At 41.3% G+C, this 60,948-nt stretch overlaps 1 protein-coding gene across 1 annotated transcript; it reads left to right on the forward strand.

Annotated features, from left to right (window-relative positions):
• Positions 1–19,664: 19,664 nt before the first annotated feature.
• PEDS1 (plasmanylethanolamine desaturase 1) lies at positions 19,665–58,606 on the forward strand. Its single transcript, XM_070744630.1, has 6 exons — positions 19,665–20,097; positions 36,650–36,769; positions 51,231–51,322; positions 53,260–53,404; positions 53,747–53,959; positions 55,175–58,606. Exons 1-6 carry the CDS (start codon positions 19,719–19,721, stop codon positions 55,294–55,296), a joined length of 1,071 nt encoding a protein of 356 aa, XP_070600731.1. The 5' UTR covers positions 19,665–19,718; the 3' UTR covers positions 55,297–58,606.
• The last annotated feature ends 2,342 nt before the right edge of the window (positions 58,607–60,948 follow it).

Genomic DNA, 60,948 nt, shown 5'->3' on the forward strand with positions numbered 1-60,948 from the left:
AGCACCCAGTGGACTGTATTAAAAAAGGCCATCTTAAAAGCCACTGGACTGTATGTAAGACAAATAACTAAAGGTAAAAGGAAGAAGAAACCGCTATGGTTTAGCAATGATGTAAGGGCTATAGTCAATGAAAAAAAGGCTGCCTATAGGAGGTATAAAGAGTCTGGAAGTATAGCTGATAGGGAGGTGTATAAAATGAGACAGAAGGAGGCGAAACAGATAATATATGCTGCTAAAGCCTCAAAAGAGGAAGAAATTGCCAAATCTGTAAAGAAGGGGGATAAAACCTTCTTCAGATATATTAGTGATAAGAAGAAGAAAAACTGTGGCATCACGAAACTTAGTACCGGGAATAATACATGCATTAATGGGAATAAGGAGATTGCTGACCATTTCAATAGCTACTTCTGTTCAGTTTTCTCAAAAGACACCGTACAAAATAATACTATAGAGGGATATAGCATTGCTTCCAGCTGTACGGATTCAGCTCCAGTGATCTTAGAAGCCGATGTCTTAGAAGAACTTGAACGATTAAAGATAAATAAGGCAATGGGTCCAGATGGCATCCACCCCAGAGTTCTTAAAGAACTCAGATCTGTCATTACTACCCCCCTGACTGATTTGTTTAACCAATCCTTGTTAACAGGAGAAGTTCCTGAGGATTGGAGAATGGCCAGTGTTGTGCCTATTCACAAGAAGGGCAGTAGAGAAGAAGCTGGTAACTACAGGCCAGTTAGCTTGACATCAGTTGTAGTTAAAATGATGGAGACTCTACTCAAAAAGAGGATAAATCAGCACCTAAAAAACAATAACTTATTGGACCCAAATCAGCATGGCTTTACTGAAGGCAAATCATGTCAGACTAATCTCATTGATTTCTTTGACTATGTCACAAAGGTGTTGGATGAAGGTGGTGCCGTGGTTATTGCCTACCTGGACTTCAGCAAAGCCTTTGATATGGTTCCACATAAAGAGCTGATAGATAAATTAGTGAAGATTGGACTTAATCCCTGGATAGTTCAATGGATTTGCAGCTGGCTGAAGCATAGACATCAGAGAGTTATTGTTAATGGCGAGTATTCTGAGCAGAGTCAGGTTACAAGCGGTGTGCCACAAGGGTCTGTTCTGGGTCCTATTCTTTTTAATATGTTTGTGAGTGACAAAGGGGAAGGTTTGGTAGGGAAAGTTTGCCTATTTGCCGATGACTCTAAAGTGTGCAATAGGGTTGATATTCCTGGAGGGGTCTGTAATATGGTAAATGATTTAGCTTTACTAGATAAATGGTCAAAGCAATGGAAACTGCAGTTTAATGTTTCCAAATGTAAAATAATGCACTTGGGGAAAAGGAATCCTCAGTCTGAGTATTGTATTGGCAGTTCTGTGTTAGCAAATACTTCAAAAGAAAAGGATTTAGGGGTAATGATTTCTGACAGTCTCAAAATGGGTGAACAGTGCAGTGAGGCGGTAGGGAAAGCAAGTAGGATGCTTGGCTGCATAGCTAGAGGTATAACAAGCAGGAAGAGGGAGATTATGATCCCGCTATATAGAATGCTGGTGAGACCACATTTGGAATACTGTGTTCAGTTCTGGAGACCTCACCTACAAAAAGATATTGACAAAATTGAACGGGTCCAAAGACGGGCTACAAGAATGGTGGAAGGTCTTAAGCATAAAACGTATCAGGAAAGACTTAATGAACTCAATCTGTATAGTCTGGAGGACAGAAGGAAAAGGGGGGACATGATCGAAACATTTAAATATATTAAAGGGTTAAATAAGGTTCAGGAGGGAAGTGTTTTTAATAGGAAAGTGAACACAAGAACAAGGGGACACAATCTGAAGTTAGTTGGGGGAAAGATCAAAAGCAATATGAGAAAATATTATTTTACTGAAAGAGTAGTAGATCCTTGGAACAAACTTCCAGCAGACGTGGTAGATAAATCCACAGTAACTGAATTTAAACATGCCTGGGATAAACATATATCCATCCTAAGATAAAATACAGAAAATAGTATAAGGGCAGACTAGATGGACCATGAGGTCTTTTTCTGCCGTCAGACTTCTATGTTTCTATGTTTCTAAGTAAAACCATTAAAATAACCATGCATGTTTAAGCTTCCTCTGCTAAGTCACTAGCAAATTTGGTAGGGTGGAAGAACTACGCAGGAAGTTCCTTGTTAATATAGTGAGTAGCAATTTGCGTACGCTGTTTAAACCACAGTGGACGTCAGAAGAAAAACAGAGCAACCAGGAGAACACAAAACCTCAGTTGTAACAAGAAGTTCTTTCTATGCTCCAGACTGCATGATTGAAAACATATTCTCTCCCTGAGTTGAGAGGAGCTAAATCAAGATGCCCTCATTTAAACATGCAACAAGCAACAAAAACTGTTGACCAGGGGTGAAAAAACGATGGCCCCTTTATGACTTGTGGACTTTAACTCCCAGAATTCCTGAACCAGTATGGTTGGCTCAGAAATTCTGGGAGTTGAAGTCCACAAGTCATAAAAGGGCCATCGTTTCCCACCCCTGCTCTAGATAAATGCATTTATTCCATCGGCCAAAGTACCTGAGCTACCACTCTCCCCAAACAATTGTCACAGAAACATAGAAACATAGAAGACTGACGGCAGAAAAAGACCTCATGGTCCATCTAGTCTGCCCTTATACTATTTCCTGTATTTTATCTTAAAATGGATATATGTTTATCCTAGGCATGTTTAAATTCAGTGACTGTGGATTTACCAACCACGTCTGCTGGAAGTTTTTTCCAAGGATCTACTACTCTTTCAGTGAAATAATATTTTCTCACGTTGCTTTTGATCTTTCCCCCAACTAACTTCAGATTGTGTCCCCTTGTTCTTGTGTTCACTTTTCTATTAAAAACACTTCCCTCCTGAACCTTTTTTAACCCTTTAACATATTTAAATGTTTCGATCATGTTCCCCCTTTTCCTTCTGTCCTCCAGACTATACAGATTGAGTTCATTACGTCTTTCCTGATACGTTTTATGCTTAAGACCTTCCACCATTCTTGTAACCCATCTTTGGACCCGTTCAATTTTGTCAATATCTTTTTGTAGGTGAGGTCTCCAGAACTGAACACAATACAGTGATCCCCCGCTCGTTGCGAGGGTTCCGTTCCCGGACCCCCCGCAACGAGCGGGTTTTCGCGAAGTAGCGCTGCGGAAGTAAAAACACCATCTGCGCATGTGCAGATGGTGCTTTTACTTCCGCAGCGCTAGCGAGGAGCCGAAGATTGGGGGCGGCGCGGCTGTTTTAAAACGTCGCCGCCGGCATGGGGGGCTTCCTAGCAGCCCCCCAAACCCGGGTTGGGGGTCCGGGGGGTGCTGGCAAGCCCCCCATGCCGGTGGCGACGTTTTAAAACAGCCGCGCCGCCCCCAATCTTCGGCTCCTCGCTAGCGGGCAGGCAGGCCGTTTGCTGGCGCTCCCTCTCGCCGCTTTGGAGCTGAGTCCTGAAGCGAATTCGCTTCAGGACTCAGCTCCAAAGCGGCGAGAGGGAGCGCGGACAAACCGTTCGCTGGCGCTCCCTCTCGCCGCTTTGGAGCTGAGTCCTGAAGCGAATTCGCTTCAGGACTCAGCTCCAAAGCGGCGAGAGGGAGCGCGGACAAACCGTTCGCTGGCGCTCCCTCTCGCCGCTTTGGAGCTGAGTCCTGAAGCGAATTCGCTTCAGGACTCAGCTCCAAAGCGGCGAGAGGGAGCGCGGACAAACCGTTCGCTGGCGCTCCCTCTCGTGGGCGGGCGAAGGGCGGGCGGCAGCGAGGAGTTTGCGTGGGCGGTGGGGAAACTCCTTGCTGATGCCCGCTGCTCGCCCTCCCGCCAGCAAGAGGGGGAAGACCCAGGGAAGCCGCCCAGCAGCTGATCTGCCGGGCGCCATCTACACATGCGTGCCCATAGAAAAAAGGGCACGCATGCGCAGATGGTGTTTTGACTTCCGGGTTGAAAAATCGCAAATTACCCTGTTCGCAATGGTTGGGGACGCAATAACCGGGGTATTACTGTATTCCAAATGTGGTCTCACCAGCGCTCTATATAAGGGGATCACAATCTCCCTTTTCCTGCTTGTTATACCTCTAGCTATGCAGCCAAGCATCCTACTTGCTTTTCCTATTCCTGCTCACCCATTTTGAGACTGTCAGAAACCACTACCCCTAAATCCTTCTCTTCTGAAGTTTTTGCTAACACAGAACTGCCAATGCAATATTCAGATTGAGGATTCCTTTTCCCCAAGTGCATTATTTTACATTTGGAAACATTAAACTGCAGTTTCCATTGCTTTGACCATTTATCTAGTAAAGCTAACTCATTTCCCATATTACAGACCCCTGCTGTTCTTTAACTGTCCTCATCGCTAGGTTGAAACATCAGGTAAGTATCTTTTCTTATTTTGTACTGCTCAAGTGAGTAGTTCAAATGCAACCAAGAAAAACAGGAAATCTTGTGTTCAAGCCTCAGGCCAAATTACTGATAACTGGTGATTGGAAAACCCATATCACCACTTCCTTAATACCCTTCCATGACCTCTAGGTTTATTTCAGTCTACTGAGAATGTGACTGCAGGATCTAATAAAATTCAGTGTGTCACTGTGCAAATTTGTCATTCTCAGAGTTTGCCTGGCAGTTTGCTTTTTTCTTCGGGATTTCCTTCTATACTTTGCAGAATTCTTATTTCTAAAACAGACTTTCTTCATTTAAAGTTGTGTGTGCGCACAAATGCTTGGTCATGATTAGCCATGGTTTACTTAGTCCTACTTCCAGTTCTTGTCTCTTTCTCACTGCCCTATTGCATGGAAGACAGTGGGGGAATATCATACAACAGCGATGGCAAAGCTTTTTTCCCTCGGCTTCCGAAAACACATATGCTTGTGCCCACACCCATATGTCAGGTGGTAGGGAAAGCAAGTAGGATGCTTGGCTGCATAGCTAGAGGTATAACAAGCAGGAAGAGGGAGATTATGATCCCGCTGTATAGTGCTGGTGAGACCACATTTGGAATACTGTGTTCAGTTCTGGAGACCTCACCTACAAAAAGATAATGACAAAATTGAACGGGTCCAAAGACGGGCTACAAGAATGGTGGAAGGTCTTAAGCATAAAACGTATCAGGAAAGACTTAATGAACTCAATCTGTATAGTCTGGAGGACAGAAGGAAAAGGGGGGACATGATCGAAACATTTAAATATGTTTAAGGGTTAAATAAGGTTCAGGAGGAAAGTGTTTTTAATAGGAAAGTGAACACAAGAACAAGGGGACACAATCTGAAGTTAGTTGGGGGAAAGATCAAAAGCAACATGAGAAAATATTATTTTACTGAAAGAGTAGTAGATGCTTGGAACAAACTTCCAGCAGACGTGGTTGATAAATCCACAGTAACTGAATTTATACATGCCTGGGATAAACATATATCCATTGTAAGATAAAATACAGAAAATAGTATAAGGGCAGACTAGATGGACCATGAGGTCTTTTTCTGCCGTCAGTCTTCTATGTTTCTGTATGTTTCTATGTTTTAATGCCCCCCCCCATTTGCCAGGCCCAATGGGCCTTTTTTATGTCATTTATTTATTTATTAGATTTGTATGCCGCCCCTCTCCGTAGACTCGGGGCGGCTCACAGCAACAATAAAACAATGTACAACAAATCTTATAATTTAAAAACACTAAAAAACCCATTATTAAAAGCAAACATGCACACAAACATACCATGCATAAACTGTATAGGCCCGGGGGAGATGTCTCAATTCCCCCATGCCTGACGGCAGAGGTGGGTTTTAAGGAGTTTACGAAAGGCAAGGAGGGTGGGGGCAGTTCTAATCTCTAGGGGGAGCTGGTTCCAGAGGGTCAGGGCCGCCAGAGAGAAGGCTCTTACCCTGGGTCCCGCCAGACGACATTGTTTAGTCGACGGGACCTGGAGAAGGCCAATTCTGTGGGACCTAACCAGTCTCTGGGATTCGTGCGGCAGAAGGCAGTCCCAGAGATATTCTGATCCGATGCCATGAAGGGCTTTATAGGTCATAACCAACACTTTGAATTGTGACTGAAACTGATCGGCAACCAATGCAGACTGCGGAGTGTTGGTGTAACATGGGCATACCTAGGGAAGCCCATGATTGCTCTCGCAGCTGCATTCTGCACAATCTGAAGTTTCTGAACACTTTTCAAAGGTAGCCTCATGTAGAGAGCGTTACAGTAGTCGAGCCTCGAGGTGATGAGGGCATGAGTGACTGTGAGTGACCAAAGGCTTCCCTGGAGCCTGGGGAAGGCAAAAATGCCCTCCCCCACCACCCAAGAGTCTGAAAACGCCCTCCCAGAAACTCTGTGTCAACTGAAAATCAGCTGGTTGGTGCACATGCGTGCTGGAACTGAGCTAGGTCAATGGCTCATGCGCCAGCAGATATGCCTCCACTTTCCACATGTGCCATTGGTTCGCCATCATGGTCATAGGTAGTTCTCAACCTGCAACCATTTGTTCAGCAACCAGTTCAAGTAACAACAACACCAGAACACCTTATTTAAACTATGACCAATCTTCCCACTTAGAACTATTTGCAGCAATCCAACAGTCACAAGTTCAAAATTTAGGCACTTGGCAACTGGCATGTATTAATCTTGGAGAAGGGTGGGCATATAAATCCAATAAATCATCATCATCATCATCATCATCATCATCACCATCACCATCATCATCATCATCATCATCATCATAACAGCAACATTGGTTGCAGCATCTTGGGGGTCTTGTGATCACCATTTGCAATCTTCCCAGCTGGCTTCACTTAATGATCACATGATGCACCTATGCGATGCACTAAACAACCTTGGCAAATAAAGGTCATAAAATCTGTTGTGACTCACATAACAACTGCCTTACTTAGCATTGTAAATGCTCGGGGAAGGGCTACCAAAATCTTTACTAGCACACTGTGGGCGTGGCTTATGCAGGACGCCCTGCATTTTCTTTCAACATCTTTCAGTGCAAATTGGGAGCTCTGGGGTGGAGCTCCATTTTCGCTACCCACTGCATCCCCCCCTGTCCGGGAAGTAGCCCACCCCTGGAAATGCGGGTCCCACCTGTTGTTTCATGTCAAGCATAATGATTAGATTAGATTAGATTTATTGGATTTATATGCCGCCCCTCTCTGAAAACTCGGGGCGGCTCACAACAATAATAAAAAACAGTACACAATAACAAATCCAATGCCCACCAATCTAATTACAATTTAAAATTAGTAATTTCATAAAACAATCCCAATATATATAAAAAACAGGCACATAATGAACAGAAGAGCTGGCTCATAATCATCCCTTTTACCTCCCCTTGACGGTTAAATATCACTTCTGCTAACTTTTTCAGATCAGTTTTCATAATTCTCCCAAGTGCTCATTAAGCCAGTCATGTAAGGAGGAGAGAGTATGAGAGTGGGCGTTGTGCATAAGATCAAAAAGAGTGAGGAGGCTTGCTTTTATGCAAGAGAGGCAAGTGAGAAAAAGAGGCAAACAAAGTATTGTTACAACTCTCGGAGTGACATGTAAATCATTAAATAAAAGACAGAAACTGGGTACGCTCCGAAAGATCCTGGTGGGATTTTTTCTTAACAAGATTTTATTACAAGTCATGTATCCTCCTAGTTTTACCACCACAGATTAATAGAACTACGTCATTGTTTAATAATATGCAGCAACCAAGTAATCCACACCTAAATTATATTAAACATGCCTTCAGGTAAAGCTTAATGAGGGCTTCCATATCTGGGCTTAGCTTTACTAGATAAGTGGTCAAAGCAATGGAAACTGCGGTTTAATGTTTTCAAATGTAAAATAATGCACTTGGGGAAAAGGAATCCTCAATCTGAGTATTGTATTGGCAGTTCTGTGTTAGCAAAAACTTCAGAAGAGAAGGATTTAGGGGTAGTGATTTCTGACAGTCTCAAAATGGGTGAACAGTGCAGTCAGGCGGTAGGGAAAGCAAGTAGAATGCTTGGCTGCATAGCTAGAGGTATAACAAGCAGGAAGAGGGAGATTGTGATCCCCTTATATAGAGCGCTGGGGAGACCACATTTGGAATACTGTGTTCAGTTCTGGAGACCTCACATACAAAAAGATATTGACAAAATTAAATGAGTCCAAAAATGGGCTACAAAAATGGTGGGAGGTCTTTTAAGCATAAAACTTATCAGGAAAGACTTAATGAACTCAATCTATGTAGTTTGGAGGACAGAAAGGAAAGGGGGGGGGGGGACATGATTGAAACATTTAAATATGTTAAAAGGTTAAATAAGGTTCATGAGGGAAGTGTTTTTAATAGGAAAGTGAACACAAGAACAAGGGGGCACAATCTGAAGTTAGTTGGGGGAAAGATCAAAAGCAATGTGAGAAAATATTATTTGACTGAAAGAGTAGTAGATGCTTGGAACAAACTTCCAGCAGACGTGGTTGGTAAATCCACAGTAACTTAATTTAAACATGCCTGGGATAAACATATATCCATCTTAAGAAAAAATACAGGAAATAGTATACAGCGATCCCTCGATCTTCGCGATCTCGATCTTCGCGAAATGCTATATCGTGATTTTTCCCACCCGATGACGTCACTCTCTTCCTTTCTCATCTTTCTTTCTCTCTCTCTTTCTCTATCTTGCTTCTTCCTCTCTCACACTCTCTTCCTCCCTCTCTCATCTCTTTCTTTCCTTCTCTCTCTTTCTCTATCTCTCCCCCTCTTGCTCTCGAGCGGCGGGCGGCGGGCGGGCGGGCGGGCGGCGGGCGGGCAGCAGCGAGGAGCCGAAGATCGGAGTTTTCCCTTTGCGTGGGCGGCGGGGAAGACCCAGGGAAGGTTTCTTCGGGCGCCCAGCAGCTGATCTGCTCGGCAGCGCAGCAGCAGCGAGGAGCCGAAGATCAGGGTTTCCCCTTTGCGTGGGCGGCGGGGAAACCCCGATCTTCGGCTCCTCGCTGCTGCGGCGCTGCCGAGCAGATCAGCTGCTGGGCGCCCGAAGAAACCTTCCCTGGGTCTTCCCCGCCGCCCACGCAAAGGGGAAACCCCGATCTTTGTCTCCTCACTGCTGCGGCGCTACCGAGCAGATCAGCTGCTGGGCGGCCAAAGAAACCTTCCCTGGGTCTTCCCCGCCGCCCACGCAAACTCCACCATCTGCGCATGCGCGGCCATGGAAAAAGGGCACTCATGTGCAGATGGTGTTTTTACTTCTGCACCACTATATCGCGAAAAATCGAGTATCGCGAGGGGTCTTGGAACGTAACCCTCACGATACTCGAGGGATCACTGTAAGGGCAGACTCAGATGGACCATGAGGTCTTTTTCTGCTGTCAATCTTCTATGTTTCTATGGGCTGCAAAACTCACGATGTTCAGAAGACTGTAAGGATATTGCCATGAGTGAACGAGAAGATACTGGAAAGGATAAATTTAGTAGCAGTGGTAACCCAATTAGTCTTTTTCAGGTCACTGCCCTCTGATGTGTTGGACTTCATTTCCTCTTACGAGTAGTCTTCATTTAACAATCCCTTCTTCAGCAACTGTTCAAAGTTCTGACACTACAGGATGAAACTTAGGATCCATCCTCATTAGTATTGGGTTCTGCCCTGGATGGGGGAGGACGGCATTCTGGTAGCAAAAATGGAGCTGCGCGCGCAGCTCTGGTTGATCGGCGCATGTGTGCCCCTGTCTATCAAGTGTACATGCTCACTGGAGCAAGATTTGGCTTCTGTGCATGTGTAGGAAGCAAAATCTCATGAGCATGCGCAGGCACAAAAGATTTTGGCAATTTTTGGTTATTGTTTGCTTCCGCGCATGAAATCTCACATGTCGGCACGTTTTCTCCTGAGTCCTCGGAGAGGGGCGGCATACAAATCCAATAAATAAATAAATTTGCTTCTTGCGCATGTGCAGAAACCAAATCTCACTCTGATGAGTGCGAGCGCCTGCTGGACACATGCACACATGCACCAATCGCCCAGAACTGCACACACATCAGCACCGGTAGTGGAGGTAAGTTGCAACCCCCGCCTGATCCTCATAGTTGTGACGGTCATAACATCCCACAGTCACATGATCAAAATTCAAGAACTTGGCAACATGCTTGGTAATCACAACCAGTCATTTGCAACCTTAGTTGTTACCTTTTGACAAGCCAAGTGAATGGGGAAGCCAGTAGGAAATTGCAAGAGGTGATCATATGACACTATGCCTAACGGTGTGGGACTCACAGGAACTGGAACTGCCGCAAGTGATATTGTAAGTCAATGCAGTCATGACTGCATCATAGGTGTTGTGGTTGGCTCTGGCTGAGCTCCTGCCCCAAGGAATGTGGAGGTGGATGCAGGGGAAACATCAACATGTCATAGGCCTGTTTTATTGCCGACAAAGGCAGGTAGTGCAGTTTCCTTGGACGAAGAAGGTGGGGGTGACTTGGAAGAGGGGGGCTTGGCGCACAGCCCAGGAAGCCAATCTCCATTATCTTCGGTCGATTCGGATGAGGAAGTGTTAGACCCACACAGGCGCAAAGTTATGCAGAGACCAATTGAGGACATATTACAGGAGATAAGAGAGGCCACCTGTGTTTGGGTGGGGCTCTAGTAATTAGAGCTGCTGATACAAATAGCAGTGTGTTGGTTTAGCCGTTGTGGAAGATTATCTGATCGCAGTTCTTCAGGACCGTGTTTTGCTGTTTTACAGACTTTGTTTGTTGATTTTTCACGCCTTTGAAACCAAAGCAGAGCAAAGTGTGTGTCTCTCACTTTGTTGGAAGAAGGAGAGCTGTGACGTTTCTTTACAGCTGCTAGCTAAGTACAGTATTTAAGGATTGATTAACAGCCTGCAAGGTTGTTTTGGGACGAGTGCTCTTTGCAATACAAAAAGGGTGCTTTGTTTCTTTTGAATTTTGTGATAAAGAACATTGTTTTGAATTTTCAAATATGTGTGTGTCTGAAATATGTACCCTTGAATTTTCGGGAGGCTCATACCAGAGAGCCCAGCAGAACACATAGGAGTGTCATCACAGCGGCATCACATGATGTATTGTGACTTTCCCTCCCTTCCTTAAACTGGGTGTGGGCATGGCCAGCACATGATGCTTTCTGGCTTGCAGGGAGTGAGTTTGACCACCCTGCCATATCATTTAGTGTTGGGAGTCGCCCAGGGGTGGATTGCTTTTACTGCTGCTATTGGTGTGCTGCATGCGCAGTTTTAGGTGTCTTGCATGCACGTGCGTGCATCCCAGTGTGGTTTTGCTTCTGTGCATGCACAGAAAGCAAAATCTCACAAGGGGAGGCACAAGCGAGATTTGGGGGAATTTTTGCATGCACAGAAGCAAAGAATCAGCAAAATCTCACACACAGGTTCCACATGTGTGATTTTGCTTCCTCCACATGCGTAGAAGCAAAACCACACTGGGACACGCATGCATGCAAGACACCCGAAGTTGCGCGTGCAGATGAACTTTTATTAGCAGTGTGGCATCTGTTGTATCCTGGAATGGCTACCTTGTATTTCCTGTAAATAGTTTGTTCCGCTTTCCAGCGCTGTCTGAGCCGAAGCAGGAAGTCGCTCCTGATTGGCTCAGACGCGGCTGGCTCTTGCTTTGGCGGGAGCCGCAAATGTATAAAAGAAGCGGCTTTTCCAAGCAGAGTCAGTCGGTACTCGCTGAATAGTCACTTTGCCTTGCTGAGCTGTCACTTGTTCTCTGAGCTGAATAAAAGTACCGATTTGCTCGAACCCTGTCTCTGGGTCTACTTCACTGGCGACGAACGGACGGAAGAAACATCGCGTGCAACATGAACAAAGTCCAGATCGGCCAGGCTCCGGAACTCTTCGATCCCGAAAAAACGTCCTGGGACGAATACATGGCCACCTTCGAGATCTTCCTCGAGGCGGCAGGGATACAGGACGCCGAAGCCGATCGCAGACGGGCTATCTTTCTGAATTACTGCGGCCCAGAAATCCGTGGCCTTGCCCAGACTCTCACCGACCCGCAGCCAGCAAGAACCGTAGCTTGGGACGTCCTACAGGAAAAGCTAGCGAGCCATTTCAAACCGACCAAACCAGCCATGGTTTTTCGGCATCAGTTTTCCATGATGGCTCAGAAGGAAACTGAATCAATCAACCAGTTTACAACGCGACTTCGGACGGTACTTGCTCAATGCAAGTTTAAAGACCCGGAAGCTCGCCTCACCGATGCCCTGGTTTTTGGCATGAAAAGCGCCACAGTGAGAAACAAACTCCTCACCGAAGAAGAGCCGACTCTACAAACCGTGATTAAACTAGCGCAAACCGCAGAAGCCGCCGACGCAGCAGCTAGAGAATTAAAAGAACACGGAAGGCGAGAACTCATTGCCAAGATTGACTCCGCGTCTCCCCGCGCCGTGGAATCAGACGACCCCAGCCAACCAGCTCACAACGGGGACAACTGCTTCCTGGTACAAGACCAGCCGAGACACCACAGAGCTACTCATCCAGCCCCCTGCGCGGGCTGCCGGGGAAACCACCAGCGCCATCGATGCCCTTTTCGAGACGCCACATGCCACCGCTGCAACCGTCGAGGCCACATCGCCATCGCATGCAGAGCAACGGCACCAGAAGAGACATTCGCCACACCGCAATACCAACGACCACAAAACCAGACCCCCCAACCGCGAGAAAAGAGACCGTTCCGCAATTCGGGTCAAAGGAACTACTCAACCGCTAACCGCGACTACTATAGAGGTAACACTCAATTTTCCGTGAATAACACGGCAACAAAAAAAGGGGCCAAAATTGTTATCTCACTGTTACTAAATAACCAACCTTGCTCAATGGAGCTTGATACTGGGTCTAGATATACCATCATGCCTTGGGAGAAGTTTAAACTGTATATGCCTAATGTGTCTAAATCTGATCTAAAACAAACCTCTTTAGTGATCAGAGATTTTCAAGGGGGGGTAATCTCGATCCTGGGAACAGCAAATGTACGTATTGTATTCAAGAATGTCAAATGTACCCTACCCATGCTTATTGTAACGGGGGCTAAGCACACTCTATTGGGGTTGGCTTGGATGGAACCTTTGGGGATTGAAATTTCGGGTGTGTGTAATGTAAACTGTGATAATATGCCTAACTTTGTGCAAGAGTTCCCTGAAGTGTTCAGCCCCACCTTAGGATCGTATAAGGGGCCCCCTATATCATTTTCTATTGACCCCAAGGTCCCACCAGTCAGGCTAAAACCTCGCAGGGTCCCCCTTCCGCTTCTCCCCAAACTAGACCTGCAGCTTGATAAACTTATCAGCCAAGGTATTTTGGTCCCTGTGGAACAAGGGCCATGGGAAACTCCCATAGTTACGCCTCTGAAGCCAGATGGTTCTTTAAGGGTTTGCGCTGACTACAAATCTACCCTAAATAAGGCCCTCCAACACCACCCCTACCCCATCCCGGTTGTACAACAACTCCTACACTCCCTGGGGGAAGGGAAAAGGTTTGCAAAGATCGACCTCGCGCAAGCTTACCAGCAACTCCCAGTCGATGAACAAACAGCAAACGCACAAACAATTGTAACGCACAGGGGGGCTTTCAAATGCACGAGGCTACAGTTTGGGGTAAGCATAGCCCCAGGAATATTCCAGAGCATTATGGAACGCCTATTGTCAGGGGTAAATGGGGCCATTCCATACTTTGATGACATCTTAATTGCAGGGGAAAACCAGGAACAAGTAAACAAAAGAATAAGGGAAGTACTTAAGAGGTTACAGGACAAAGGCTTAAGAATCAAGCCTGACAAATGTGTCTGGGGAACCAACAGTATAGAATTCCTAGGATATAAAGTAGACAAAGAAGGTATCCACCCCACAACAGAGAAGCTGAGAGCCATTAGGGAAGCCCCAGAGCCACGAGATAAGAATGAGCTGCAGGCATTTTTAGGCCTCCTTAATTTTTATTCCGTTTTTTTAAAACAGAAGGCAACAGTAGCAGAGCCTCTACATCGTTTACTCCAGAAGGAAGCCCGCTGGACCTGGGGGGAAACTGAACGTGAAGCTTTTTTCCAAATAAAGCAATTATTAACTTCTAAAAGTGTAGTAGTCCAATATAGTGCTTCACTACCCATTAGGCTCACGTGCGACGCTTCACCGTACGGCATAGGAGGAGTCCTAGCTCAAGTTCTGCCTAATCAGACAGAGGCCCCAATAGCATTTTTCTCAAGAACCATGACCAGCACAGAGAGGAATTATAGCCAGTTAGACAAGGAGGCTCTAGCTTTAGTGGCAGGGGTAAAGAAATTTCACAATTACATTTTTGGAAGAAGTTTTGAATTAGTCACTGACCACAAGCCTTTACTAGGTCTGCTAGCCCCCAACAAGCCCACTCCGCCTTTTATGTCTCCAAGACTGATCAGATGGGCCCTTTTCCTCTCAGGGTACCAGTATGATCTCACCCACAAGGGGGGGAAGGAAATCAATCACGCAGACGGCCTCAGCAGGTGCCCCATAACAGACTTAGTGGAGGACCCTGCTCCTTCCACAGATGTAGTAATGATAGAACTCGAGGATAACCCACTAACCACGGCCAAAGAGGTAGCTGCACACACGCAGCAAGATCAAATCCTTAAACAAGTGGTAAACTGTGTACTTAAGGGATGGCAAAATGATGCTGTGAAACTTGAATTGTGTGACTTCAAAACCAAAAGACTTGAGTTATCTTATGTAAAGGGTTGTCTGCTGTGGGGAGATAGAGTGATCATCCCCAAAAGCCTAAGGGAAAAGGTACTCAAAATGTTACATGTGGGCCATCCTGGGATTGTCAGGATGAAGAGCCTAGCAAGAGGGCATTTATGGTGGCCAGGTCTGGATGCTGATATTGAGAACTGGGTTTCAAAGTGTGAACCATGCCAAGAGTCACGGCCTAATCCCCCCAAAACAACTCCGGCTGAGTGGGAGCAGCCTACTGGTCCTTGGTCAAGAGTCCACATTGATTTTGCTGGTCCAGTGGGGTCCCAGTATTTCTTAATAGTGGTTGATGCGTTCTCCAAATGGGTGGAAATAATAGCAATGAACAATATCACCACAAGTGCCACCATCAAGGTACTGAGTAGACTGTTTGCCTCCCATGGGTGCCCAGATATCTTAGTGTCTGACAATGGGCCACAGCTAACAGCCAGGCAATTCGAATTGTTCCTAGATGGCCTAGGGGTCAGGCATGCCCTCATCTCGCCTTACTCGCCTTGGGCTAATGGATTGGCAGAACGTTACGTTCGTGTGGCAAAGGAGGCATTGCGCAGGTCAGGCCCTGGGGATGTACAACAAAATTTGGACCAATTCTTACTCACCCAACACATCACCCCTAACTCGCACACACATGTAAGCCCTGCAGAGTTATTAATGGGAAGGAAATTAAGGTCACCACTAGATAGGTTGAACCCAAGGTTCTGTATTAATAATAATCAAATGTGTGTAAAACCTGAAAGAGAAATGTATTTGGGACAAAATGTATATGTAAAAAGTTTTGATGGAAATGTAAACTGGATGAAAGGAATTGTTGTTAAGCAAAATGCACCAAAAACTTATATTGTAAAACTAGAGGATGGTCGTTTGTGGAAACGACACATAGACCACATTCGGAAGCGAACAGAAAACCAATTGCCACAAACCGCTGACATGGACTCTCCCCCTTCAACAGACTTTAGCACACTGCCCGAGTTAAGAAATACGCAAAGAGACTTATCGGGCCAGGGGGAGCCATCCAGCGACGCCGAGCCATCCTCATCCTCCGAAGCCTTCGTTGGGCCCGCCAGGCCAAGTCTGCCGCGCCGGGAGAACAGCGGCGAGCCATCCTCCACAGTCGGTGTCGAAGGAGAAATTGAACTGTGCAGGTCAGAGCGAGCTCCACGGAGACCCCACCGATTGGACGACTTTGTCACATGGCTTTCATGATGGATGTGTCCAACTATGAGGGGAGGGGTGTTGTATCCTGGAATGGCTACCTTGTATTTCCTGTAAATAGTTTGTTCCGCTTTCCAGCGCTGTCTGAGCCGAAGCAGGAAGTCGCTCCTGATTGGCTCAGACGCGGCTGGCTCTTGCTTTGGCGGGAGCCGCAAATGTATAAAAGAAGCGGCTTTTCCAAGCAGAGTCAGTCGGTACTCGCTGAATAGTCACTTTGCCTTGCTGAGCTGTCACTTGTTCTCTGAGCTGAATAAAAGTACCGATTTGCTCGAACCCTGTCTCTGGGTCTACTTCAGCATCCTTAGCCGTTCTGGTAGGAACCCACAACTGGAGTTGTTGGTTCCAATTACTCTCGTTAAGCAAGAATTACCTGTATTTCCCAGCTGGGGATGGATGAAATATGGTGCCTCTTAAAACAATAGCTAGAAAAAGCAGCACTAATATGGGAAAATTGTGTTTTGTTATAACTTGCCCGCAGTTCTTTGAGAATGAAGATTTACTACTTCTTGTCACAAAGTCTGGCTGCCAAATGAAGTGTTTGGCCAAAGAATATGGATTAAATAGAGGCTATACTTATTTGTGTATTAATGTGTTCGATACAATTTAGAAGCCACTTCACGCCGCACAACTTTTGGCAGCTTCCATTTTAAAAGCAAGGAACAATCTGAAAAATGAAAAGATCTTCCTTGCAATTGTGGTCAGACTGGTTTTACATTATACACATTTGGTTTTGGCTTAGTGCCTGAATTTGACCACCAGGAGTTCTACATCACAGTTTATACAGGTAGTCCTTGACTTACAACAGTTCATTTAGTAACTGTTTGCCGTTACAATGGCACTGAAAAAATGTTTCGTGATCAATGAGTCTCCAATTGATGAGTGATCTTTACAACTTAGCTGGGATTTGAACTCTGAATATAAATCATTTTCGGAGAAGGGCGGCATACAAATCTAATAAATAATAATAGTTTTTCACACCACCGATGCAGGATCCCCATAGTCATGTCATCAAAATTCAGATGCTTGGCAACTGACGTATATTTATGACCATCGCAGTCATGTAATAACTTTCTACAAATATCTGAGCCCCAAATTTTTGTTGCTAAGTGTGACATTTGTTAAATGGGTTTTGGGCCATTTTACAAGCTTTCTTACTACAGTTGTTAAGTGAATCCCAGCAGTTGTTAAGTTACACGGTTGTAAATGAATCTGTCTTCCTCATTGACTTTGCTATTGGAAGGTCACAAAAATTGATCAAGTGACTCCAGGACACTGCAAGCATCATAAACATGAGTCAGTTTGCAAAGCCTCTCAATGTAGATCATGTGACCATGGGGATACTGCAACAGTCATAAGTGTGAAAAATTGTCACTTTTTTCCAGTGTTGTAACTTCAGTCACTAAAAAATTGTCGTCTTGAGGACTACCTTAGTAGCCGCGTAGTCACTTAGTTGAGTTGTGTGGCTACAGAAATTGAATAAATAAAATCCAGAAATAATTATTGTTTTATGCTTCCCAGTCTAATTTCGAAAGCACCCGATTTCATCAGCCGATTTCATCAGTAAGGTTAGAACTGGACTGAAGGCCACCAGGAAATCCCAGGGCTGAGGAACCACTTTCAAAAAGACTGTCTGGATGCATCATCAGGTGGCTGAACTCAGCTCAATCCAGGCTACTTTTAGCCATTTGCTCCAAAGTCAAATGTGGCCTCTAACATCACAAGGCAGTCCACTCTGTTGTACCTGATGAACCTTTTGTATTCAGAGTTCAAATCCCACCTAAGTTGTAAAAATCGCCCGTCAAGTGGAGACTCATTGAACCTTCAGGGTTTATAAAGATGGAATTTGGGGCACATTACTAGAACAACTTTGACTTCAAAAAGGGAAAGAAGGAAAGTTTCCATTTTTATAGAAACCCACCAATGCATAATTGTCCTTTTAAAAAAATAGAATAGAATTCTTTATTGATCAAGTGTGATTGGACACACAAGGGAATTGTCTTTGGTGCATATGCTCTCAGCCTACCGAAAAGAAATTTGTCAAGAATCATGAGGTACAGCACTTAATGATTATGTATATATTTTACTATGGTAAACACATTCACACTCAATTTTTTTGTTTTATTGTTTATTCGCTACCAGGTTTTGATATGGATCTGTGGGAGTCCTCTGTTTATCAAAGACCTGTCTGGTTGCCAACTGCCTTGGACAGTGAAGATGAATCACTAGCAGGAGGCAGTGGGGGGGGAAGAGTCAGACAGGGCAATGGGTGCAACCAGCCCACCAGATAGTTCCCCAGCTATAGAGTCCTCAGACTCAGAAGGGGAAGATATCATGGATAACCCTATCTTGAATCCCATTGTGAACAGGATTCTGGGACGAAGGGAACAGTTGCGCAGGCGCCAAAACAGATAATGGAGTGCAGCTGTTCAGGGGTTAACGGCACTGTGGAGACTACGATAAATATGGGAGATTTGAGAGTACTTGGTGTGGTCGTTTATCGTTGGCGTGTTTGGAAGAAGAAAGAAGATTGAGCAGTGTGGGGCTGCTTTCTGTTTAGGAACTTCTGTGAACTCTGACACACTTAAGCCGGGAAGGGCTGAGGATTGGTGTGTGAAAACTCTGGATTTATAGCTCCATAAATTACTCCTGTTTGGTACATGCCTCCGCATCAAATGAACTGTGGGTGTGAGTATCTGTTACCTCTTGGGATTAATGAAACAGTAATGGGGTTTTCTGTGTTAAAAAGCCTCTGAATATAAGAGACTGTCTGACTTTCCTAGCCTTGTGTTTGAAATCATTCTGAACTCAGAGGGCTAATTACAATTAGCCAGGCAGAACAACTACTGTACTAGTTTTTTCTCATCATTCCCATCACCCATCTCCCCCCACTTATGACTATAACCGATTGCTTGTATCCTTAAGATTTTTATTAATATTGTTTCTTTGTTGCTTATTTGACGCTATGACAACCATGAAGTGTTGTACTTCATGATTTCCTTGACAAATGTAAACTGTATTTTCTTTTATGTACACTGAGAGCATATGCACCAATGATAAATTCCTTGTATGTCCAATCACACTTGGCCAATAAAGAGTTCTATTCTATTCCATTCTACTGCCCTCGGGAACCCCCAGAGTTTGCGTTTAAGATCGGCAATCAATAACCAATTTAAATAAAGAATTAAAAAATAAACTTCATTTTTCCCCAAGGAAGACACACACCCCAGAAGTAACGTTTGCAGGGTTTGGGTTTTTTGGGGATAAACATATATCCATCCTAAAATAAAATACAGGAATAGTATAAGGGCAGACTAGGTGGAGTATAAGGTCTTTTTCTGCCGTTAATTTTCTACGTTTCTATGTTTTCCCTACACCTCCATGCAAAATGAAACGGAAGGCAGGGCTACCCGGGCAACGCCTTCAGATCCCCCCCCATCCCGCCTTTTTTGCCACAGGTCTCTCCCTCAAGCCGGGCACGACCTGCCCACGCGACATTCCTCCCGCCCAGGTCCTACGTGACCCGTTCAGTGTCTAGGAAAAACTGAGGAAAACCTCCCCGTTTGGACCCTCGCCACAGCCGGGTGGGCGGAGCCGAACGGGCGTTCGCCTCAGCGAGGCCGGCAACGCTATTGGCTGAGGCGAGCGCGCGCGGATTGGTCGGCCCCTTGCCGGAGGGGCGTGACTCATCCCTGACGCCTCGTTCGGGCGGACGCGAGGGGAGGGGGCGGGGGAGGGCGGCGCGGGGCGAGTGCCGGCTGGCTGGCCGCGGGGCGAGTCGAGTCGCGATGTTGCTCTCGCCGCCGCCGCCCTCCTCGTCCCTGCCCTGCGGGCGGGCGGCAGGCGGCTCCCCTGGCCTCGGGGCGCGAGCGGCCGGGCCGGAGCTCCAGCGGGAGGCTGGTCCCCGAGAGCTGCCCGACCAAGAAGGGGAACGAGGCCGCGCCGGAACTATGCCCGAGTGCGCCCCGCTCCGGACGGCTGGAGCCGGCTCCGAACCGGCCAGGGCGTCGTCCGAGCCAGAGGCCGCTGCGTCAACCGCCCTGGAAGGAGAAAAAGGAAAAGAAGAAGGAGAATCACCACCGATCGCAGCGGCAGCCGGAGACTCCTTTCCCCGGTGGGGAGCGCAGCACGCGGGAGCTCGGGAGCTGGCTGAACTCTATTCCCCCGGTAAGGAGGGATGTGCGGGGATTTCAAAGGGGAGCTCCTCGGATTGGGATGCCCGGATTGTAACGAGAAGTGGCCCCGTTCGTCCATCTCGCTCATCCTTCCCCCCCCCCCTCTGCCTCTCACGGGATTATTGCGCACTTGGAGCGGCTCCTTTGGAGAGAAATCCATTGCCCCGCGGGGAAGGGTCGTCGGAATGAGCCTTCTAGGGGTCGTGCAAGTTTGAGGGGTTTAGGTTTTAAAAGCGGCGGGACGGGCAGGTTTGGCTTGTTCCCATATGCTTGGGGGGGGGGGAAGTAACCGATGGAGGATATGTTAAGGATCCCGTCCCCGTTTCCGGATCAGATTTAGTAAATCTGAAAAGTGGAATCTTTTTTTAAAAAAATAAAAAAAATAATCTTTATTAACAACAAGGGAAGGGATACATAGAAACACCTCATGGTCCATCTAGTCTGTCCTTATACTATTTCCTGTATTTTATCTTAGGATGGATATATGGTTATCCCAGGCATGTTTAAATTCAGTTACTGTGGATTTACCAACCACGTCTGCTGGAAGTTTGTTCCAAGCATCTACTACTCTTTCAGTCAAATAATATTTTCTCACGTTGCTTCTGATCTTTCCCCCAACTAACCTCAGATTGTGCCCCCTTGTTCTTGTGTTCACTTTCCTGTTAAAAGCACTTCCCCTCCTGAACCTTATTTAACCCTTTAACCTATTTAAATGTTTCGATCATGTTCCCCCTTTTCCTTCTGTCCTCCAGACTATACAGATTGAGTTCATTAAGTCTTTTCTGATAAGTACATAAAAGAAAATACAAATATATAGGGACATTGAATATAAATTATTGAATCACATTACACATTAGAAATGCAAGAAGGAATTTACAAAAAGGAAAGAAAAAGAATAAAGAATGAGAGCACGAGGAAAAAGAGAAGAAAAGAAAAAGAAAGAAAACGTATGACTATGAATCTATAATTACTGTGCTTATTGTCAACTTATCTGTTGACTATCTTTTTAAATTTGGTTAACGCTGCCTTAGCTGCAAAGCTGTCTACCTGCCCTGGGCCAAGCATTGGATCCAATCTTAAAAGAGAACAGAAGAGGGTATATGGGGACATAAAGTGAGGTCCGGGCCTCATCTACAGTTGGTGTCTTCTTGCTTTAACCCGTTTGTTCAAGATATTTGGTTTAATATCTTATTTGGTTTAATGCCTTTAATAAAAGGTATTTCCTTTTTCTTTTTTCCCTTTGTAGTCAGTAAGGGGTGTGTGCCTGAGGTTCTTATAAAATCAAAAATCTCATTTTAAAATACTTGGGAGGAGCTTGGTTTTGCTTCCTATTTAGAGATAAGCTTAATGCAGCCTGGGTTATTCCCCTTTATGAATGTACTAAATGGATAATTAAAGTAGGCTTGGGCCCTATTATTACCTGGAATAGAAATTGTGGGAAATTTCGAGGGAGTGGTCCACAAGAGTGGAAATCCGCCTTCATGCTGTTGTCAAAAAAACTTCATGATTTGACCGAGTTGAAAACTCTTTAATGAAGTTTTCACTCTAAGACCTAACACAATGGAATCAGTAGTGTAGATGCTCACATTGGCAAAATGACTTTTCTAGCAAGATAGCCATGCTAATCCATGTACTGTGGATTCATAACTTATTGCTAATGGAAAAGCAAACACTGCTTTATGATAACCTGTTATGATTGTCTTGGTTTGATGTCAGTTGGATTTTATTGAGAAATCATGGCCTTGTGCAAATTGGGACATGCTATATTTATGACATGGTTGTTTTGGAAGACCTTCTGTTTTTGTTTATAGATTCTCTGAAGGTTTGTCCAAAATCCAGGGTGTCATAGTTTGTAGAATAGAATAGAATTATTTATTGGCCAAGTGTGATTGGATACACAAGGAATTTGTCTTGGTGCACATGCTCTCAGTGTACATAAAAGAAAAAAATATACATGTGTCAAGAATCATGTGGTACAACACTTAATGATTGTCATGGGGTCAAATAAGCAATGAAGAAACAATCAATATTAATAAAAATCTTAGGATACAAGCAACAAGTTACAGTCATACAGTCCTAAGTGGGAGGAAAAGGGTGATAGGAATGATGAGAAAAACTAGTAGAAATAGAAGTGTAGACTTAGTAAAAAGTTGACAGTGTTGAGGGAATTATTTGTTTAGTAGAGTGATGGTGTTCTGGAAAAAACTGTTCTTGTTTCTAGTTGTCTTGCATTGCTTTGTAGCAACGTTCTGAGGGTGGGAGTTGAAACAATTTGTGTCCAGGATGTGATGGGTCAGTAAATATTGTCACCGCCCTCTTTTTGACTTGTGCAGTATACAGGTCCTCAATGGAAGGCAGGTTGGCAGCAATTGTTTTTTCTGCAGTTCTAATTATCCTCTGAAGTCTGTGTCGGTCTTGTTGGGTTGCAGAACCAAACCAGACAGTTATAGATAGACAGTTATTGTAAAGCTTGGGTGTGAAAGTCACAGCATCAAATTGCCATATGACATATCACGACTTTCCCCCTCTTTGCTAAACTGGGGATGGGCATGGACAGCGCATGACATATCCGGCCCATGGGCTGCGAGTTGGATACCCATTGTAGAGTATTATGTTGTTAGCCACCCCGAGTCTTCGGAGAGGGGCAGCATACAAATCTAATAAATAAATAAAATTAAATAAATAAATTAGCTTTGTGTCAAACAACTTTTGTCGGTTACAGAAAGTTGCACATTGTATTCAGATTCTAAGCCGTTTATATTCAAATGATATGTATTTATATTCAAATTTTATGCAAGCTTTATTCAACTCTAGTCTTTGCATTGCACAGTATGACTTTCAAGGTTAATTGAGTAACTCAGTTATTTCTCTTCTGGTGAACAGTTAAGGCATCAGGCTAGAAACCAGGAGATTGTGAGTTTTCTAGTTCCACTTTAGGCACAAAGCCAGCTGGTGACCTTGGGTTAATCTTGTTCAAACGTAAAAAGGTAACAATGGCAAACCGCTTCCGAAAAAAACTTGCCAAATAAACCACAGGGACGTGTCTAGACAGTCTCCAAGAAAAAGACATGAGTGGAAAGGAGAGGGGGCTAGAATATCTTAAGTAAATAAAATATAATTTTCTTCCTTCTCCTGTCCCAAAAAACCCTTTCCTTAATGATTGTGGCAGAAATTGATACTATATAATCCATGTGGTGGCAGAAATTGATACTATAATCCATGCGGTATTCTGTGAGATTTTATTTATTATTATTTTGACTCCTGATGACTATGTGGACAGATAGATAAAACTTTGAAAGTGATTTGCTGGTATCTTCTCTTTAAGGTTGAGGGAAAATAGCTCAAAATCACTGAATTATTTTTATGCCACCCTCTTGTTTTAAACCAGCATCTTTAACCATTAGGCCAACTGGTTCTTTTATATAGTTCTTCTGAGTAATATAAAGTACATTATACATACATGGTATCGGTTTAGCATGATAAAACAGGAGCAGGTGGGTAGACTTCCTTTGGAAAAATTACTGGTTTAAAATTCTCTCTGTCAGCACAACAATCTTAATCATTTTCTTGTTGAAACAAAAAGGCAGTGAAAGTTCTGGATGAAGGAATGAAATAAAAAATAGATTGGGGATGTGGTTAAAATTAAAGAAAGGCCTTTTGGCTGTATGCGTTTGGGATATATAATTAAGTGGAACGGCTCATCACTGGGTACAATAGTATTTTTAGCTCAGCTTTCTTTGTCAGTATGGCCTTCTCGTTTTTTTAAATCCTTGATTTTAAGTATTATGAATATAACAACCAGGATGCCTTTTTTAAAGACTGCAGAACAATAGAATATGAACATTTTTGTAAGTTCCTAAACTGTTTATAAAATGTATGAATAAACGAATAAAGTGTTTTATTTATCTGAACATTCAAAACTCTACTCTCTTAAGGAAAGGTGGACTATATATGCAATTTGATAAATAATCTGACCGTAATCATGGCACCTGACTGGATGCCTTTTCTCACAAATCTGAGTGTTGATTCTATTGGAAAATTCTTATCAATTTCAGAGCCAGTTTAATTAGCCAATTTAATGTGCAGCTGTAATTAGGTTTTAGTTGTGCTTCAGACATGAAACTTCATCAGGATGACTTCATCAATTTTTCTCAGCCTAGCCGTCCTCACAGGGTTGATGTGAAGAAACTAGGCGGTAGCTGTGTATACACCACCTTGCGTTAACAAAAAAAAAATAATGATAAAAATATAATGAATGTGTTGTGGTTAGCTCTGGCCCAGCTCCTGCCCCAAGGACTGTGGATGTGGGGGAGACATCCACATGCTGCAGGCCTGTTTTGGCCCCTGGTGGAATCTGATGATGAAGGCTCCTCTGACCAAGAAGACATGAGTGACAGGGTGGAGGAGAGTGGCAGACAGCTCAGAAGGAGATCAATTATCTAGCTCCTCCTTGGATTCGGAACAAGAGTTAATGATACAGCCACACATGCGGAGAGCGATGCATAGGCAACAACAACACTGAGAGATTATTATCAAAGAAAATGAGGCCACCTGTGGTAGGGTGGGGCTGTGGTAATTAGTGAGGCTGCTATAAATAGCAGCCTGTGGGTTTGGCCATTGTGGAGGATTATCTGATCCTTGTGTTTCATGACTGCTTTACTGACTTTGACCTTTTGTGTGCTGATCCCCCCCCCCCCCCCTGGCTTGGAAACTAAACCAGAGCAAAGTGTGTTTCACTTTGTGAAAGAAGAAGGACTGTGAATTGCCTCACAGCTGCAAGCTAAGTATCACAGAACTGATAAGGGACTTGTACAAATTACCAGTTTGTTTGGAGACGAGTGCTCTTTGCTATACCAAAAGAGGGCTTGGTTTAAGTGAATTTTCATTATAAAGAACATTGTTTTGAATTTTCAAACGTGTGTGTGTCTGAAATTTGTACCTGTGAATTTTTGGGAGGAGTGTACCAGAGAGCCCAACAGAACAGAATGATCTTTAATTGGAGTGTCCTCCCAATGTTTTGAATTGCAATCCTCATTAGGGCCAGTCTACATAAAGTAATAGTTGAAATTGAGATACAGAAAATCTAGGTCATCCAACTCCACAGCAACTCTAAGTAGCACACAATATTAAAAATAAAGTACCAACAACAATAAAGGAAAAAATAGTAAAACATCTCAATCATTCATCATTCCTACAAGGAGCCATCCATCTAATCTGACTCAATGTCTGGGATAAGTGCCAGGTTTTAAGGATCTGTTTGAAGAAGGCTAAAGTAGAAGCAGGGAAAATCTCTGGGGTGACATTGTCAAGAGTTGTTCTTGGTTCAGATTACTGTATATAACTGGCTCAGAAAAATTAACCTTTTGGGGCGTAATATATAGTGGGCTAGTAGTAGCTAATAATAGCAGCTCCACATGCTGCACTAGCTACCGATTAGTCTTCGGTCACAATTCATGGTGTTGTTTGTTACCTATAAAGTCCTACATGACCGAGGACCAGACTCTTTACAGGGCCGTCTCCTGCTGCATACCTCCCAGAGACCAATAAGATCGCCCAGGGTTGGCCTTCTCCAGGTCCCGTCGACTAAACAATGCAAGTTGGCTGGACCGCGGTGGAGGGCCTTCTCTGCGGCTGCCCCAGGTCTATGGAATCAACTCCCTTCCCCCCAATGTCCATACTGCTCCCACCCTACTGGCCTTCTGAAAGGCCGTGAAGACCTGGATTGGCCAGCAGGCCTGGGGGCCGTGATTACCTCCCAGAGACCAATGAATTGAATTTTATTGGCCAAGTGTGATTGGACACCCAAGGAATTTGTCTTAGTGCATATGCTCTCAGTGTACATAAAAGAAAAGTTTCATCAAGAATCGGAATCATGAAGGTTTGGCAAGCATGTCATAAAGAAATCTGGAAAACCTAAGGAGATAGCCTTTTCTGTTCTGCATAGGGTTTAAAAATAGAAAGCCGAAAACAAAGATCAGATTGGTGGATGGGATTGAAATCAAGCAAGGAGTATGAATCTTGTACTACAAGTATTGTAATAATGGATTGTAAAGTGTGGCCTGGCGCTTGGACCTTGTCTTTTCATTTGACACTTGACCTGACACCTAATATTACAAAAATGTTGGCTGACTCCTTCATTCAGGATATAGCATGTTTTTTGTTTTGTAGCTATAGTTTCAATGGTGTGCCTGTGATTTTTGAGTCACCTTTTCTCTGCTTTGAAAAGTAACACCCAAATTATCCTAGATACCAATGAATGAGGCTTATACATGCAAAATATCAGCTGAACTGCTTTATTTAATCTGGTTTATCGGTTGCCTATCTTAACTGGCAAAGTGTCTAAGAAGCAATATTTTAATTTTGAACTTAATTTCGGAGTATAAAATATTTTTTACCTGTTTGCACTTTATTCAATTCTGAAACACCATAGAAGCTGTTTGTTGTATTGGCCATGTGGATAGTCATAAAATATTGCAGAGCTGCCCAGCCATAAAGTATGCTTTGGAATAAATATGTTTACAGCAGAATCACACGCTTAACTCTTAACATAGCCATTCATGTCAATTTGACATTCTTAAAAAGTTTAAAATTCAATCCAGCATTGTCTCAATAGTTTAAGATTACAGTATAGGAATGATAGTGTTAACAGACACAGAAGGTGCTAGGTTGAGAAGCTACAGTGGCATGTTTGGTATTTTTGATTGTTCCACAAACAGCTCTGATGAAAAAGATAACATATTTTACAGTTAATTGAGGATTCACTAAACTGCTTTCAAAACATCCACTGGAACATTTTTGTTTTTTATACAAAGAGTTTTTGTTCTCTTAGTTAAGGCTTCACATAACAATGATCACATGTCAAATCTCCTCTTATTGTTCCTTGGCCTCTTGCAAATCCAAGGACAGATGTGTGAAGAAATCATTGGCAGTGGGACATTTTGGGAGGTTTGAAATATATTTCATTTTAACAGCTCTAAACTGTAAACTTCTCCTGTGCACTGCTAAGGAGAATCTAGAGTTAACTTCATCAGTTGTCATGGGGACTGAGTTAATTGATTGAATTAAACACGCCCCCTCTCTCTGCTCCATAGGCTGTATTGATTCAGTTTTTGTAACTCGGTGCAAAAGGGATGTATTTATTAGCTCGGCTACCAATTTTCATAAACAACTGAAGTTTTGTATGCTTGGACTCTTCCTTAAAACTAAAGATCACTTATTTGCAGCAGGCATGTATGCAGGTTAGCTGGTACACCGGAGAGAACTGCCATCGCTAAACAGCTGATGTAGCTGGAGTCCCTGCTTCATGAGGCTATACTCCAAGTGAAGCAGCAGTTGACAGAGACAAGCCCTCTTCGTTTCTTTATCGACCGATCAAGCGGTTCCTTTGGAGTCGCTGTGCTCTGTCTGGAGGAGGTGAGAAGTGAGAGTGCCGAAGAGGCTTATATTGCCTCTGTGACTGGCAGCAGCCATTTTAGTTGAAGTAGTGGCCATTTTGTTTTTCCTAGCTGCGATCCGCCTGTTGCCGAGAAGCTTTCATCATGGCGGCCGTTTTGTTTGGCCATTCTGATAGTTTTCCATTGCAGTTCATGATGGTGGCCATTTTGAGAGGCCATTATGGCTGGCCAGCTGCTGGTCACCATTTTGTTCTGGTTTTTCTGCCCTAGAAGTCTAATTATAGCTGATTTATGCTGCAATTATCATAGACCATTGTTTGTTCCAGCTGCTTTTCGCTATTATTGATAGTGCCTGGGATGAATGTTGTTCCCAGGGATCCGTGGGACAGAATTGATTATCTCCTTGCCCAAGCACAGTATAGGAGTCCCTGCCTATGGGCATTACTCCTTCAGCCCTCAGTACTTCTGGGTGTCCAGGGCTTGTGGGCCTTTCACCACATCTGGAAAGTCTGACAAGGGACAGGAAGTTGCGGCCACAAAAAAGCCACAGCCAAAATCCGGACCTCCTCTAAGGACAGGGCTGTAAATCTTCAGACTACTGAGAAGCAGGCCTCTGCAGCAGCGTTAAAAGCATCAGGGGCTTAGAAAAGCAATTTGCCAAGGCGCAGAAGCAGGCAGAGGTGCCATTGGCACAGGCACCCCAACATTTGGACCCAATTTTGCTGCAGTCTCCCAAGTATCTGCCTTCTCTTCCATTCCAAGTGGCTCCTCGGGTCCTCTTGGCCTCTCTACCTGTGGACACAGGAACAGTGTTCAGTAGGGACCGGTCAACAGATAAGCCCATGACCGCCCAGGGTGTGGTGCAGGGAAAATTCCCAAATGGAGAGAGAATCCAAACTTGCGGGAACTGTCCAAACCCGCCCTGGCTGCTGGGTCCAGGGTTGCTGGATTTTGGCTCCCTTATATGGATGTACACACATTCATTGAAAAACACAATCATCACAGCCGGTAGAGCAGAAAGAGAGGGCGTGTTTAATTCAATCAATTAACTTGGTCCCCATGCCAACCCATGAAGTTAACCCTTGCTTGGACTCTCCCTGCAGCACGCAGATAAACCAACTTCAGGTAAGCCAACGCTACTTTACTCTTAGTTTCATTGGCTGTGTCCAGGTTCTAACATTATAATGTGAAAGAGAAATATTGGTGCTAATAGAGGAAAATATTTGTAGATCAGTGTTCTACTGTGGAGTCCTTAGTGTTCTCTGTCCTTGATTGTTTTCTTCCAAATGTTTTATTACACAACTAGATAACATCAGTACTAGAAGGGAGTTGTCTTTGTCTTCTTGCAAATATTTCATTATATAACTACGTAACATCTTCAGTGCTAAAAGGGAGTTTGCTCTCTGTTTATATCAGTGTTGCTGGGAGTGTTGTTTTCTTTTTGGTAGTTCCTTGATTAACCAGTATTGTTTGATTGTCCGAGGTGGTGGTTCCTTCACTGGGATATTGTTTACTGCTTGATTGTTGGTCTGGTGTTTGTACCCCCTATTTGTTGTGTTGATTACTGATGGGGAGCTGTTCTGATCCTTTTGGGTTTGTTTTTGATTATCCTGAAGAAAACAACACCAACACCAATTAGGTTATCAAATGTCTACAAGGAAACAATCAAATTTGGCACCAGGAATTCCAAAGAGGAAATATTGACTTAACTTTCCCAATACCATATATCAGTGGTGGCGATTGGCGAACCTTTTTTGGCTCAGATGCCAAAAAGGTGTGGTGCACATCATAGCATGCACACGCGTGCCCACACCCATAATGTAATACCCTCCCCTGCATATGCGCACAGGCTTCACTGAAGCCTCTGGATTTCTGGTAGGCCTGTGGGGACGTTTTTCGCCATCCTAGGGTTCAGGAGTCTTTCCTGAAGCCTGGGGAGAGCGAAAACAGCTGAAAAGAAGGCCAAAAATCAGCTGACTAATGCACACATGTGTGCTGGAATTTACATAGGGCAGTGCCTTGCGTACCCTCAGATATGGCTCCGCGCGCCACCTGTGGTACTTGTGTCATAGGTTTGCCATCACTGCCATATATCATTCCGTATGTCTTTGTCATGTCCTGCTGTATTTGTATTTTTTAAATATCTGAATCCAAAATGCAATCTTTCCACATACACAACTTAGTTCTAGATCATTATTCCCCAGTTGGCTGGGGAATTCTGGAAACTGTAGACCTCGTATCTTAAAATTATTAAGCCCCTGTTTCTAGCCCCTTGATCAATACAACTGCAGCCTTCAGTACAGTTTCTTAACAGAAACCCTTTAGAAAATCCATACCACTTCCAAAGTATGATCTCATCATAAATAATGCAAAAGCATTGTAATAAATTGGCAATTTCAGATTACCTCCAAATGCTATTTAATTTGTCATTTCTGCAGGAAGTGCCCCTAAGGTCACGATTTTCTTTGGGCTGTGTTGGGCCTATAATTAGCATTTTATTAAGCAGGCAGTTTTAGTTAAAAAGGCCAGTTTGTCCAGTGATTAAGGCACCAGGTTTGAAATTGGGAGCGTGTGAGTTCTAGTCCCATTTTAAGGCGCTAAGTCAGCTGGGTGACCTTGGGCCAGTCATTCTTTTTCAGCTTAGCCTCCCTGACAGGGCTCTTATTGTGGGGAAAATAGAAGGAAGGAAGAGTACTGAATAAGATGCCTTGCTACTTGAATCACTTATTATAAAATAATAAAGCTAGGATATTAAATAAATATGTAGTAGATCCTTGGAACAAATTTCCAGCAGACGTGGTTGGTAAATCCACAGTAACTGAATTTAAACATGCCTGGGATAAACATATATCCATCCTAAGATAAAACACAGGAAATAGTATAAGGGCAGACTAGATGGACCATGAGGTCTTTTTCTGCCGTCAGTCTTCTATGTTTCTATGTTTCTAAATACATATGTTTCCTAACTTCTCTTTATCTCTTACCTCTGCTATCAGAATTGTTTCAGTTGTACTGATGTTTTTGCAACTTGTATAATCTTGCTAAAATTTTGCCTGATTTATGGATGAAAAAAAATATTTGGTGCACTGACAGATATATCCCAAGTTGATTTACAGAAAATGTGCCTCTATATTTATTTCAAAGTGTTCCTCTCCTGAATGTTTTTAATTTCAAATAAAAACCCTTTTTTATTAAGATTTTTTTCAATAATAAAAGATAATACAAACTGAAATCAGAAATAGGGGAAAGAATAGAAAAAGTAAGGAAAAATGCAAAGGGAAACGGGGAAAAATGAAGGAAAAAAAGGAAAGAAAGCAATAGCTAAAGAAATGAGTTCTGAACTTAATCATAAGTACAAACAAATTTAATATTTCTCTACTCTAAAAGATTACATATGTGGATCAATTCATCCCAGAATTCGTCCCATATAGATTCACAAATCCATGAATCATTAATACTTTTATGCACATGCTGGCAAAATGTCTCTGAAGGATTCCCAGAATTTTATAAAGATACATTTTACTTCAAATAAATCGGCTTTGTAGAGCTGGGTGGTGGCTTAGAGAGGAAGCCACTCACCTCCCACTTGCAAGGTTGAGAGTTCAATCCTAGGCAGCGGCAAATGTTTATCAGTGTACAATGAAAAAATATCTGCTGCAGACTCTGTATAGGTAGGTGTCAGGAAGGAGCATCCATCCAGTAAACACTCAGCTCTACCCGATTCCAGCCCAAATAAAGGAATTAAAGGGTCACAAAAAGGAAAAACAATCAACTTTGTTTTGCTTCCTTTTGCTTCTAACAATGGTTCTGTTACACCAGGCTCATTGCTGGTCTGTTCTGGCCGTGGTGTCATCTCTGTTCCTTAGGACATCTCTAATTTGCCATTTCTTACTCAGAATGCATCAATCTAATTGGGTTCAATTGGCTCCATGTCACTCAAATTGATGAAAAGTGGTCTGGATATGATCTGCTACATAAGAACATAAGAAGAGCCATGCTGAATCAGGCCAAAGCCCATCGAGTCCAGCATTCTGTGTCACACGGTGGCCCACCAATTGTACATGGGGATCTTGAGCAGAAAAAGAAGGCAACCCCCTTTCCCTTGACCCCCAACAAATGGCACCCAAGGGAATCCTGCCTTCCTCAACCAACATAGAAGCGGCACTTGGGCATCCGTTTCGATAACCACCGATACACTCGGCATCCATGAATTTGTCTAATCCTGCCTTGAAGCTATCCAGGCTGACAGCTGTCACAGCCTCTTCTAGCAGTTAATTCCATAAACCAATGACCCTCTGGGTGAAGAAATATTCCCCTTTATTTGTCCTCGCTTTCTTTAGGAAGTACCCCCTAGTCCTAGTATTGTGTGATAGAGAAAAGACATTTTCTCTATCCACCTTTTCTATCCCATGCATGATTTTATACACTTCGATCAAGTCACCTCTTATCAATGGCCTCCAGATCTATGACATCAATAAGCAAGTTTTAACTTCCAACCACAGTTAAAAGACTATTCTGACATATTAATATTTGTAAGCTAAGTTACTACTGCAATTAATAACCATCCAGGACGTTTTGCTGAAAAAAGTAACAGTAATTTGTAGCTACAAAGAGTTGCAATCCCCTTGACCCTGAAAGGTTTAGCTCCTTGGCAGTATGTCAAATACATTCACAATTACCCTGTGATGAAAGACAAGACAAGAAAAAAAATGATTATAGTTGTACTCCAACAGCATTACTGCCAAATCCCTACACACAAAAAATGTTTTTGAACATGTACCTAAAAGTTCTTTTCATCCTGATAAATTAAAAACCAAGAGCAAAAATAGATGATGCTTAAATGCATCTATTTGAATAACTTATATGAACTAGGAGTTGTTTATGAGAAGACCTTAAATCAGGGGTCGGGAACCTATGGCTCGCGAGCCAGATATGGCTCTTTTGATGGCCGTATCTGGCTCGCAGACAGGGCTCCTAGCACTGAGCTCCCGCTCGCAGCTGTCCCCTGGCTCCTGCTCGATGCCACGGTTTTCGGCGCTGTCCTGCTGGGCCCCAAAGACGGAAGGCAGGAAGAAGGAGAGCTCCATTCTTCTCGCCTTTTTCCCGCCTTCCGTCTTTGGGGCACAGCAGGACAGCGCCGAAAACCGCGGCATCGAGCAGAAGCCGGGGGACAGCTGCGAGCGGGAGCCCCAGGAGGGAAGTACCAGCAGCGCCCCGCCCAGCTGAAGCTTCACTGGCGTCGGCGGCAAATGTCCTTTGTGGCCCGGTGGGAGGGGGGGGCTGCAGCGGCCGCAGGCAGTCGCAGGGAGATGGCGGCGGTGAGAGGGAGCTCCAGCTGGGCTGGGGGTTCGGGGGGGCCATGAACGCCGCCCGGAGCCAATGGCTTCTTTTGGGCTTACTTGAATTCCTGCTGCTGGTAAGCGCGCGCGGGTGGCCGGGTGGGAAGGGCGAGGCGCGAGGGGGAGGCAAGTGGAGAAGCGGAGAGAGAGAGAAGTGGACCAAAAGAAAGAAAAGGGAAAGAGAGGGAGGGAAAGAGAAATGGAGAGGAAGGAAGGAGGGAGGGAGGGGAGGGAGGGAGAGAAGGAAGGAAGAGAAAGGAGGGTAGAAAGAGAGGGGGAGAGAGAGGAGAGAGAAAGGAAGAGGAGAGATAGAAAGGAAGAGAGAGAAAGAAAGAGGGATAGAAAGAGAGAGAGAGTGAGAGATGCTCAGTGAGCCTTTCTTTGAAGTTGCCTTTCTTTCTTTATTTCTTTCTTTCTTTCTTTATTTCTTTCTTTCTTTCTTTCTTTCTCTCTTTCTCTTTCTCTCTTGCTCTCTTGCTCTTTCATTCTTTTTTCTTTCTCTTGCTTTCTTTCTTTCTCTTTCTTTCTCTCCTTCCTTCCCTCCTTCCATTTCTTTCATTCCCCCTCTCTATTTTTATTTCTCTTTCATTCTTTATTTCTCTCTTTCTTGCTTTCTTTCTTGCTCTTTTTCTTTCTCTCTTTTACCTTCCCTTCCTCTATTTCTTCTTTTCTTTCTCCTTCCTACCTTCTTCCCTCCCTCCCTTCCTTCAGTCCTTCCTCTCTTACTCTCCCCTTTCATAAGTTTCCTTGCTTCCTTCCTCTGTTCCTGTCCCTTCCCCCTTTCTTTCTTTCTTTCTTTCTTTCTTTCTTTCTTTCTTTCTTTCTTTCTTTCTCTCTTTCTCTTGCTCTCTTGCTCTCTTGCTCTTTCATTCTTTTTTCTTTCTTTCTTTCTTTCTTTCTTTCTTTCTTTCTTTCTTTCTTTCTTTCTTTCTTTCTTTCCCTCCCTCCCTCCATTTCTTGCTTTCCTTCTCCTTCCTCCCTTGTTTCCTCCCTCATTCCCTTCTTTCACTCCTTCTTCTCTTACTCTCCCCTTTCACACCTTTCCTTGCTTTCTTTGCACCCTTCCTCTGTTTCTGTCCCTTCCCTCTTTCCTTCCTTCCTTCCCACCCTCCGTCCATTCATTCACCCATTCCTCTCTTGATCGCCCCTTTTACCATTCCTTCCTTCCTTCCTTTTGCACCCCGTCTCGAGCTCCCTTGGTGCCAACCCGGCCCTCCCCACTTCAGAGAGAAGGGGGAGAAAGAGAGAGAGAGAAAGAGAAAGAGAAAGAGAGAGATAAAAAGAGAAAGATAGAGGGAGGGAGAGAAAGAGATAGAAAGAGACAAAGAGAGGGGGAGAGAAAGAGAGAGAGAAAGAAAGAGAGAAAGGGAGATACGTACGGCTCTCGCGGAATTATATTTCAAAATATGTGGCGTTTACGGCTCTCTTAGCCAAAAAGGTTCCTGACCCCTGCCTTAAATCCTTAAAACGGAGGTGTTCATACTTTGCATTTTCATAAGTGGGTTGCGTACACCAGTGGCTGTGTTTCCACAATTTGCTAACAAAAAATCAAATCATGTTACTAGCTATGAATTATATTAATCTAGGCACTTTCCAGTTAACTTCATTTCCATCTATCCACCCACCCACCCACCCACCTACCTACCTACCTACCTTCTATCTATCTGTCTAAGCAAAATACCACTCGTGCATCACCACTCGTGCATCATCATAATATCTCCAGAACTGTGAAACCTACAAACATGAAACTTGACAAATATGTTCTTCTTGGCTTTTGGTGTTCACTACGAAAAGGATTTTTTGAAGTGATCATCATATTATTAGTTATTTCTTATATTATTATTAACACACTCTGGTGCTAAGTAGATAGACTTTCTACTCCCCCTCCCGACCTGAAAAGAACTCTGTTCCAACTGCCAGTGGACGTAACCAGTGCATGACTCCTGGTCTACAGGCAGGGAGTTTAGACATTGTATTCCATGCTAAGCAGTTCAGTTTCGTGGCGAAGCACGGGTATCCAGCTACTAGTTCTTATACATAAACAATTCTGAACCTTTGATTTCACATTAAGATGTAAATGTTTTAATTGATTCTGGTTTAGGATGTTATATGGCCGTGTTCATTGTGCATTTTAAACAATTATTTATTACTTGGTGTGTTATGCAAGCCCTTTTGATTTATTCAGCAGATTATAATTTAATCAATGGTTGCATAATATATACTGAACTAGTGTTTGACTTGAAATGGCAGGGTTACTTTCACACGGAGATTGAGCATAGTTTCCTTTGGGAGGTGAAATCTAAGTGCCCTGATGTTTTGAACATCTTAATTGTTCCTTGTGGACTTTAACATTTAAAGTCTTCTGTTTAGGGTACAATTGCTTCTCTGAAGAATGCTAACTTTGATATCATGAATACTGAATTAGAATAATAATAATTTCACATATACTTTAAAAAACATATTGTCAAGCTAATAATCTATGCTTTGTCCTATATACGCGAGCTATGCGGGTACCATTAAATCTGCTTCCACAAACTCATTAGTTTTGAATTTCTTTTTTCCATTTAAGGCAACATAGTCAACATACTTCAGGATGTAGGCAGAAGAACTATGTGTACCTCTCCCTGGGATGCTAGCATTTATGCTTGCTGGAGTTGTTGTCTTTTTATAGTTTCCCAGTCACTACTCAAGGAGAATTCAGAATTATGAGAGTGCTTATTAAAATATTTTGATCACACAGAAGCCAAACTGATAAGTGGTGAGATTATTTCTCCATTTCATTAATCCAACTTTAAAAAATGGATATTTTTCAACTATTCAAATAAAACATAATGTGCCAAGTCCAATATTTCAAATATGGATGCATATTTCGGGGGAAAACTGTTCTTGTGTCTAGTTGTCTTGGTGTGTAGTGCAGCGACGTTTTGAGGGTAGGAGTTGAAACAGTTTTTGTCTAACATGTGAGAGGTCAGTAAATATTCTCACAGCCATCTTTTTGACTTGTGCAGTATATAGATCTTCAGTGGAAGGCAGGTTGGCAGCAATTGCTTTTTCTGCAGTTCTGATTATCCTCTGAAGTCTGTGTCAGTTTTGTTGGGTCTCTAAAATATACATATAAATCCAAAAATAAAACACTAGGAGGACAATTTTTATCTATCATCTACAACTCTTAATGGCAGACACCTACATTTAAAAGTGCCTGCCAACTCCTTCTACCAGAAATTAGGGTGAGGTCTCACTCAGCCATTTTTAAGCAGCCAATGGGAAATATTTTAGGCCAGCAAGTGAAGTCGTGTACCAGTAATCCTTGATGTACGACTAATCCTTTAGCAACCAGTAGACCTTATGACAGATTCCCGCAAAAGCTACAGATCATCCATTTTCGAAGTTGCAGTCACTGCAGTACTCCATTGCATAGGCCCCCTGCCTATCTTATCTCCCCTACCTGCCCTCTTCACTGGCTCCCCAGAGGCCTTGAGCCTGCTCCCCACCCACTTGGTCCCAAACCCTCCAAGCCCCTCTCACCTACTTACCTTTTGAAGAGCTCTGCAGCTCAAAAGCAAGGAGGACAGGCTTAAGCCACTTAGTCATCAAGAGACAACGGTGAATAAGCAAAGTTATTGTGGTCTTGCCTCCCTTAGCAATCCTTATGGCTTTTATTGAGCACTACCTGTTATCTGTCCCTACAAGACTTTCATGTTAAGTGTTGGTTAATATGCTTTAATATTACCATATTAACATACATGTTGAAATGTTTTAATACGAACAGAGCAAAAAGCAACATGCTTTAAATTATCTCTCCTTTTTACAGGGAAAAGGCTACAGGAATGGATCAGTGTCATCCTATGTTTCTCCTTGATGTCTTTCAACTTCTACAGACTTCTCTTTTGCCTGAGACTGGAGCATGCCTTCTCAATTATTGTTGGTATATGTAAGTATGCATTTGTTTATAGGCAGGCTGCTATATTTGGAGAGTAATTTCTATGCTTATCTCTATGCGATTTATATTCTGAATTGTGCTTGTATTTATGCTGTTTCCTTTCTCTTAACATAAGGGTAGAATGAACAAAAACTTAATCAAAAGTACTCTAAACATAAAGTAAAAAACAATATGATCCAGGACATTGGATTTTGCCCCCAGTTTTTCTAGGAGAAATGACGCATTAAAGCTATGTGTGTTGTCCTACATAAAGAAATGAAAAATGGAAGATGAAGATTTGTTCATCCAAAATACAGTATTTATTCCATACCTTTCAATATCTTCAAAGTAATTTATTAAACTTTTAAAAATACCTTACAGTCATTGGCAACCGCTCATAAATGTTTGTATGTAAGTTGGGATCTCAAGTCTGTTTCTTACTCAAAGTGGATTATTTTTCCCCCTTGAATGGAATGAAGGGTGCCTTAGCCTTTCTCTTTAGCCTGAAACTAAGGTGAAGAAGAATGGGGTGGTGGTGTTTCTATCGATTTAGGCAAGAAGATCTAGATTTGCTCCAACTAAGAGCTTTGTACCACAGAAGCAACACAACTCTTATCAAAAAACAAAGATAATGCAGTTTGACTTAAAATTGACCGGAAGTTTCTTTCAAGTTATAATTTGCCAAAGCCCTGAGAAGGATATGCAAGTTTAAGAAAGTCTAGTCTTCTGTGATCTGATTTTTATTTAACTTTATTTCAACTAGCCTGTTTCCCCCAAAATAAGACATGCCCTGATAATAAGCCCAATCGGGCTTTTGAGTGCATGGCAATAAGGCACTTATTTCAGGGTTCATATAAAACAGGGTTTTATTTTCGGGGAAACACAGTACAGTATTTAACTTTAACTATTTATATATCTTAAAATTGAATACGTTGAACAAGGAAATAGGGGGGGGAAACCTTGCTTTATATTAAAATATAAAACTTTTGTATCTGAACACTTTATAGACTTCATTTATCATTACCTTATTTCTGTTCTATCTGATCAAACTATTGATTATGATGTTGTTGTCCAAGATGGAATATTTACTTTCAGAGAAATGTCACATCAGCTCAGGTCTATAGCAAATCATTTGCTTATATACATGCAGTCCATCTCAAATCAAGTCACCTAGGAGCAGCACTTAGTATCTAGTCTTGTCTGGCTTAAAGTGGTTCTTTACATTATCCGATTCTCTTTCTACCTCAAACATAAACAATTACAAGAGTATTTTTGTTGAGGTGAGTTTTGGAACTCACATGTTAAAGCACCTATAAATTATTTAATTGCTCAGAAGTACAAATTATTGCTAAATTAAACATGCATAGTTTTAAAAATGTGAATACCTGCTAGTATAGTGTGGGAAGCAGGAAAAAGAAATTACCATTTTAAATACCATTTTAAATATATACTGACATTTTTCTTGTAGAAAAATCAAAAAAGGGAAAGGCCAAATTTAAGAGGATAATTATATTCCTATTATCCCTTTTCCCTTTGTAGGCATTTTTCAACTCTTTTCGCCTTTTTATTTAGCCATCAATTGATTTTTTTTCTTCTTCTTTCAACAAAAAAACCATCTAACCTTTTGCCACTTTTCAAAAAAAAAGTTTGTTATTTGTTCTCTGAACAAACAGGTCCATTTTTGCAGATTCCAATATTTTGACAATTCATTCCTGCACTGTGGGAATTTCATTATTTTTCCACTGTTGTAATAATCTTTGTGCAGATTCCATATATGGTATTAATTTACCATGAATCTTTTCAAATTCATTATCCATAAGTCTCAGTAAGAAGAATTCTAGTTTCAGAACAATTTTAATCCTTAAAATCCCTTCTATCATTATGTGAATTTATACCCAGATTTTCTAAGCTTTCCATTATTTATTTATTTATTTATTATTTAGATTTATATGCCGCCCCTCTCCGAAGACTCGGGCTGGCTCACAACAAGATATAACAAATCATAAATAATTCAAATAACTTTAAAATATTTAAAGATTTAAAATAACCCCATATACTAACAGACACACACACAAGCATACCATGTATAAAATTGAACAAGCCCGGGGGAGGTGTTTCAATTCCCCCATGCCTGATGACAAAGGTGGATTTTAAGGAGTTTACAGAAGGCAGGAAGAGTAGGGGCAGTTCTAATCTCTGGGGGGAGTTGGTTCCAGAGTCGGTGCCGCCACAGAGAAGGCTCTTCCCCTGGGGCCCGCCAACCGACATTGTTTAGTTGACGGGACCTGGAGAAGGCCCACTCTGTGGGACTTAATCGGTCGCTGGGATTCGTGCGGCAGGAGGCGGTCCCGGAGATATTCTGGTCCAGTGCCATGAAGGGCTTTAAAGGTCATAACCAACACTTTGAATTGTGACCGGAAATTGATCGGCAGCCAATGCAGACTGCGGAGTGATGGTGAAACATGGGCATACCTAGGTAAGCCCATGACTGCTCTCGCAGCTGCATTCTGCACGATCTGATATGCATTATACAATATCACCCTCATGCCTTTCATGTTTCCATGAAATTTTCTTGGTATCATTTATTAATGGCACATTATTTTATATAAATTTTCTCTTTAAATATTACACAGTTTGAATTTAATAACCATTACATTATGCCTCAGGCATGCATCTCTATTTTATATCTAAATTTAGTAGCCATTTTGTCATGCTATCTTTAACCTGTTCTTGCCTTACCCAATTTTAACAAAAGTTTATACATTTTCCTATTATCTATTGATTATTTGTACATAATTCCAATTCCATTTTGTATTTTTCAATTCTAATTGTATTTTATTTTTTATTTTAGTTTATTTTAACTGAACCTTTCCTTAAACTGGATATGAAAACCATTAAAAATTATATGCTTCTGCAATCAGTTGTTTTCTTGACTTCCTTTTAATTTCTCAATAAACCCATGCTATTCCAAATCCCAAGTTATGATTTCCAGTTCTGACATTCTATTATTTCTCAAACAGAACCCTTTGTTTCATCTAAATCAAACAACAAGCTTGAAAAGTACAAATTAAGGTTAGGCTGTCCTAACCCTTCACTTACTTTTGCATCCTGGCAGTTTTATATTTAACCCTTGGGTTCTTCGCCTGCTGTAGAAATCTGGATAAATCTTTTTGCCATTATTTAAAATGTGCATCAGTTTTCAAAACTGTAATTGTTCCAAATAGAGACATCATTCTAGGCCAGTGATGGTGAACCTTTTCCCCCTTGGGTGTCGAAAGAGCGTGAGCGTGCGCTATCGTGCATATGCAAGTACCCCCACCCATAATTCAATGCCTAGGGAGGGTGAAAACAGCTTTCCCTGCACCTGGAGGCTCTCTGGAGACTGGAAATGGCCTCTTTCCCAGCTTCTGGTGGGCCTAGTAGGCTCGTATTTTATCCTCCTCAGGCTTCAGAGGCTTCTCTGGAGACGTGGGAGGGTAAAAATGCTGTCTCACGGCCCCCTGGAGGCTCTCTGGAAGACAGAAACACCCTCCCAGAGCTTCCATGCAAGCCAAAAATCAGCTGGTTGGCACACACATACACATTGGAGCTGAGCTAGGGCAACAGCTTGTATGCCAGCAGATATGGCTCCATGTGCCATCTGTGGCACCCGTGCCATAGGTTCACCATCACTATTCTAGACAATATATTCATCTTTATTAGAATATATATATATATATATATACACACACACACATACACACATACATACATACATACATACATACATATATATATATATATATATATATATATATATATATATTTGTTTTCGTAAATTTTCACGGGTATATGTATGTAGATTGTTCTGAGTTCGGGTTTTGCCCTGTGTAATGTTTTGCATGTCTATGCGACGTTTCGGTGAAATCACATTCACCATCATCAGGCTGGAGTTCCAATCTTTGTGTTTTTGCAAATGAATATTAGCAACTGACATTTCTTCTTAGCATGTAGTGTGGGGGTGGAGATTTGCTTTGAATGTAGCAAATAGATTGGGTGACTATGCTTCCGTGATCTGATTGGTTGGTGTAATCATGGTTATAGAAGGAATGGCATGAAGATTATGAAGTGTTTTGTTTAAGTCTGATTTCCAAATATAAAATTCTAAAATCATAATAATTAAAGGATTGACATATTGATTATATACACCTCCTTCTATAACCATGATTACACCAACCAATCAGATCACGGAAGCATAGTCACCCAATCTATTTGCTACATTCAAAGCAAATCTCCACCCCCACACTACATGCTAAGAAGAAATGTCAGTTGCTAATATTCATTTGCAAAAACACAAAGATTGGAACTCCAGCCTGATGATGGTGAATGTGATTTCACCGAAACGTCGCATAGACATGCAAAACATTACACAGGGCAAAACCCGAACTCAGAACAATCTACATATATATATATATATCAAACAACATTAGTGGCAACATTTCCCAGCTTAATAAACATTCTTAATTTCATTCTACAAGTATTCTGAAATAACATGTTATATTGGATATGGACACAGATAATTTTATTTTTTTCTCAATTTGAAAATCAGGCTTTTGCATCAGTTCGTTTTGATCTTCCATTCTCACACTTTTGCTAATGTTTTAGTTTTCTCTGTACTTTTTCAAATGGGAGATAGATCTCACAAACAGGACAAATAATGGTGAATTGATTAAACCTTATGAAGTACAAAAACGTACAAGACAAGATTTCCCACTTTTATACCGTTGTTCATTTTGACTGTGGAAGTTCTTATTATCTTTTATTGGGTAAAAGTGAAATAGAAGATATATAACTTTAGAGCATTTGTAGAGGCTTTGGTTTTAGTAGTTGAAAATACTATAGAGGGAATAGATATATTAATGGAAAAACTGAAAAACCTAGCTAGAATTAGCTGGATTTAAAATTAAAGAAAGAGAAATTATCCTCACCTACTACAATAGTTGTAATAAAATGGCAAAAATTAACAAGTTCAAAGAAGCCACCACTTGCATTTCAAAGGTTACATTGAAATGAAACTAGTAAAAATGCACCTGCTTGCTGGGCAAGTACCTAGCTCCTGAGACAGGCTGTTTCTCATCTCGTTTGCTTAATAGTTTATAGATCCTGGGGGATCAATAAACTATTTGTTTTATTAGTAACTTAATATAAGCTCATTCACCCACCCTGTTAAATTATGCTGAAACTCAGTATGAAGTACAGATAGCCATAGACTCACAACAGTTCATTTAGCAACTGTTTGAAGTTACAATAGCACTGAAAAAATGACTTGTGACCATTTTTCGCATTTATGACCGTTGCAGTAGCCCCATGGTCATATGATCAGGATTCAGCCCCAGGTTCATGTGATCACCTTTTGTAATCTTCCGACAAGATTAAAGAGTAAGAATAGTAAATTCCAAGTATTTCCTTTTAATTGTCCCTGTTCATCCTATTCCTAGAAGCTACAATTATCTATGTACTTAAACACCTGATGCAGTAGTAGACATTGTAAATGCTTCAGAGGAACCATAGTTTAAGGAAGAGATCAATTGATAGGTTTGTGTGTTCTAGTTCTTATAATAAAACATTATATCCACATTCATTTTCAATACTTCATTGATTTTGAGAAAATACATAATTAAAAGTCTTCATGCACTCAATTACAAAGCGTTGAATTCAAGTGGGGCATATTATTTTATCTATTGTACTGAATCTGTGCCGAGTACAAGTAGGAAACATAGAAACATAGAAGACTGACGGCAGAAAAAGACCTCATGGTCCATCTAGTCTGCCCTTATACTATTTTCTGTATTTTATCTTAGGATGGATATATGTTTATCCCAGGCATGTTTAAATTCAGTTACTGTGGATTTATCTACCACGTCTGCTGGAAGTTTGTTCCAAGGATCTACTACTCTTTCAGTAAAATAATATTTTCTCATGTTGCTTTTGATCTTTCCCCCAACTAACTTCAGATTGTATCCCCTTGTTCTTGTGTTCACTTTCCTATTAAAAACACTTCCCTCCTGAACCTTATTTAACCCTTTAATATATTTAAATGTTTCGATCATGTCCCCCCTTTTCCTTCTGTCCTCCAGACTATACAGATTGAGTTCATGAAGTCTTTCCTGATACATTTTATGCTTAAGACCTTCCACCATTCTTGTAGCCCGTCTTTGGACCCGTTCAATTTTGTCAATATCTTTTTGTAGGTGAGGTCTCCAGAACTGAACACAGTATTCCAAATGTGGTCTCACCAGCACTCTATATAGCGGGATCATAATCTCCCTCTTCCTGCTTGTTATACCTCTAGCTATGCAGCCAAGCATCCTACTTGCTTTCCCTACCGCCTGACTGCACTGTTCACCCATTTTGAGACTGTCAGAAATCATTACCCCTAAGTCCTTTTCTTTTGAAGTATTTGCTAACACAGAACTGTCAATACAATACTCAGATTGAGGATTCCTTTTCCCCCTGGAACCATGGAATCAATTTTTATAAATTGATAAATTGCCAACCCTTAAAGGCAATGGGATGAAATCTTTCATGCTGATAAAATGTTCCAAATTCTTGCTGTCACGGCATAGTAAGGTTAACTCTGGACTATTGATTTCTAATGTGAAGTATCCAAAAGTACAATACCTGATAAATTTTTTTTGTTCCAGTGCTATGGCTTTTCATAGCTTTGTTGCCTCTCTAGTTAACAGTTCTGGTCATTTCCAGAAACCATTCTCCATAATTCCCAAGCAATACTGTGTTTAGCATCGTTTTTCCAGCTTTTCCAATGGATTTTAAGAATTCTTGTCCCAATATATTTGGGGCGCACCAGATTGGGAGAGTTTTGAATATACTATACATGAGGATAACATTAGCATGGGGAAAAGGTGGGCCTCCGGATGGTGTTGATGACCTCTAACAGTGATGGTGAACCTTTTATGGCTCAGGTGCCAAAAGGATGTGTACGCGCACAATAGTGTGCATGTACATTCCCACACCCATAATGCAATGCCCTCTCCCTGCGCACAACCCCCCATTGCCCTCTGTGAATGTGCACAAATCCCTGCATCCCCCCCCCCACCCCGTGCATGCGCACAGGCTTTCCTGTGATTATTTCCAGTAGGCCCATTGGGCTATTTTTTGCCGTCCCCAGGATTCAGGAGACATTCCTGAAGCCTGGGGAGAGTGAAAACGGTCAAAAAGAAGGCCAAAACCCAGCTGGCCAGGGCGCACATGCACGCTGGAGCTGACATAAAGCAGTGTCTCGCGTGCCCTCAGATATGGCTCCGTGTGCCACCTGTGGCACCCGTGACATAGGTTTATGATCACTGACTTATAATGTTGGGTTATTACCTAGGGTTGAAATCCAAAATGTCTCATTGGTCAAAGTCCTACCCTTTTTTGCTTATAATATTCCTCAAGGCTTTCTTTTCTGTTCTGCAGCTTAAATCAAGCTATCTTGGAACTGGACTTTGTACTGATGTTCTGTGTAAGGGTTTGAGAGTTTGTGTAAAGAGTGAAAAGTTCCTTTGTGGAATTCATTCACAGAGCTGAGCAAAGGCTCAACTCCTTTAAACTGTACTTGTGTAATGCCGAGACAGCATAAGTGAGTTTTGATCTTAGCACATCTGGAGGTGACCAGGTTAGCAGACAGTATACTAACGTTTGATATAAATCCTGTAGGGTTAATTCCAGGAGGCTCTAGAATTTTTATGGAATATCTATCTATCTATCTATCTATCTATCTATCTATCTATCTATCTATCTATCTATCTATCTATCTATCTATCTATCTATCTATCCCTATTCCCCCCCCTCTCTCTCTATCCATGCATCCATCCATCTGTCATTTAACTATCTATCTACCATCCATCCATCCATCCATTTTTTATGCTGCCCGTCTCCTTAGACTCAGGGCAGCTTACAACATGTTAGCAATAGCACTTTTTTAAACAGAGCCGGCATATTGCCCCCACAATCTGGGTCCTCATTTTACCCACCTCGGAAGGATGGAAAGCTGAGTCAACCTTGAGCCGGTGATGAGATTTGAACTGCTGACCTACAGATCTACAATCAGCTTCAGTGGCCTGCAGTACAGCACTCTACCTGCTGCACCACCCGGGCTCATTCAATATTCTCATAATGCAATCCTGGGAAACTCAAGCATTGCTTCCTTATTTGTACACATCATTAAATGTATCACCATGATTGGTGGCTACGTATGAATATATTGAGAAAGAATGTTCTATTTTCTTAAAAAGTATATTGCGCTATAGAAAAGGAAATGTGAATCCTGTGTAGATTTTCATGGGAATATTTGGTTCTTTTTATTATATACATTTTACCCAAAAAAAAAAAAAGCTTACATAAACTAACATAGTATGGAAGAAGAAAGAAAATGAGAGAAAGAATAAGAAAAATAAAATAAAAGAAATAAGTTGAAGACAAATAGAAAAGAAAAAATAAGTAGAACTAGAATCCGATATTCTAGTTATATGTTTTCACCTCTTTCTAAAAGTTTCATCATATCACTTTTCTTTCTATAATCTATCATGTTCATCAAAACCTTAAGGAACAAATTCATCATCAGTACATAGTTGCATCTAAGATTCTGACTTATTTTGCCCCGTATAGTAAGTGTTTGGGGGGGAGTATTTTGTTCCAAATAGGGCTTGTGACTCCCATTCAGGGCTCATTTTGGCATGGTTTCTTGGCTGGTCTCTCTTTTCTTTTTGACTCATCCAAGAATAGTAGAAAGCTGGAAAATGCAAATTTTTGGAGAGGGAAAGCATCCATGGCAGAAGTTGCCTCCCTTTCATATTCTTTTTCAAGCATAAATGAGAGTCTTTCAAGACTTTTAGCAGAGGACCCTATGCCGAGTGTCCCCAAACATGACAACTTTTAAGATATTTTTTTTGAATTTTAAAGAATTTTAATACAAACTTAATATAAATTATTTTAGTCCCTCTCTTGAACATAATAAATTCAAAATACTTCTATACCTTTTTCAAGTACTGTATTCAGGAAGACCTCATGTCTTACAATGGATGTAAGGATGAAAACTGGTGATTACTGGTCTTCTAGAAATCTTGCTAGATTGGATTTTCCATGGTAAAATCCATGTAGGGTTGATACAGGTAGTCTTTGCTTTAAAACTATTCATTTAATAATACTCAAAGTTACAACAAGATGGATTTCCACTTATGACTTTTCTCCAGCATCCCCATGATCATGATCAAAATTCAGATGCTTGGAAACTGGTTCATATCTCCGGGACCGCCTTCTGCCGCACGAATCCCAGCGACCAGTTAGGTCCCACAGAGTGGGCCTTCTCTGGGTCCCGTCGACTAAACAATGTCATCTGGCGGGACCCAGGGGGAGAGCCTTCTCTGTGGTGGCCCCGACCCTCTGGAACCAGCTCCCTCTGGAGATTAGGATTGCCCCCACCCTCTTTGCCTTTCGTAAACTTCTTAAAACCCACCTCTGCCGTCAGGCATGGGAGAAATTAGTCATCTCCCCTGGCCTATATAGTTTATGCATGGTATGTTTGTGTGGATGTGTTGTTTTAAATAAGAGTTTTTTAGATATTTTAATTATTAGATTTGCTATTATATAGTTTTTTACTATTGCTGTGAGCCTCCCAGGGTCTATGGAGAGGGGCGGCATACAAATCTAATTATTATTATTATTAATAATAATAATAATAATAATAATAATAATAATAATAATAATTTGTGACCATTGCTATGTCCCAAGATCATGCGATCACTTTTTGCGACCTTCCGACAAGCAAAGTCAACAGGGAACCCAGGTTCACTTAACAACTGGGTTACGACCTTATCAGCTGCAGCGATTCACTTAACAACTGAAGCAAGGGAGGTCGTAAAATGGGGCAAAATTCACTTAACAAGACGTCTCCCTTAACAAGATACATTTTTGGGTTCAATCGTGGTCGCAATTTGAGGACTTGGTTCAATTTCAAGCATTTTCTTTTGAGAACAGTGCAGATGCTTTGGTACCCAGATGCTTTCTGACATGCCAGGTCAGCACTCAAAGAACTCCATTTCTTTCTGTTCCTCCACAGTGGAGGTGAGGCATTTATGACATCTTCAGAATTTAGCATGTGCTGCTCTGTAGATAGCTTGTCTAGAGACCCTGTGATGTTGCAACACTTTCTAACAGGTAAGACTAAAGCAGAGGTTTAATCTGGAGGAGGATTTAGAAAGCAGGAGGTGCCTTGCTTAGAACAAGGTCTGTTCCTGTAACTGTATTGTCCACAAGATCATATGCTGCAACGTCCTGCCTGTCGGCGACTACTTCAGCTTCAACCACAACAACACAAGAGCACACAACAGATTTAAACTTAATATTAACCGCTCCAAACTTGACTGTAAAAAATATGACTTCAGTAACCGAGTTGTCAACGTGTGGAACTCATTACCAGACTCCATAGTGTCATCCCCAAACCCCCAACACTTTACCCTTAGATTATCTACAGTTGACCTATCCAGATTCCTAAGAGGTCAGTAAGGGGCGAGTACAAGTGCACTAGAGTGCCTTCTGTCCCCTGTCCTATTGCTCTCCTATATCTCCTATACCTTTCTTCTATTCCTATATCTCTTCTTCTACTCTTTCATTGATATGTTCTATTACTATACCTTCTTTTCTATTATTTCTTAGATATATTTTACTATGAGTATCTCCTCTATAACCTTCATCATGTATTTTACTATGTGTATATAGATATACAGTATACCCACTAAAACCCTCATTGTGTATTGGACAAAATAAATAAATAAAATAAAAAATAAACTTTGTCCCCTGCTAAGCTTTTATGACTGTGGTGGCCACATTCCTGACTTAGCTACTGCCTGATAACATAGCTGATACTGTTTCCATTCTCTAAGCTAACCCTGTCTCTTCTCCATAGTAGGTGGAGCTATCATCCATGATGGATTGACCTTGTCCATCAGCCAGTGAGGACTGAATCTGTTTTAATGTTAATATTGCCTATCTCTGTGGGCTGCTTTTGACTCAGTTCTTGCACCTGACAGGATGTGTGGTCAGTGTTTTGGGTGATAACTCCATGGTAGCTTTGGCATACTTCTGGAATGTTTTCCAACTTAGCACTTAAATATTTCCACCAACGTTAGCAGGCAACATAAATCTAGAGCCCTTTTATTTCAGGTGGAGTTCCCAGAACTAATTGGTGAGGGTATGACTCTGACCTAACCAAATTGTGTCATAATGGCATCCTGGGTTCTATTGACCCTTGTTGGTTTATGTTTGCTAACATCTGATTGCAGGATTTCATAGTTACCTGAACTGCTTTACAGAAAGCTTATTAGAACGGATTCCAAGGTTTTGTAATCTCTTTCCATTTTTACATCAACCAACTACAGGCAAGGCATTGACAAATAGTGACATGTTAAACCATAAATCAAAAGGTAGCATTACAGTCAGGGGCAGAAAAATTTGCTGTGATAAAATTATATTTGCAACCAATATCATGTGTCTACTTTTTCAGAGTATGTTTAACAATTACTGCAATTCCCTTGGGCTCCAATCCGGATTTTGGACCCCATGTTTAGACTTCATTTTTTTTGTACTTTTACTCAGTGTACTCAAAACAATTCCGTGCTTTGTCCTTCAGAATCATTTTACATTGGAAAAAATATTCTTACTTGTGTGATACAATTCTGCAAGGAAATTACTTTGTATACATTTGTATTTATTTGTGTATCCCCTTTTGATGGAGATCAGAAGACCTGTAAAAGTTTGGTTCACAAGATCTGTTTTAGATGCACTGCCCCCCTTAAACAGGAGTGGGGAACTATGAGCCTGGATGGCACAATGGTTAGAGTGCAGTACTGCAAGCTGCTTCTGCTTCTGGCTATAGTTCACCAGTTCAAATCTCACCAGACTCAAGGCTGACTCAGCCTTCCATCCTTCTAAGGTGGATAAAATGAGATTGTTGTGGGCAATATGCTGACTCTGTAAAACTTAGAGAGAGGGCTTAGAGAGGGCTGTAAAGCACTGTGAAGCTGTATAAGTCTAAGTGCTATTGCTATAAGAAAACAGTCCATTTTGTGTTATTCATTTCTGCAGATAGCTAAAGTAATTGCTGCACATAGCTATAAGTAACCTCTTGTCTCCTTTGCCTATTTCCCTGATCTGAAGTTTTGCTAAATGGGGAATAATCTTCTTTACTATGCCCCAGTTAAGTAGCCTAAATGGAAGAGAATCATTTGTTCAAAAGCTATGTTTGGATTTTTTTTCATTTCTGAAAATGAAAAGAAAAAATCTAGAGCCTTCATAACCGTTGTTTTAGGACTGAACCAAATGGATGATGAGTTATGCAAAAGCAGGAAATTATATCTTCTCCGAGTAGTGAAATTTGAAAAACCACCCATTGCTGTGGATCTGTTAGCCTTCCAGGAACTTTCCAGTAACACAAGCTTCCTTCTTGGAATGAGGTGTGCTGTTAGGAAGAGTAGGTTTCATAATGACTATGGTAGCCCAACAGTGTCCAACCTTGGCAACTTGTGGACTTCAGCTCCCAGAATCCCTAGCCAGCATGGACAGTTGAAGTCTGCATGTCTTAAAGTCCCTGGACTAGAGCACTTTATTTTATTTGAAAATTAACGTGTTTGCTGACCAATCTCTGGTCCTATTTAATTTTCAGATTTTTTAAAATAACAAAATAATTCTACAATATAAAGATGGCTGATGGCTATGTATGGTTTTTGAAGCAAGCTTGTTATGGCTGCGTTATGATCACCTGTAATTTGGACTTCAGGAATTCTGGGAGTTGAAGTCCACAAGTCATAGAAGAGCCAATTTTGCCTACCCCTGGGCTAGATCACAGCTGCTTGGGGAAATCACATGAGCTCCAGCAATCCCTGTGGTCATAGGGACTGCTATGATCGCTGTGAATTCTGGAAATTAAAGTCCACTTATCTTTGGGTTGCCACAATGGTGAAACACTGCTGCATAGTTCAAAATGAACACAGTGTTACTTTGTTCTTGACCATATCTGTAAGCTTTCATTGGTACGAGGTTCTGTATAATGTATTGTACACACAATAAGGGTAGGATAAGTGCTTTTAAAAGTTTTTAAGGTAAACCTTCTTGAGAGAAACCTAGCAATTGTTAATCATCTTGTTAAATTAAAATCCTATTTAGATAGAAGATAGATAGAATTCTTTATTGGCCATGTGTGATTTGAGAAAGTAGGAATTTGTCTTTGGTGCATAAGCTCTCATTACCTCCCAATGATTTATTTTCTCCACAGTAAGCTTCCTCTACAAACCATGTGCTTTAGTCAGACCTAAATTATTTAGTCATTGATTTAATGAATCTTTTTTAAAATTGCTGCATTGTTTGTGGAAGTCTGTCTCCCACCCCCCAGCAAGATCAAATCAGTTATTTATCATTGCCTATGAAGGAAGTGTGAACCAATACATCCTAGAACCTAAATAGGTAGAAGTCAAAAAAATATCCAGAAAAAGGCAATGAGAAATTGTTTCAGTGTTATTGCCACAAAAATGACAATGTGTCTATGAAGTCCCTAAGATCCCATATCAGAGGAGACTTTATTATATAGTGTACTGTAAGGACTATGAAAAATAAGCATGTAAGAGTGCTGCATTTTGGAAATGCTTACCTATACGAACGAGTGGTAATGAAGTTGGGAAATAACATCTTCCAAAAAACTTAGTTGTGTACTGTGCACAAATAGGCTGCGGTATTTTAATTGACTTAACATTTGGACTTTGAAAAGGCACATGGTTTGTAGTGATCAAAATTATGCTGTTCTTTGATTCTAGTTTGATTGTTGGGGATCTTATAGACATGTGGTTTTCTTGACAATATAGAAGGGTCCCGGCAGTGTCGTCTTCTAGGGCAGGTGTCAAACTCACGTCATCACATGAAGTATTGTGATTGTTTCCCCCTTCACTAAAGTGGGCGTGGCCAGCATGTAACGTATCTGGCCCGCTGGCTGCGAATTTGACACCCCTGGTCTAGGATATTCTGGCTTTTCAGTCTAGCCTGTTATCCTGGTAATCCTTGGTGATCTTTCCTACAACTACTGGTTAGACCCACCCCTGCTGTGCTTCCAAGCCTATGCAGTACTCCATAAGGCTGTTGGGGTGCTGCTAGCTGTTTCAATTATTTATTTATTTAGATTTATAAACCATCCCTCTCCTGATGGACCCAGGGAGGCGTATAACAATAAAATCAAATAAAAATGTTAAACCCCCAAAAGAGCATACAATAGTAAAATCAAATGAAGCTATTTTGGAAAAGCATCACCATAATTGACTGCTACATATCTGTCAAAACAGTGCCTCTCTCTTATTGATATTCTTTTTTAAAAAATCACCATCTTTGTATTGTTCCAAATGTCTAATAATTCACCTTTCTCTCTATCCCTCCCTCCCTTTGTCTTTTAAAGTTGCAGGAGTCATTACTGCTGACTTCGTATCCGGTTTAGTGCACTGGGGAGCAGATACTTGGGGATCGGTAGATCTGCCAATAGTTGGAAAGGTCTGACTTTTTCTTTCTTTTTTTGCAAATATATATTTTTTTCATGTGTGTGTGTGTATGTGTGTGAGAGAGAGAGACAGAGAGTGTGATGTGTGCTGAACTTACTAGTTGAGCTTATCAGTTCAATATATTTAAGAAATAATAAAAATCTCTACTGGGGTTCACATAGTAAACCATAATGTACCTTACACTAGATAAATTGTGCTAAACTATAATTGACATATGCTACAATTTGTGACTTAGCATGTTGTAGTCAAAGTAGACAGTTGCATCTTATTGAGTTAACCAAAGTTAGGCAAACCATGGTTTTGGAGATTACCAGTAATCATGATTGATAAATAATCTCTTATTTAAATATCACAGCAAACCTATAACTCAAGGATGGAAATGCAAGCACAAAGAGAAGAAAACAAAGCGTAAATTCACTGAACTTCATTAATGTTTCATTGTGAACCAATCCATCACCAATTAAACAGGTTGCTTTTGGATATTTTAAAGTAAGACATACCTAAATTGTCACTTTTTGGCTGTTTTCACATAACATTCAGCCCTGGTTAGCATAGCTAGTTTAGTAAATAAGTAACAGTTGAATCAAGATAACCAAACCACATTGCTTGTCTTTGCATAACATGCTAAGTCACAAACTAACAAACAAGCCTCAGTGAGTTTTGTGAACTGAAACTATGCTAGTTTATATTGAAGCATCTTATTTTAGTGTTGTCTATTTAAGTGTTTAGCTTTCCCACAGTTTAAGACTTCAGAATAATAGCAGATTACATTTTGGGTATACTTCCCAGTCTGCGGATTCATTAATGATATTACATATTTTAATCTTAATTCTGACTAATGTCGATGCCTTATTTTTCAGTTCATTCCCCCCCCCATCTCTTATTCTAATTTTAATAAACTTGGTGGAATATGTTGAATCCCACATACATGCAGTATTGAATTGAACATTTTATATCAGGGGTGTCAAACTCAAGGCCCGGGGTCCAGATCTGGCCAGCAGGTGCTCAGATCTGACTCGCTAGGTTGCCCTGAAAACAATGGAAGACCAGCCCGAGCTACTTCTGCCAGGGAAAAATGGAGCCCAAGAATGCTGTGTACGACCCTCCCAAGCTCCGTTTTCCCTGGCAGAGGGTTGCAGGAGGCCAGCCCAGCCAAACGCAGAGCTTGTGAGGACTATGCAAACCCTCCCCCTCCCAAACTCTGTTTTAGCTTTCAGAGGGTTGCAGGAGGCCAGCCCAGTTGTAAATAGGCTCCCGACCTCAAGGCCCCATTTTCACTGGCAGAGCGCTAAGGCCACCACCAATGCTCGGGCCCTCACAGATGCCCCCTCGACACGAGTGACGTCAAGCTGGCCACACACATCTGACCCATCCAAGGTCAAACACAACCTGATGCGGTTCTCATTGAAATCAAGTTTGACACACCTGTTCTAGGTGGAAAAATAAGACAAAACCAAAGAGCTTCTGTAGGATATGCTTTATGGCTAACTTTTAATATTCCATTTATTTGTTTGCATGGTATTCTCACTGAGGAGGTAAAAAAGGTTATAGACTTGGGCTAATAATCTAGTACTTACAATAAAACAATAGTTAATATATAATCATTTTACTCACTCCAGTGCTGCTTTTAATTTCCTATATCGCTTTAGATAACTTTTTAATATGTGCTGGCTCAAAATCCTGATAGGACAGGATGGTGGTTCTTCTCTAATCCACAAATCTAGCTGGGGTCAAGTTGGCAGTTCTGATGTCCTATTGGGGTCACATACAAATAGTGATCTTGATTTTTTTGGGACATTCTCCTGCAAAGACCAACTCAAATTATCTATTTAGCTATGTGCATGAATAGATCAGTAAAAACTGTAGGTGCTAAGATCTCATCTGAGCTAAAAACTGAAGTTTTATCTTTCTGCTTTTTACTACTTTCAGGCATTTATCAGACCTTTTAGAGAACATCACATTGATCCAACAGCAATTACCAGGCATGACTTCATAGAAACCAATGGTGATAACTGCATGTTGACAATAGTTCCACTGGCAAACATGGCCTACAAATTAGTTTCTTTATCACCAGGTAAGTGAGAGCCTGACAGATCCATGAAGAAGCTAGAAACATCCTTCTAAGAGTAGCGAGCGGGCCTTTGAAGACAATAGAGTTAATTTGATGCACATTTCCTGAAGAAAAGTTAATGGAGTTTTTCACCTTGTATATGGAGTATATAAAAGTGTAAGGGCAAACAACAAATAATTCTGTATTTGCAATTCTATATTTCTGTCATACAAATTGGAATTCAGTGTTACTTCTGATGTAAAAGTTTTTTATTAGCATGAACTTATTAAGCAATTGTATTGTAACACATGGTTTAGCTGTTGTTCAGTGGCAGTACAATAAATTCTATATTCTCTTTATTTTTAGAAGCGTTACATCAAACATGTCCTTGGGAGTGCTATGTTTTTGCCCTGTCCGTATTTGCAACCTTGACCAACCAGATTCACAAGTGGTCTCATACCTACTTTGGTCTTCCTTGCTGGGTAATTTTTCTGCAGGATTGGCACGTTATCCTGCCACGGAAACACCACCGGATCCACCATGTGTCTCCACATGAGACATATTTCTGTATTACTACAGGTAAAATGAAGTGAAACTCATTATGTGGCAGAAATGCATTTTCTATCTAGCTAAACAGTCTTTTTAAGACACAAAGAAACAGGTGGGTCCATGTCAGGTACTGATAGAAAAAAACAAAAAGCTGAGCATTCCTATTGTTGCGTACTTTGTGTTTTCCTGTTCTGTTCCATGTCCTTCTCTGGGCTCTGGTTACACAGATGAAAGACGAGAGAAAATAAATAATGGAAAATAAAAAATTACTAAAAAGAAGGCTATATTTATTAAATCGAACAGCAGTTTTCAGATTGCTTCACATTAATTGTAAGCCATGGTTTATTACATGTGCCAGTCTGGTATGCACAGCTGCTAAGCTATAAATCATAGCTTATGGATAGCTTTTAACATGTTAACCCAAAACAAAACTTAGTATGGTTTAACAAGATACAACTCCATCGTGACCCTCTTAACCTTCACTCAAACAACTATCCCACGAACCCATAAAATAATATTATGAATCATTGATAAAAGGATGAACAAATTTAAAATGATAAAAATTTAAACTAACTCAGGTTTAGTAAAGATCTTAAAAGCTGTAGAATAATCGGGTCAACAGATAAGCTGACACTATTTACAACATCTGATAAATTTATAGATATGAATTTACCTCTTTTTAAAAAAAATTCTCTTCTTTGTCTTTCCTATCCCTTTTTCTTTCCTTACCTCCCTTTCCCTTTAGCTTTTTCTTCTTTTTATATATATGTGTGTACTTTGACTTATAACTGTATACTCAAAATTCATATACATTTGTACCAATATTTGCATAGTCCTTTTGTTTATGTATCCCTTCTCCCATTTATCTTCAATAAAGATTATATTTTCTTAAAAAAAAAACTTAGCATGGTTTGATGTGTTTGATTCAACTAATTCAGAGTCTGAGTTTAACAGACTTTAGATGAACCAAGGGTTGTTTTAAAGTGTGAAGTTTGCCATTGAAAGTCTGCCATCCTAAATTGTTTTAGAATGTTCTTCTATAGGTTTCAGTAGTCAGGGGAATAAGTTCAAAACAATTCCACTTAATGAGAATAAAACTGAAAATTGCATCTTTCTTCTGTTAAATTGACATCTTTATTTCTTAAATTCATTTTATGCAATAGTATCTTAAAACAGTTCGGTTATCAAAAATTGCTGCTTTCCAATTTACACTCACATATTGCTTCTCTTCTATAATCTTTCTAGGCTGGCTGAACTACCCACTGGAAAAAATGAGATTTTGGAGATTCCTGGAAAATATCATTGAAGGACTAACAGGAGAAAAACCCAGAGCAGATGACATGAAATGGGCCCAGAAAATAAAATAACCCTTGCCAGGCTTCTGCTGTTGTGAAAACCTGTTGCCAATTTTTTAAAAAGAAAAAAAAAAGCCATCAGCCAAATTAAAAGACTTGCAGAAAGATAAACAGACTAAAGCACAAAGCTTTTTAAAAAGTGCTAACAGACTGCAGTTAAAAGACTCACTCCTCAAAACAATACTTGAAAATGCAAATGGATTATTCTCGTTTGTTACTGAGCACCTTCTGTTAGCCACATTTGCTGATAATTGAACATTGTCATCCATGACACTCCAAAGCCATTAGTTGGAGAAGGCAGTGCACCTTCCTAGTAACATTTGTCATTGGCACAGTAATGTGTTGTATCAACATGAATTCCCACTTTGAAAATGATTTAAGGCCATACGGGATGGCCAAGATAGCAAGCTAGCTCCCGGGTTTTTAAAGAACAAATTCAGAATTGCTATATCAGAATCGGACAGAAAAGTATTGTCATCACTTTAATGCACTTAGTGTCTGGTGCATCCTTCCAGTTGCTTCATCTTGCTATCATATCAAGACATTGTCCACGTGGCGTGCAACAGAATATTTGGGAGTCTCATCCTAGTTCATTAGGGTTACTTAAAGCTGACTGCCTCCTAAAATAAAGAAGGGTTCCAGTCCTTGATATTTGAGCAGCCCATTGCTGTATCAGCCTACAGCTGACTTGGTAGCAGTTTGGAATGGGAACGAAGCGGGACAGAGTTTGTGTTCTGCACAAATGTCAGACTTAAATTACTTCCATTGGATCATGTAGCGTTCAGTGATTGAATTTTATTCAGTATGATTCCTCTTCCAAAACGTTTAAAGTAGCTATAGAAAATTGGTCATTGTCAAATTTGAATGTTAGAAGGAATAACTTAATGGTGTGTGTGATTAAGGTGCTTGCTCATTTCATGTAAATATCATAAAGCCTTAAACTACTACTTCAGTGTAACATGAAATAATAATTTTAATGTGGTCTGAATGTATATAATTTATAACAAAGCAGTTCAATTATACTAATTGCATTTGTTAAGTCTTGTGGCCATTTTTGAGAGGAAGGGTCAAATAGCATCTCCAGGGGTTTTTTAAATAGCATATGCAAGCGAAATCAGTGGGTTTTCTGTTTTTCTACAAGAGTGTCCTACAAAAACACTTTTTTATTTTTGCAATAGACTTCTGTGCCTTTCTAGGGAGATTAGATGGGTAATCTGTGTCTGAAATGCAACTTTCTGTATTTTTTTTAATTTAAGAAAAAAGCTTGTACATTGTCTCTCTTCCTTGTTTGTTTGAGATTTTTCTATTTAAGAACAAATTCTTAACTTCGTACCATGATTCTGATATGTCTTACCTTCCTAGGGTTTTGCCTTCAGCATTCTGAAGTCTCAACAGAAAACACTAAAGTTAAAAAACAGAAACCTAGAGATATAATTGAAAAATAGATGAAGGCAAACAAAAGAGATACATGTACCACTTTTAAAGAACAATCTATAGAGAAGGCAAGTATCACAGAGAGAGTCTTAAACTTTACTGTGATAGCAGGATTTCTGGTCAAGATTTTAAACCTTGGGCAAGTTTAGTGTTGTTGTTTTTTACTTGGGACAGTCCATTTTTGTTTTTTTGGGAGGGTTATTTTTTCCTTCTGGTCAGTGTTGATTCCTTTTGAATGCCTGGAGTAGTGCTTGCAATTTTCTTGGGAAGGATTTTTGGAAGCGGTTTTCCCTTGCCTCCTTCCTAGGGTTAAGAGACAAAGTGACTGGCTTAAGGTCATCCAGCTGGCTTTGGATTTGAAGGTGAGACTAGAGTTCAGTTTCTAGCCTGATGCCATAACAACGATAAGCAATGAAGCATTTGAGTTTCCACTGTTTTGCTGAAACGCAGCTTTTAAACTCTGGGTTTGAATTTTCTCTCTTATACTGTGTGTTTGTGCGCATACACATGCCAACTGGCAGGAGAGGAATTGAAGCCCATAGATCTTAAAAGTGGTGATGGGGTGGGGGGTGTAATAGAATTTGGAAAACCTGTCCAAATTGCCTTTTGCTGCCCCATAACTACCATCCAAATCACAGCATGGTAAGTTTGAGCCTTTTCTTTCTGCTTTCTCCTTTTCCCACAACCGCGATGTCATTTTCTGTCTTATTAGCTAACAGCAATTCATGCTTGCGAACACTGGAACTTTGTCTTTTGCTGCTATTTTGTTCCATGGCCCAGAAATTCAGAGCAGTATAAGTGAGTGTCAGATTACAGGGAAGAATAAGAAATTGGGTACATAGTAGATATTCTCTCTGTAGCTGGAAGGCAAATTCCTGAAAGCCTATCTGGATCAGGCCCAGTGAAATCCCGCGATTTTCTACAATGAGCCTTTTTTTCCTCCAATGTTAGACAATTACTTCTCCAACCAGTATTGAAAAAATATTTTGGGTTGTATTGAAATGTTGTATCTGACAATTGAGAGAAATCCTAAAGCAGAGGTCCCCAAACTTGGCAACTTTAAGATTTGTGGACTTCCAACTCCCAGAAGCTATGCTGGCTAGAGAATTCTGGGAGTTGAAGTCTGCAAATCTTAAAGTTGCCAAGTTTGAAGACCTTTGCTTAGTCACCTCTTTTGTGGCAAAACATTGCTCCACAACAACACAAGGAACACAGCTCTGACCATCTGCAGCATCAAGTTTGCTTATGTGGGGAAAGCACTGAATGCTTTATTAAGTATCAGGTTCTATTTTGGCACATTACAATAAGTAATAAAGGTTTGAACTGAATAGTTGACACAAAAAGTCACATTAGCTATTCCAGCTGATAAGCCACTTGGACCAAAGGCACGGAAGGCAGCCAATCAACTACGTTGCTCTGGAAGTGCTGACTATACAAGGAAAGAAGCACTGAAGCCTAGCGCCATTCTCATGACACTTGCCATACTGTGATTTATATCAGTGCTTGCACAAACCAACTGTGCACCGTTGACTTTTCAGAGGGCCCATTCGGAGTGCAAGATTAAGGAAAAGTCCACAATTGCCTACTCCTTGCTTGAAAATACATTCCCCACCCATGATAGCAAGTCTCATAATTTATCCCCCCCCCCCTGCTTTTTTTTTCTTTCAAACCACACTTTGTTATACTATCTAGGGGAAGCAATTAGTTCCCTTGATTGCCAAATAAACTTCATACTAGACAGGAATTTGAACTGGCAAGTCTTCACATCCAGTTGAACGAAACCCACTAAAACTCACATTTTTAATTGATTTTTTTAAACTTTTCTATTCTCTCTTTAATTATGTTCCTAAGTTTTACCTGCCACAATAAATATATTAAATGTTTGAAAGGTCTGGTGGATGCTTTATGTTTAATTTGTTTGTTTTAGAAATTATTACTTTACATAAATCATTTGTCAAACTAATTCTGCCGAGGATTATCTATAAAATCATCCCAAAGGTCCTTTTCAAAAGGCAACTGGACTTTGTTTTTGCCTTCCTTGAAAACATTTCACTTTTCCCCTCACATCGAAGGAAGAGTCCAGGATGGGTTACTCTAGTCCCATAGCTCTATGGACTGGATTGACTTTTCTGAGGATCTGCCTCCCTGATTGAATTGAATTATTAGATTTATAAGATGTCTTTCTCCAATGGATTCAGGGCGTGGTACAAAAATAAAAAGCAAGAATAAAAAACTATACAATCAATATAAGAATGAAAAACAATATATAGTCCATAAAACCCCATAAATTTAAAACACATCCATCAATCATTCATCACTTAGGCTACAGCAGTATATTGATGCTCAATGGCACCAGGCCTGGTGGCAAAGCTACGTTTTTAGGGCCTTTTGGAAGGCCAGGAGAGTAGGGGCGGTGCAAATTTTCAGGGAGTTGGTTCCAAAGGGCCGGAGACCCCACAGAGCAGGCCCTCCCCCGTGGTTCCACCAGCTGACACTATTTGGTTGGCGGGACCCGGAGGTGGCCAACTCTGGGACCTGATCGGTTGCTGGGAAGTGTGAGGCAGAAGATGGTCCCATAAATATTGTTTTTAACTTTTTTTATAAGTAATCTGGTCCTAAGCCACCTTAAATTGAGTTCGGAGACCAATAGGAAGCCAATACAGCTCACGGAATGTTGGACTTATGTGGGTGTACCTAGGTACCCCCTAGGTACCTCTTGTGGTTGCATTCTGGATTAGCTGAAGTCTCCGAACGTTCTTTAAAGGTAGCCCCATGTAAAGCGCATTGCAGTAATCAAGCCGTGAGGTGACAAGGGCATGAGTGACTGTGAGAAGAGACTCCCTATCCAAATAGGGCCATAACTGATGCACCAGGTAGACTGATGATGTTTCCTAAGTCGTTCAACTCAGTTATCAGCTCATGGAAGTGTTTCCTTCAGCTCCTGTGAGCTTTGAGTTATTCAATTGTGCTCTTATTTAATCCATCCTGGACTTTCTCTGATTTAATTTTTTCCTGGAATGATATTTTTTTATTTGACTGGATCTGTGCGACATTGACTATAAGTGCCTCTCTCGCGCTGCCTTCAGATGCCTGAGCAGGCTGCTTTATTGATTTGCCTGGAGCTGGTTGTGGGGGGAAATGCTGAGGAGCAGGGTTTTTTACATTGTTGCCCTGCTCGAGGTGTGAGGCCAATTGCTGATGATTTCAGCTGTTGATTGGAGCCGCTGCTTGCTCTATCAACCATTCCTTTGAAATGCCTTGCTTGGGTTTCGACTTTGATGAGGGCTGGCAGCTTCCTTTCCTTTCGGACTTAGGTGTTTTGTGTCCAGTCCCAACACTGTTTTTCAGTCACTCATCTGCTTGTCAAGCGAAGCTAGGCATTGCTGTTTCTGATGCCTGTTCTCTCTTTTTTGGCCCGAATGCTCTTCTGCTTCCAACGGTCGTTTCTGTTCCAGTTGGAACTCTGGTTGCCATTTTGTTTTTCGTTGGGTTCGGCACGGCTGCCATTTTGGTTTTTTAATTCAAAGTCTACAACTCAAAACGATAACTTCAGCCTGACACCATGGTTAAAATAATCCATTTATTTATTTATTTATTCAATTTTTATGCCGCCCTTCTCCTTAGACTCAGGGCAGCTTACAACATGTTAGCAATAGCACTTTTTTAACAGAGCCCATATATTGCCCCCACAATCCGGGTCCTCATTTTACCCACCTCGGAAGGATGGAAGGCTGAGTCAACCTTGAGCCGGTGATGAGATTTGAACCGCTGACCTACAGATCATCAGTCAGCTTCCGTACAGCACTCTACCTGCTGCACCACCCCGCAATAATTCTTTAGAACCTATTTAGTCAATTGCTCCCAGTACTTTGTTACTAACTACCTCATAATATGCTGAAACTTACCTCCTTTTGTCTAGATATGGGAAAATAATGCTACAAAAGGCATAGAATTTCAAATTGCAGAGTTTAATAATAATAATAATAATAATAATAATAATAATAATAATAATAATAATAATTTGATTTGTATGATGCCCCTCTCCGCAGAATAATCATACGTAAAATTGCCTAGATAATTATGAAACTATGAAATCTGATAACGGATTGTATTTGAAATTGTGGCTTATCCTATCAAATTTGCTACATATTTGTTTTTACCTTCCAATTTCTAAAAGATCAGTGACTTTTCAGAAAGCAATATTTTCTTTGCTTTTATTAATTGAATCTC

The sequence above is a fragment of the Erythrolamprus reginae genome, chromosome 3, assembly GCF_031021105.1.
Source record: "Erythrolamprus reginae isolate rEryReg1 chromosome 3, rEryReg1.hap1, whole genome shotgun sequence".
NCBI lineage: Eukaryota > Metazoa > Chordata > Lepidosauria > Squamata > Dipsadidae > Erythrolamprus > Erythrolamprus reginae.

Excerpts from the sequence above, each read along its gene's own strand:
- PEDS1 (XM_070744630.1), top strand. The coding sequence starts at position 19,719 with ATGTTGCTCTCGCCGCCGCCGCCCTCCTCGTCCCTGCCCTGCGGGCGG. Across the intron at positions 51,323-53,259 it reads ATCTGCCAATAGTTGGAAAG|GCATTTATCAGACCTTTTAG; the intron begins GTCTGACTTTTT and ends TACTACTTTCAG. Across the intron at positions 53,960-55,174 it reads ATATTTCTGTATTACTACAG|GCTGGCTGAACTACCCACTG; the intron begins GTAAAATGAAGT and ends TAATCTTTCTAG.